Source organism: Phacochoerus africanus, chromosome 2 (assembly GCF_016906955.1).
Source record: "Phacochoerus africanus isolate WHEZ1 chromosome 2, ROS_Pafr_v1, whole genome shotgun sequence".
Lineage (NCBI taxonomy): Eukaryota > Metazoa > Chordata > Mammalia > Artiodactyla > Suidae > Phacochoerus > Phacochoerus africanus.
Genome location: NC_062545.1, coordinates 203,686,559 through 203,758,647, shown reverse-complemented (window position 1 = coordinate 203,758,647; position 72,089 = coordinate 203,686,559). Strand labels below are relative to the sequence as shown.

Below are 72,089 nucleotides of genomic sequence, written 5' to 3'. Positions count from 1 at the left end.
GGGGAAGCAGAGGCAGGGGGAGAACTGGACAGTATTGGGGGTGAGTGGGGGAGCGGCCACAGCTGAGGCCAGAGGATGGGAGGCTCTGCTCCAGATGCTGAGTTTCGTGGTGTCGTTCAAGGCTACTACGCAAAAGTAGGGGAGAAAATAACTGAAGAACAGAAAAGTAGGAATGTTTAAAACCTCAGCATTTTACTTTTTTATGTATTTGAATGAAATTTATTTTTAATTTAATTTATATTATATTTATTTTGAATTAGGTATTTTACATTTATTTATATTTGAAAAATAGTTTCATGGCAAGTTCCCTGGTGGCCTAGTGACTAAGGATCCAGCATTGTCACTGCTGAGGTTCAGGGTTGCTGCTGTGGCACTGGTTCAGTCTCTGGCCTGGGAATTTACACATGCCCAGGGCAGGGCCAAAAATAATAATTAAAAAAAATAGTTTTCTGAAAATAATTTAAATATTAGATAAAGATACTACCAGCATTTTATCAAACATTACTTTAAACTTTACTTTCTATATATTAAAAGCATAATTTAATATAATTTTACCTCCCTGGCTTTAATGGAATCAAACTCAGTACTATTTACCAAATTATTTCTTTACTTGTTTTTGATTGAGAGACTTATAATGCTCAATAATTTCTCTTGACTCTGTGACAGTGTTAAATAATTTTTGCTCAACTCAGGTTACTGAAAGTCCTTCCATAGGACCTCGCATTGACTAGATTGTTAGAAAGAAGAGTTAGTGTTTTGTACAAGCAGTTGAGGACATTTAGCAGGTCTGATCTTTTCATTTTCTTTGGTAAGAATTTCATAGAATAAGTGGAGTTTACCCAAATTTCATAGCAACTTGAAGGCTTCCTTTGTAAGATTCTCAGGGACCTGCAAGGGCACGGTCAGTTATTTAAAATTTTGGTATTTTGTTCACCATGTATGGTTTTGAATTTTCATTTTTTAATATTGCATTAAAATATAATTTGTTTGGATTATGTAGATTTGGTGCCTCTCGTTTGTTTTCAGCAGAGGTCTTCTCTGACACATTAGGCTGTATATACATTCAGTGCTTTTATGGAAGAGTTTTATTGATGCCTTCAGAATGTCATCTCATCTGGATAAGATGCATAAAAATTCAAATTTTGTTTGCATCAGGATGCTTTCAATTTCTGCATAGTTTAAGTTTAAACCTAATATATCATTTTCTACTTACTAAATAATTTAGGTGCCAGTGCACTGATTGATTGTATTTTATTTTGATGCCCACTAGATATCAGAGGTATTTTTAATGTGGTGTTCGATAAAGCTGTGAGAGCATTTGATTTGCTAGAAGAATTTAAAGATTTTGTATATGTACTTGGTACAAGACAAAAAAATATTATTCTGTTTTAATTCTCAGAGGTAGAATTTATCCATTGAACACTCACGAGGCCATCAAGGCACAAATGCGGCATGATCATCTTTTGGGCAAATATGAAATAATGGCCTGTCATAGTACCAGCTGTCATAGCTAGGCTTAATATGTCCCTGACGCTTTGCATAATCTCCTCAAGGATGGTCTCATTATACAGAGAATATAATAGGAGAGATGGTGTATTGAATGGAATGTAGAATTCTCATTTTCCCTCTTTTAAAGCTGAGCAAACCACCCTATAGGAAAAAGAAAACAATTGTCCTAAATCATGCAGGCAGTTGAGGGAAGACTAAGGAGGTGCCCAGTTTAATTTACTGGTCACCTGAGAAGACAAGAGTAACTCACAAGAGAAAATGCAGCCAGACTGTAGTTTGCAAACAGTTTTCCTGGCACAACTCTTTTAAACTTATTACATTTATCATTTTTATTAACAATCCTGAAGGTCAGTAATACCCCTAACATTGTGCAGGATACTGGGAGGGAGTAAGAAGTATAGAAATCTCCCTGCTCTGGGAAGTCAATTAATCACAGACATTTAAGTTGTAAGAACCTCAGTTATAAGGCCCTGGGTGAGTACATGTGGGGAAGGGTGGAATGAGAGGTCAAAAGTAAAGGGCAAGACCTTGTCCTTGAAAAGTGCAGGACCATAGGAAATTATTAGAATAATAAAAGTGAAAATGTCTAAATGAGATGTATTAGCCTTGGTAGGACTGGCTGGGGGGGGGCTCCAATTTTAATTAATTAAGCCTCTCTGATTACTGTAGGGTTATTAACCCCATGTTCACATCTCAGACAAACCTCGGTCCATGGTGATGAATAAATGATGTGCTGGGGTTTTGAGGAGACGCTTTCACGTATTTCAAAAGGTAAATATCAGAGTTTTGGCTTATATCCACATTTTGACATTTCATTTGTTATGTTTGATTTGTAAAGTTTTTGAGGAGCATCCATATGAGTATCTTGATAGGCAAAGGAGACAGAGGAATGTAGGCTGGATTTAAGGGTAAACATTATATAGATAACCTGAAAATGCATGTAGAAGAAAGGGTTTTCACAGAGCCTTCCCACTCTTTCTTAGGGTCGTTTTCAATTTGTAGCTTTTAGAATAGACCGGCAAATTCTTCAGGGAAGTGTCTTTTGTTTTCAGGTTTTCCTAAAGTGTAGCTGCCGTACAATGTTGTGATAATTTCTGCTGTACAACAAAGTGATTCAGTTATGCACGTACACATCTCCATTCTTTTTTAGATGCTTTTCTCATGTAGGTTATCAAGGAATGTTGGGTTGAGTTCCCTGTGCTATAGACCAGGTCCCCACTGACCATCCATTCCATGGACAATCGTGGACACATGCCGATCCCAAACCCTCAGTCCATTCCTCACTGCCCCCATCTGTCCCCTTTGGTAACCATAAATTTGTTTTTGACATCTGTGAGTCTCTTTCTGTTTTGTAAATAAGTTCATCTGTATCCTTTTAAAAAATATTCCACCTATAAGTGACATCATACGATGTCTTTCTCTGTGTGACTTCCTTCACTTAGTATGATAATCTCTAGGTACATCCATGTTGCTGCAAACAGCATGATTTCATTCTTTTTTTATTGCTGAGTAATATTCCATTGTATATAGGCACCACATTTTCTTTATTCAGTCCTCTGTCGATGGACATTTATGTTGGTTCCATGTCTTGGCTGTTGTAAATAGTCCTGCAGTAAACATTGGGATGCATGTATCTTTTTGAATTATGTTTTTGTCTGGATATATGCCCAGGAGTGGTATTGCTGGATCGTATTATGGAAGTTATATTAAGTTTTTAAGGAACCTCCATAGTGTTTTCCATCATGATTGTACCAATTTGAATTCTCACCAACAGCATAGGAGGGCTCATTTTCTTCCACCCCCTTTCGAGCATTTATTGTTTGTAAGCTTATTAATGATGGCTATTTTGACTTGTATGAGGTGATACCTCATTGTGGTTTTTCTATTTTCTAATAGTCAGCAATGTGGAGCATCTTTTCTTGTTTTTTAAATCGTTGGACTTTAGTTATCATTGTACAACCATCATCACAACTTAATTTTACAACATTTCCATCCCAAACCCCCAGGGCATACCCCCTTAGCCTGTCTCCTTTGGTAACCATAAGTTTTTCAAAGTCTGGAAGTCAGTTTCTGTTCTGCAGATAAGGTCATTGTATCATTTTTTTGGATTCCACAGCTAAGTGGTAGCGTGTGATGTTTATGTCTTACTGTCTGACTAACTTCACTTAGCACGATAGATAAGTTTTAGGTGCATCTTGTTGTTGTAAAAGCCATTATTCCATTCCTGTTTATGGCTGAGTAATATTCCATTGTGTATATTATGACATCGTCTTTATCCATGCCTCTGTCAATGGACATTTAGATTGCTTTCATATCTTGTTAGGCTTTTGAATGTAGTGATTCAATGAAGATTGGGGTGCCTGTATGTTTTTGATTCATGGTTCTCTTTGCATAGATGCCCAGGAGTGGGATTGCTGGATCATATTGTAATTCTATTTTCAGTTTCTTGAGAAATCTCCATACTGTTTTCTGTAGTGGCTGCACAAATTTAAATGCCCCGCAACAGTGTAAGAGGGTTCCCTTTTCTCCACACCCTATCCAGCATTTATTATTTGTAGACTTTTTGATGATGGCCATTCTGGCTGGTGTAAGGTGGTACCTCCTAGCAGTTGTGATTTTCATTTCTCTAATAATTAGTGATATTGTACATCTTTTCATGTGTTTTTTGGCCATCTGTATGTCTTTTTTGGAGAAATGTCTGTTTAGATCTGCTCATTTTTTGATGGGGTTGTTTTGGGGGTATGGAGCTGTAGGAGGTGTTCATATATTTTAGAGATTAATCACTTGTCAGTTGCTTCATTTTCACATATTTTCTCCCTTTCAGTGGGTTGTCTTTTCATTTTGCCTAGGGTTTCCTTGGCTGTGCAAAACCTTTTAAGTTTAATTAGGTCATGTTTGTTTATTTTTGTTTTTATTGTCATTACTCTCTGAGGTGGATCTGAGAAGACATTGCTGTGGTTTATGTCAGAGAGCGTGCAGCCTATGTTTTCCTCTAAGAGTTATATAGTATCTGGTCTTATATTTAGGTCTTTAATCCATGCTGAGTACATTTTTGTGTATGGTATTAGGGAGTGTCTAATTTCATTCTTTTACATGCACCTGTCTAGTGTTCTCAGCACCACTTACTGAAGGGACTGTCTTCTCTCCATTGTATATTCTTGCCTCCTTTGTCATAGATTAGTTGACCATAGGTGTGTGGAAATAACTCTGGGCTTTCTATCCTGTTGCCCTGATCTATACTTCTGTTTTTGTTCCAGACCATATTCTTTTGATGACTGTAGCTTTGTAGTATAGTCTGAAGTCAGGGAGCCTGATTCCTCCAGCTCCATTTTTCGTTCTCAGGATGGCTTTGGCTATTCTGGGTCTTTTGTGTTTCCAAATAACTTTAAAATATTTTGTTCTAGTTCTGTGAAAAATGGCATTGGTACTTTCACAGGGATTGTGTTGAATCTGTAGATTGCCTTGGGTAGTATAGTTATTTTGATAATATTGATTCTTCTAATTCAGGAGCATGGTATATCTTTCCATCCTTTTGTGCCATCTTTGATTTCTTAAACTTTTCAGAGTACAGTTCTTTTGTCTCTTTAGGTGGGTTTATTCCTAGTTATTTTATTCTTTTTGATGTGATGGTAAATGGGATTGTTTTCCTAATTTCTCTAGAAATGCAGTTGATTTCTGTGTATTAATTTTTTATTTAAGATATTTATTTTCTTCTATTATAGTTGATTTACAATGTTCTGTCAATTTCTGCTGTACAGCAACATGACCCAGTCATATATATATATGTACAGGTATATATTCTTTTTCTCACATTATCCTCCATCATGTTCCATAACAAGTGACTAAATATAATTCCCTGTGCTATGCAGCAGGATCTCATTGCTTATCCATTACAAATTCAATAGTTTGCATTTACTAACCCCAAATTCCCAGTCCATCCCACTCCCTCCCCTTCCACCTCCCCCTCGGCAACCACAATTCTGTTCTCCAAGTCCATGGATTTGTTTACTTTCTGTAGCTAGGTCCATTTGTGCTGTATATTAGATTCCAGATATAAGTGATATCGTATAGTATTTGTCTCTTTCTGACTTACTTCACTTAGCGTGAGAACGTCTAGTTCCATCCATGTCACTACAAATGGCATTATCTTGTTCTTTTTTATGGCTGAGTAGTATTCCATTGTGTATATATTTATCCTCTTGCTGTTCCTTGTGTTTATTGCTGATTTTTAAAAAGGTGGGTTTTTACTCCTTTTAGTTCTGTATACTGGCTTATTTAAGTGATTACTTTCCAATTGTGATTTCCTGCATCCTATTTGTCCTTACTTCTTTTTTTCTTTAGTGGAGCTCTTTCATAATTTCTTTTGTTCATTGAAGAAAATCTTTATTTCTCCTTCTATGTTAAATTGTATTCTTGCTGGGTAGAGTATTCTAGGCTGCAGATTTTTCCCTTTTAGAACTTTGAATATATCTTGCCACTCTCTTCTGGATGGTAGTGTTTCTGTCGGGAAATCAGCCAACAGCCTTCTGGGGGTTCCCTTATAATTAAGTCTTTGTTCTTCTCTTGCTGCCTTTAGAATTCTCTCTTTATCTTCCGTTTTTGCCATTTTAATTATAATATGTCTTCTGTGGGCCTCTTTGTGTTCAGCTTGTTTGGGGCCCTCTGTGCTTCCTATATCTCGGTATCCATTTCCTTTAGATTTGGGAAGTTTTCAGCCATAATTTCTTCAAATGTAATTTCAACCTCCTTTTCTTTTGCTTCTCCTTCTGGAATCCCTATTATGCATAGATTGCCCTGATTTATATTATCCCCTAGATCTCATATATTGCCTTCATGTTTTTTCAGTTGGTGTTCTGTCTGCTGTCCTGATTGGGTGATTTCCATTATTCTATCTTCCAAGTGACTTATTTGTTCCTCTGCACTATTCATTCTGCTCTTCAGTGCCTTTAACTCAGTATGTGTCTCTGCAAATGAATTTTATAATTTTTCTTGGCTCCTCCTTATACTTTCTAGTTCCTTTCTAAAGTAATCTGCCTAACTGTTTATATCCACACTTAATTCCTCCATATTCATCTTTAATTCTTTCTGTATTTTTACTATTTCCTTTTTGAACTCAGTGTCTCTTAGACTGCAGAGGGCTGTTTCATTGTTTCCTCCTTTAAGTGAATTCTCCTGTTCTTTTAACTGGGAATGTTTCCTGAGCTTCTTCAGTTTGCTTATATTTTTCTTATTCTGTGAGTTTAGGGAAATGAGCTACTGTAGTCTTGGAGGGCTATTTATATGCAGGAGTGTCCCTTTGTATTTTGCAGTGGCTTGCTATTTATTTTTGGCATGGGAGTTTGGATATATGTTGTCTCTTTCCTGTGAGCAGACTGTTATCCCCTTGATAGGGGGCTGTGTGTGTTTCCAGGAAAAGGAGGTAATGGGCAGGGCTAGTAGTCAGTGCCTGGTTGCTGGGCTCCTGACCGTAGCAATGACCTTCAGGAAGTTGGCGCAGGCTACTCCTAGTTGCAGGGCCCTGGGAAGTGGTAATGAGTCTTGGGAAGATTTAGGCACTGCCCAGAACATTTGACAGTGGCATCAGCAGGGCAAGTGCATTCCCAGGGGTGTGAGAGCAACAACAGGTGGTGCTCGATTGTAATGCCCTCCTCTGTGGTGCCCTCTGAGATGACTGGGGCTGCAAGTGGTGCATGTTCATGGACTCCTGGTCATGCCAGGCCACACCCACCTCTGAAGTCAGAGATGACTCTGACTTCCGGGAGTCTGTACTTATGCAGAGAAAGAAATTTCTATAGCAGTCTGACCCTCCTCCTCTTGCCTTCACAACAATGGGCGCCTAGCTTCTCCTGCTGGCCCAGACTTCCTCCCAGGTTACCTTGGCTGTGGCATCCACTCCCCAGTTCCTCCATCTCTCTCCACACCACCAACCCTAGTCCTTTACCCAGAACTGACTTCTAGAGCCTGAGTCTCAGCACAAAGCCCCCACCCAAACATCTCAGGCTCTGGTGTCCAGGGGCAGTGGTACTGATGGTTTTTGTGGCTGTCTTTCTGCTTTGCCTTCCTCAGTCCAGCTAATGTGCTTTTCTTGGCTGATCTCCCTGTCACTTAGGTGGCTTCCTAAGGTATGGGTTTCTTTCCTCTTTCTCAGTTCCCTCTTGGGAGTGCAGGTCTCATCCTGATTACTTTTTCTCTCACTCTCTCTTTTCTTTTTCCTTTTGTTCTACCCAGTTATGTTGAGGGTTTCTTGCTTTTTTTAGAAGTTTAAGGTCTTCTGTCAGGGTTCAGTAGGTGTTCTGTGTAAGTTCTAGATGTAGATTATTTTTTTTGATGTGTTTGTGGAAGCCATCTTGGTCCCACCTTCTGTGTATAATTTTCTGTCCTGCAACTTTATCAAATTCATTGATGAGCTCCTAATATTTTTCTGGGAGCATCTTTAGGATTTTCTATGTATATATCCTGTCATCTGCAAACATTTATAAATTTCTTTCTCCCTTTCCAATTTGGATTCCTTTTACTTCTTTTTCTTCTCTGATTTCTATGGCTAGGATTTCCAAAACTGTTGAATAGTACTGGAAAGAGCAGACATCCATGTCTTGTTCCTGATCTTAGCTGGAATTCTTTCAACTTTTCACCATTGAGAATGATAGTAGCTGTGGGATTGTCATATATAGCCTTATTATGTTGAGATAGTTTCCTTTTATGCCCACTTTCTTCAGAGTTTTTTTTTTTTTAATCAGAAATAGGTGTTGGATTTTGTCAAAATCTTTTTTGCATGTATTGAGAATATCATATGGTTTTTATTCTTCAGTATGTTAATGTGACGTATCACACAGATTGATTTGAGGATATTAAAAAATCCTTGCACCCCTAGGATAAGTCCCACTTGATCATGGTATATGAACCTTTTAATGTATTGGTGGATTTGGTTTGTTAGTATTTTGTTGAGGGTTTTTGCATCTAAGTTCATCAGTCATGTTGGTTTGTAATTTTTTTTTTTGTGATATCTTTGTCTGGTTTTGGTATCAGGCTGATGGTGGCCTCAGAGAATAAGTTTAGGAGTGTTCCTTCCTCTGAAATTTTTTGAAATAGTTTCAGAAGATTAGGTGTTAACTCTTGTCTAAATTTTCGATAGGATTTGGCTGTGAAACCATCTGGTCCAGGACTTTTGTTTGTTGGAAGTTTTTAAATCACAGTTTCAATCTCAGTGCTTGTGATTGGTCCGTTGATCTTTTCTATTCATTTTGGTTTAGTCTTGGAACATTGTACTTTTCTAAGGACTGGTTCATTTCTTCTAATTGGCCATTTCATTGGCATATGGTTGCCTATAGTAGTCTGTTACGATCCTTTGTAATTATGTTTTGTCCCTTGTAATGTCTCCTTTTCCATTTCTAATTTTATTGATTTGAGTTCTCTTTTTTCTTGATGAATCACATTAAGGGTTTTTCAATTTTGTTGATCTTTTCAAAGAACCAGCTTTTAGTTTCCTTGATCTTTTCTATGGTTTATGTTTCTATTTCATTGGTTTCTGCTCTGATCTTTATGATTTCTTTCATTCTGCTAACTTTGCGTTTTGTCTGTACTTGTCCCTCTCATTGCTTTAGGTGTAACATTAGGTAGTTTATTTGAGATTGTTCTTGTTTTCTGAGGTAGGCTTGTATTGCTATGAACTTCCCTCTTATAACTGCTTTTGCTGCATCCCATAGGTTTTGGATTGTTGTGTTTTTGTTGTCATTTGCATTTAGGTGTTTTTAATTTCCTCTTTGATCTCTTCATGATACATTTCATTGTTTCATGACATGTTTAGTTTCCATGAGTTTGTGTTTTTTTTTTTTTTGCAGTTTTTTCCCTATTGTTGATTTCCAGTCGTATAGCCTTGAGGTTAAAAAAGATGCTTGATGTGATTTCAGTTTTCTTAAATTTACCAAAGCTTGATTTGTGGCCCAGAATGTGAACTATCGTAGAGAATGTGTTCCATGTGCAGTTAGGAAGAATGTGTGTTCTGCTGCTTTGGGATGGAATATTCTATAAGTATCTAATAAGTCCATCTGCTCTAATGCACCATTTAAGGCGTGTGTTTCCTTGTTGATTTTCTGTCTGGATGATCTGTCCATTGCTGGAAGTGGGGTGTTAAAGTCTCCCGCTATTTTTGTGTTATTGTCTATTTCTCCTTGTGGGGTTGTTAGCAGCTGCCTTATACATTGAATTGCCTTATACATTGAATTGCTCCTATGTTATATGTTGGGTTCATATACATTTACAATTGTTATTTCTTCTTATTGGATGGGTCCTTTGATCATTATGTAATGTTTCTCTTTGTCCCTTTATGGTATTCTTTATTTAATGTCTATTTTGTCTGATATGAGTATTGCTACTCCAGGTTTCTTTTGATTTCCATTTGCATGGAATATTTTCCCACTCACTTTGGCTTGTATGTATCCCTAGAACTGAAGTGGGTCTCTTGAAGACAGCATATATATGGGTCTTATTTTTTAATCCATTCAGCCAGTCAGTGTGTTTTTGTTGGGGCATTTAGTCCATTTACATATAAGGTAATTGTTGATATGTATGTTCTTATTGCCATTTTATTAATTGATTCATATTTGTTTTTGTTGGTGTTTTTTCTCCCTTCTCTTTTATTCCCTTGTGGTTTTATGACTGTCTTTAGTGTTATGTTTGGATGGCTTCTTATTATTTGTGTGTATCTGTTGCAGTTTTGCTTTGCAGTTACTATGAAATTTTGATATAGGAGTACACACACACACACACACACACACAAATACACGTGTTTTAATTTGTTGGTCTCTTAATTGAAAATGCATCTCCAGTATCCTGCATCTGTACCCTCCTCTTCTTACATTTTCTGGTTTGGGTAGCATATCTGTTTGTGGATGTTTTCCTACTTTTACTATACGTATGCCTTTACTGTTGAGCCTTGCCATTTGAAACATTTTTGTTTCGAGTTATGGCCTTTTCTTCTCCACCCAGAGGAATTCCTTTAGTATTTCTTGTAAAGCTGGTTTAGTGGTGGTGAATTCTCTTAGCTTTTGCTTGTCTGTAAAGCTTTTGATTTCTCCTTAAAATATGAGCGAGAGCCTTGCTGGGTAGATTAATCATGGTTGGGGTTTTTTTTCCTTTCATCACTTTAAGTACATCATGCCACTCCCTTCTGTTCTGCAGGGTTTCTGCTAAAAAATCAGCCAATAACCTTTTGTGGTTCCCTTGTATGTTGTTTGTTTCTTTTCCCTAGCTGCTTTCCATATTTTCTCTTTGTCTTTAATTTTGATCAGTTTGATTAATATGTGTCTCGGGGTGTTCCTCCGTGGGTTTATTTTATATGGTACTTGTTGTGCTTCCTGGATTTGACTGAGTGATTTCTTCCCTATGTTAAGGCAGTTATTGGCTGTTATCTCTTCAGATGTTTTCTTTGACCCTTTCTCTCACTCTTTTCTTTTGGACACTCCTCTCATATGGATATTTGTGTGATCAACCTTGTCCCAGATTAACCATTGTCCCATTTGGTTGCTTACTATAAAAAACATGATAGGAGATGTTGGTATATTTTTGAAGATTAATCCCTTTTTGGTCAATTTGTTTGCAAATATTTTCTCGCATTCTGTGGGTTGTCATTTCTTTTTTGCTTATGGTTTCCTTTGTTGGGCAAAAGCTTTTAAATTTAATTAGTCCCATCTATTTATTTATTTTTTAAAATTTTCATTACTTGAGCAGTGGTTCAAAAAATATACTGCTGTGACTTATGTCAGAGTGTTCTGCTTATGTTTTCCCCTGGACGTTTTGTAGTATCTGGTCTTACATTTAAGTCTTTAATCCATTTTGAGTTTGTTTTCTCCTTTCATTTCCTTTTGGCATGTGGAACTCATGGGCCAGGAATCAGATCTGAGACAGGGTCATGACTGAAGCCACAGCTGTGGCAATGCCATAGCCTTAATCCACTGTGCCAGGCTGGGTGTCTAACCCATGTTCCAGTGCTCCTAAGACTCCCCCGATCCCATGGTGCCAAAGAGGGAGTTCCATGAGTTTACTTTTTGTGTATGGTGTTAGAGAGTGTTCTAATTCCATTCTTTTACATGCAGCTGTCCAGTTTTTTTTTTAATGATTTCATTTTGTATCACCTAAACTTGAGATGCTACTAGATACCAACTGTCGGAGGGAGTTGAGGACAGATTTCCAGAGTTTATCTTTGATATAATAATATTCTGAGATTTTCCATCAGATCTCTGTTCAGAAGCTTCTGCTGACCTACTCAAAGAATCATATATTAAAATAAGTAACAAACATCATGAGATTATTTAGTATATATTAGTCAGTTTTCATATCCTTAGCTGAACTCTCTCCCAGTAGCTGGATGGCGAGCTGAGTGCTACTTAATGCTTTCTCAAGCCTCCTAAGGCTGTGCTCTTCCCCTCCCAGCATTGTTAAGGCCTTACACCTGTTCCGTCACACTTGGGTCTCCCCCTGTCTCTGCCTGTCAGCCACACACATGGCCAGGAGTGCTGCATTCCTGCTACTTGCAGAGCCTGACTGAGGAGGAAAGGAAAGAGGGAAAGTGGTCAGTGTGTACGCTCATTATGGCCAAACAAAGACTTGGGAAACTGAACTGCTCTGTCCAGGCTGGGATCAGGATGAACAAGGGACTTGGAGTCAGATAAAAGGTCTTATCCATCCACATATTTGAGGTCATATGCTTTGTTCCTTTCTTTTCTGAACTTGGGACCTCAAGACTGCAAGAGTTCAGTGATATTTGGGGGATATGTGAAGTTTCGTGCTGCTTTCTGTTCCTAGAGCTTGAGTGAGACATTTGGGGCTGTATGTGCCTGTGTCACCCAAGCATCCAACCCATGGCTGTTTTAAGATCAGTATGTTGATGGATCATGGAAAGGACTGGGAAGTCCTGTCCTGAGGCTTGTTCTCTAATGGATTTTCTCAATTTTTAAAGCCCCTCAACATTTGTCAAGTTGTGATGCTTTTGTATTAGCTTTTGGAAGGACTGTATTCAGCAGGACAATAATTAAGGAGGCTCAGAGGGTAGTGGGTGTGAGAAGCCACTATGAGACTCCCTCCCTAGCATCCAACATCCCTCCCTCCTCCTCCCACATCACAGTCAGCTCTCAGAGCTGGAGCAATCTCTTCTTTTATCTCAGTCCACTCCCTGCAATACTCCATTCTTCACCTCAATGCAGCAGAGACAAAAGAAAACGTAATTTCTTGAGAAAAATAAATTTGTTTGTGAGGAATGAATTTTGCTGTTTTTGAGAAGCAGAGACCATCTTTTTCAGAAGATACCTCACCCCAAGGCTTCCTTCCCTATTCAGTTCCCCCTGGGATCCCCTCACTTCAGCCGCATGCTGGGCTTGGAGCCTGGGCTTCTACAGGCCAAGCTAGCAAGAGGGATGCCTGAGGAAAGGAAGAGATGAATCACCTTTCTGAAAAGAGGCTGGGGCTGGTGTCATATTATCACCTTTCAGGTGAGCTCTGAAAATTGACGTAGGAGCCTGGGTGTGTCCAGAGAAAGTTGGAGCCGAGAGAGAGAATGGAGGAGACTGAGTAGAATGTTCCACTGAGAAGAGATTCTTTGAAGATTCATGCCCAGGAGCTAGGATTCCAGGTTGAGTGTCAAGGACAATAGCTATAATGTAAGGCCCAGGTATGGATAGAGCTGTGTCTTTGTAAAGCATTTTCACACACATTCTCCTGGGCAATCATCTCAACAACGCCCTGAGGTTTGTAGGTCTGAAACTTGGGAAGGTTAACTTGTCTGACTCACTATCCAAAATTTTGCCACCAAAACAAGCCTTGTTCCACCACGTCTCACACAGTCACCTGGTGGGTAAGCACCATGGCCCAGCTTTCACATGGACAAGCAGAGCGCGGGTGAGATGTGCCCCTACTCTGGATTAATTTGTTTTCTTGTTTTGAATCTCTCCTCTGAGGACCTTATTTTCTGAGAAGGACCAGCTCTAGGAGGTGACATTGCCAGCCATCATGGACTTGGGACGTTATGGAGAAGAGAACTAGGATCAAAATGGGCAGAGCCGGGGTGGTGGTGGGGGGACAGAATCTTTCCTTTCACAGCTCCTGTTAGTTTCTTCCTGCCTCTGAACTTGTGCTGAAGGACCAGGAAAGAAAAAAAAAAAAAAAAAAAAGAGTTCATCAGCCCTTTTTCGCCCTTCCCCTTACTAAAGAGTCCACACAAACATCATTACTGAATAATTTGTGTGACTTTCTGCATTGATTTGAGAACTCTGTTCTTTCCATATTATTTCTGTTTAAAGTATATTCAGGTGTTTTCTGCTGAACCTTCTCTGCCAAGGAATTTTTGCTAATACCCAAGAATTATTTTAGAAATGTAATACACAGCAACTGCAGATTACCTTAAGCATACAGCCCAAAGCATTTTCATACACTGAATTCACTGTGAAACTAGCACCCAAAGTAAAAAACAAGATTTTGCCCAGGACCTGCCGCCTTTCTTGTGTTCCATCCCAGTCACTCCCTCAGACCAGTTCTTCTGTATCCTCCCTGAAGGCAACCCCTGCCTCTAACAGTCCTGATTATTTCGGGCAGACACACTTTTATGCTTCTTATGTATATTTTACTCACTGAATCCTTACAATAACCTAATGAAGAAAATACTATTTTTCCCATATTAAAGATGAGGAAACTTAGGGAGCATGTTGTTTGTGTTATTTGTCAAGGTCACACTGCTTTTAAGTAGCAGAGTTGGGATCTTGAGGTTTTGAAAGATCCTAGAATTCCTCCTTTCACTTGTGCCTTCTTTCTGTGGCTTCTATTCAAACACAAACCTCGAGGTTAGAAACCAGCTCAGAAACAGACACCTGTGTGGAAAGGGAGTCAGTTGGAGAGCTGGAAGCTGTCTTATGAGGAGTAAATGGTTCAGGAAAGCAGGACTGGGGAGAAGGTGGGAGGAAGAGTAACAAGTGCCAGGTCAGCCCATCACCGTCGTGTGTCACCAGCTTCCCTGGAAGAGATGACTCCTTTCCTCAGATATGTACACCAACTTCCATTTGCTGACTAGATATAAATCATGTCCACCTATGACAGAAGGACAGACCGTTTTCCTTAATTACTGGGATTCCTCTCTCTTCCATGTAGTTCCACATTTTCACGAGCATTTCCTGGAAAGTGGTAGGACGGTGCCATAGGACAAAATGGATGACTATCATTCTGACATAGATTTATGTAGAAAAAATAAGGGTTTGGGTTTTCAGAATTAAAAAAAACTCAAAAACTTTTCTTTCATTAGAGTTGAATAATAAAACATTAGGCAACTTTAATGAAATAGGTGAACGTGATTTCTAAATTTTAATACAATGTAAGCAGAAATACCTTTTACATGAAATTATAAATGAGATATAAGAATAAATAAATAGAAATTAGGAAATAAGCAATAAATAAATAACATCAGAGCAATCAGCTCTTAGGGCCTGATGTCCAGGGAAGTTTTACTACTGAAAAAGTATTACTCGAATTATTTCAGTAAGTTTTATGACTAAAACAGAAATGAATTTTGTGAAATGACCAGAGTCGAATGTACAAGGTGATTTGGCATCTTAATCAATGAGAATCATGTTACGGTGATGCCAGGTCTCCATCCGCAATGGGCAACCTTTCTTGCAAACTGGTTGATGACGACAAGGGTCTCAGATTTCCGCTGTGACAGTCTCCCAGGCACAGTCCCTGTATTTTTTCTCTTTCAGATAGAGATGGATTCCCTGGAAGTACCTCTTCCCAGGGCAGATACCTGCTCTCCCCTCACCTGCACCAAGCAGGAGTCCATGTCTTCCAGCTGCTGATGGAGTCCAGAGCAGAGCTTGTCTAGGCGGGTGGAGTCCTAGGCAGCAGAGGAGTGCTCTGTGTGGAAGAGGAGGAAGGTCTGCTGGAGCATCTCGTGGAGGACAGAGATGGCCTGGGCCTTCTGCAGGTGGCTGCGTTCCACCATCTCCTGGGGGAACCCGAAGTCTTTTCTGCCCTTCAGACAGGAGGAAGGGGAGATTCTCCTCGTCTGACGCAGAAGCACCAGGTTCTTCCTGCTGACGTGCACGTGGTTCCGAGACAGGTCACAGCCCAGAGATGCCCCAGGGCCGTAGCTGAACACCACCAGGGCCGTCAGTAGAGAGAACACAAAGGCCATGGGGAAAATGAGGGCACTGCTGGCCTGGCTGAGATGGGTGTCTGGGGGAACCTTGGGGGTAGTTTCTCTGATGCCATTCTCTCTAAGCAAGGCCATTAAACAGGGAACACAGTAATTTTCATTTTCTAAACATTTCTCTACACTTTCACTTCTTTTTTGGTTTTCATTTATGTATTTTCCATATGGTATAAGACAAAGTCATTAGTCTAAACCATTAATTTTGTCATAGAGGTTTAATTTTCCCCATAAAGTTCAGATATGTTCATCCAAATGGATCTTTATTAATCAAATAAGAAGGGTCTCTGTCTTAAAATCAGAAGTGATGTAGGTGTGTAAAAGCATTCTCTGTGTGTGTGTCTCCCTTTCATGCCTAAATATTGCTCTTCTGTGTTCTAGGTACAAATATCTACAGCCTGAATTTGGATCCATTTTCCCCACCTTCTTTACGTGAGAGGCCAGATCCCTCAGCTCTTTGGCTTCTGTATTTATTTATAGATTTCCCAGACCACCTCTGGCAGTTAAGATCTTTGTATCAAAGAGGAGTTTTCCTTCGTGTTCGATTTACAGGAGAGGCTGATGATTATGAGTGAATGAGCTTTTCCTATGTTTCTCTTGCTTCTAGAATATGTTCATGCAGATCCATGAGGTTCTGCTCTTAGAAGACCAGGAGGTCATGACTATTACACATAGAAGCCTCTCTTTTCATCATTTTCTTATGGGGGACCTGTAGTCCTCCACAGCCTGGCCAATACCCCCACCACGTATTCTGATTATTTTCATGAGACTGTGAGTTTGGAGATTCTAATTCCAAGATGATTGTGTTTTCCCCACAGCACCTCATTCACAAAGGAGATGTCACATCTAGTAACACCTTGTCCTCTAGAGGGAGAGAGTCCACTTCCTAACCTCCTGGACCCATTCCCTGAGGCGGGCTCAACACATCCTGAAGACTAAAATCTCCTCTCTGTGGAGGAGCCTGTTTATTTGTTGGGAAAATAATCCATCTCCCAGGATCTCCGCCTTTGTCCCCAGAGTGTTTTCGTGAAGGACCCTGATCCTCAGGGGTGACCTCCTCCTCTCCTGACCTGTGTCCTCAGGTATCAAAGGTTTCAGCAGCCCTCAGACGCTGAGAGCAAAGGTTTGTTCTGTCTTAGAAGGTGGAGGTATTATCCAATCGCAATCATTTTACCTCAAGTAGACAAATAATTTGTATTTTTGCCAAAGACAAATTTCTCATTCAACTCTTCTACTTAAACATTTGAACAGTTCTTATACTCAGAGTTTCTCAGCTGAGGACAGGCGATTCACTGATGATGTTGTGTCTCAGGAGAAGCTCATGTCACAGAAACTAGTGACCTTTGGTTGTTCATTCATTCAGTTGGTCCCACTGGGCTTCTCTTTCTCTGTCTCCGTCTCCCTCTGAGAACGCAGGGCAGTGAGGCCCAGGCCATCGTGTCAGGTAGAAATTGCCTTCTTTCCTTTGCTTGTGTGTGATTCTTCACTTAAAGACTTATAAGTTATATTCACAGAGGGTCTTATTGTGCAAGATTAGTCTTGCTGCTCCAGTGGTAGTTTAAATTCATGATGAGGTAAGAACAATAAAGGGAAGGAAAAGAAAGGCAAAGGAACTGCACTCTCTATCATTTTCAAGACGGCAGATTTTTTGGTTTCTTGTGACAACTTTCCTAGAGAGTAAAATCTGACCTTTGTTTTGTGGGCAAAAAGAAAACAAATGTAAGTCTGAATTTCATGAATGTGAAAGAAGGGAAGTGGTGTTCCCCTCACACACGTTATGTGTTCTATGTTAGCAAGCTTCCGTGCAGCACAGATGGGGACAAGGCTATGCAGAGGGGAAGGGTGAGGCCAGTATGAACAACAGGAAGGCAGGCACATGGCTGCTTCTGCGAGAGGCTCAGAGAAGACCCACTCCTGGGTCAATTGACAGCCTTCAGATTTGCAAGTTAAGCCACTTGATTTTTTTTAATTTAATGCATATGTGGCCAGGTCTGAAGCAAAAAGAAGAAATCAGCTCATATGAAACTAGAAACCTTGGAGTTTCCATTGTACTTCAACAGGTTGTCTAACAGGATTCGAGTTTGAGCCTTGGCCTTGCTCGGTGGGTTAAGGACTGGATATTGCTGCAAGCTGTGTCTTAGGTGATGGATGTGGCTTGGATCCTATGTTCCTGTGGCTGTGGCACAGGCTGGCAGCTGCATCGCCCATTCAACCCCTAGCCTGGAAACTTCCCTATGAGACAGGTAGGGCCATGAAAAAAAAGAGAGAGAGAGAGTGAGATTGGAAAACAGAACCCCAGTTGCTAGAAGAGTAAACCTCTGTGGCAGGATCTTGGAGATGAGCCTTGCTGAGCATGTGTCTAGTTGATAAATCCAGTCGGGCAATGAAAAGAATGCTCTGAGAAAACTAGAATTACAAAGAAGGAAATTCCTAGATTATGGAATATCCTGATATTAATCTAGATAATAGTAATCATGATATTAAAGAGTAATAACTGAATTTCATTGCTTGCTCATCAAGGACTAACTACTTTGTAAGTTCTTAAAATATTAACTCAGTCCTCTCATTAACCCTATTTGGAACACATTCACTTAGACAGCTGGAGAAAATATAAATCTGGACAGTGTACCTAAGATATAGGAGCAAACCTGAGTGAGGAGGTTTCCAATGATTTGTCTGGAGGAGCCCATTAAAGAAAGTGAAAGGTGGAAAAACACATGATCTTTAGGAAAGAACAAAATAATTAGAGGGAAGAACGTGAGATGACAAAAGATGCTTACTTTCACTTCAGATGCCACAGTGTTGCTTTGTCAGGCAGGAGGTCTGAATCAGTTGAAGTGACTTTAAGTTGTGATGAAAAATAGATAAAATCTATAATTAAATAGTTAAAGAGAGATTTTTCTGCTAATTGAAAAAAGGGAGATTTTATGACTGATTTCTTCAATAAAACATAGTAAAACAACTTTATTAACCCTTCAAAAGCAGATCCCTGGAGTCTCTTTTTGACGTTTAATTTTTCCTGTGACACTAAGAACAAAGGAAAAGCACCTAATGATTTCTAGCCATATGAGCTCTGACATTTCTCCTTCAGGATGACAACTAAGAAGTCCCTCTCCATCTGGTTCCACAGGAATGAAGTCACTGAACTTTAATACACCCTGAAAGGAGCTCAGGGTGGAGATCAGGAAGGCGGCAGGCACTCTGTGCTCTGGGAAAACTGACAGTGCAGGCCTTCCGAGGGTAGATAATTTCTGGAGAAAATTTTGTGAAGCCAACTCCTTGCCTCTGCTCATACTTAGAAAAGCAGTAAAGTCATCAACAGAGACATCTGCTCCTCCCGATGTGCAGCAGCAACTTCTACCAAGCTGTGTCCTTGATGGTAGGTACCCCATTTGCCAAAATTGTGTATATCTGACTTCCCCCTAACTGCCTGGAATATATCCTGAGAGCTGTCTGAGAGGCTGTCCTCCAGGCTATAGTCCTCAGGAAATCCTCCCAAGTAACTGACTCCCAGCTCTCATGTTGTCCATTGTTTTTCAGTCCACAAGGACCTCACTGCTTTCCCAGGAGACCTCTTCCAGTCAGCCTGCTGTTCTCATTCCTAAAGAAGACAACTCTGTTGCTAACCAGACTGGACCTTCTGTTGTCAATGGAGAGTCCAGTGAAGAACGTCTTCTCTTTTTTATGACAACCACTGGTTACGATGTGGGTCCTGAAGATGCTTTACATATGATCAAGATGGAAGAGCATAGGCGCCTCCTTGACAAAAGCAGTGGTGAGTTTTAAAGGGCTGCTTTGGAGTACCCACGGTGGTGCAATTGGATCTGCATCATTTCCTGGACCTCCAGGACACAGGTTCGACCCTGGCCCAGCACAGTGGGTTAGAGGATCAAGCGCTGCTGCATCTGCAGCTTACATGGCAACTGCAACTTGGATCTGATCCCCAGCCTGAGGAACTCCCTATGCCAAGGAGCAACCAAAAAGGAAAAAAAGACTTAATTAGCAGGGAGAGTCTGGCTTGAACTCAACAGTCAGAAAAACTGCTTAGAGTAGTTCTCTTGATTCATGTTTCTAGCCTCAACCTATTAAAGCATCATAAAAAAAATACTGTAGGATTGAAATACAATATTTTTCAAAACAGCATGCATTGATAAGTGACATTTTTGCTGTTGTGTATGTTTTTTGCTTATTGTTTGGATGTTAATTCTCAGAAAGGTTTCCAAACCTCTGAGTGACTTGAAATGTCCTTCTGACTTTAAATATCCCAACTCAGTGCGTATGCATCAACTACAAAGAAAAGAGATTGATCCATTAATGTCCACGTTCCAAATGGCCTAAATTAAATGAATGCATTTCCAGAAAGGTCTTTGTTTCTTCAAGAAGTTGTCATCTTCCAGTGTGCACATTGCTGATCCATGTCCTGCTGGGAAGGCTCTACCCCACTGGTTCCTAAATGGATCGTAATCCCTGCCTGTGTCCCTTCTGTTCATCATTGTTTTATTTGGTTCATCTTTCAAAAAAGCTCCATCATGATGGACAGTAAGAAATTCCTTGGGTTACATTGTCCCCAGGAATATCCTTCCCTGCTCTATGATAACTTGCTGGGTCCTAGGGAGGAAACAGGTCTGCAGCTGGCACTGGAGGGACCATCACCCCTCCTGATGCTCTGCAGGTTGCTGTTGTATCCATGTCACCCATGCTGGGAACACTGCTAGTGGCCACATATTTGTGCGATAACTCTGTGCTCTCAGCATCCACTCGGTCTTCTCATTCTCTGAAAAAGGGTTTTCTTGGGAAACACTTGCCTCATTGCAGCCTCATCTGTGTTGTTCCATGAAATGCAGACCTGCTCCTATTCCAATGAAAGCTTTAAATATCTCTGTTCTTGGTCCAAGTTGTCCAACTGCTGCTGACTTTCACCTCCATGTTTCCTAGGCTTTGGGCTTTTGAAGCCAATGAGAGTCCTGAGCCAGGGGAGCCCCTCCTGGTGCTATCAGCATGTGCAAGTACCCAATAGAGGCACAGCTGAGCTCCTGGCTTCCCCTGAAGTTAAGTGTTGGGCAGGGTTCCCTGTATCTCCTGGGTCTCTGTGGGAGGCTGGACAGTCTGGGCTTGCACTTCTTGGCAGGCAGAGAGCATGGAGTCATCTGAGAGTTGCTGACAAACCTAGGACTTTCATTCACCTTCTGCTTGCCGTTGGTGGATTTCTTGTCTTAAGGGGAAATTGACAGCCAGAAACCCTAATGGGAAAGGAAACAGCTGTGTGAATGAGCAGTACGGCTTGATGCAGAGTGAATGAGGATTTCTTCTCTCAGAAGAAGGAAAGGATTGTGATATTGGAGTGAAAGGATGAGATCCAGGAAAGCAGAGAGGAAGAGGGAAGTGTTCCAGATATGAGAATCAGCAGATAGATATGTGGTATATTGCATGTGGTATAATTTATAGTGTCTGTGTTTTAGATGTATGTACAACATATGTATATGTATTATATTATTATGTATAGAATTCTATATGATTGATGAGATACTGTTTGCAGACTGTCAGTGTTGTGCAGTCACTTGCAGAGAGAGGGGTAGGAGAATTCATTTTTTCCATTTCTCTCTGTATGAAAACAAGAAAATAGTCCCTACCTGTTTAGCCTTCACTCAGTGGATGATAAGCTGCTAAGTGCTCTTGTATATTTTAGATTGTCTGCTTCTCATGACAGCTCCAGGAATAGTTTCACTTTACATTTGAGGAAACTGAGGCTCAGGGAAGTAAAAGTGGTCCTCTGAGATCACACATGTGATCTAGATTCAATGCAGAATCCAATATAACCTATAAATAATTATAAAAGTTTCATCTTATGCAATTCTCCTTTGTTTTCTTCTTCAGTGCTTTCTGAAGGTTGTTCTTCCCTGGTTGACTCCTAACTGCACTGGCTCCTCCATCTTTGTGCCCTTTGCAGTGTCTCCTTCTCTGTCTCAAGCTTAGAAGTTCCAGGTTCACATAAGCTTTAGGTCGTCTTTTCGTAAGGAAGGACATTCCTTACCTTGTCCTGATTTCTGCTCCTAAGACATTCTTTACCATGTCCTGATTTCTAAACAAATAAAAATTGCAAATTAATATCTCCAGGATATACACTGTTGCAGATTCCAGACCAACATATCTGTCTTCCAACGGGGAAATCTGTCTTGTTTTATGGGCACTTTCTAGAGCACATCTGCTTTCTCCCCTTCTTGAGATACCTTGTTGGAGATTCTGGTGAGAGAATCCCTTTGCCTGTCTCTCTCATTGTAACAGGAAACTTAATTGAAATAATTTAGCATAGTTATGATTATAATAATTTATCACAATAATTTATCACAATTATATATTTAGCATAATAAATAAGCAATAATTAACCAAGCCAATAATTTCTTCCAAACTGAAAGCTCTAAAACAAGAGGTTTGACATCGATTGTTTCTCACTTCAGTGTTCTTGGAACTATCACATATCTGATGTAGCAATGTGAAGTTTTAAAATATAAACAACTGAGAGAATTGAATGATTAGTAGAATATAATCACCCAAATTTTTAGTACGGATTGCAAATTTATTTCTTCTTGTATGAGTAAACAACTCCAAAATGTCTTCTAGATAAGAATTTCATAAATTAACCAAGAAAATAATTTGATAAAAGGTAAAAGTAAGCCTATATGTTAGATTTGAACATATTGTATAGTTGAACATGATGTAGTTTGTACAAAAGATTTTTAAATACCACATATGGTCTGGCAGATGATGTAGTTAAATAAATGTATGGGTGCTTTAGAGCTCTATGCACATTGATCACTGTTATTTTAAACTCCTGGTCTTATATTTTTTAACTCTATACTCTGAGTCTAGTTCTGGTACTTTCTCTGTCTCTTCAAACTGTGGTTTTAAAATTGGTAACTTTCTGTTGAAAATTGAACATGGTGTCCAGGGAAAAGGAATTACGGTAAATTGGCCTTTAAGGTGAGGATTTCCATTTATCTGATAGGAATTGGACTGTGTTTCCCCTCTAGTCATTGGCTCTGTTTCTGCCTTCTTTATGACATCACATATATGATATAGGAATATGAAATTTTATTTTTTATTTATTTATTTATTTATTTATTTATTTATTTATCTTTTTAGGGCCACACCTGCGGCATAAGGAGATTCCCAGGCTAGGAATCTAATTGAGCTGTAGGCTCTGGCCTACGCCACAGCCACAGCAGCGCCAGACCTGAGCCATGTCTGCGACCTGCACCACAGCTCACGGCAACGCCAGATCCTTAACCCACTGAGCAAGGCCAGGGATCAAACCCTCAACCTCATGCTTCGTAGTTGGTTTCGTTTCTGCTGCACCATGATGGGAACTCCCAGGAATATGAAGTTTTTAAATTCTTTATGACATACTGATGAGACATGTCAGCCATGCTGCCTCATCCTTCTGAACTGTTCTTCTTGAAAATGGCTGTATTATACCTTATTTCAAGAAACCAATATAGGAGAAAGGTCAATATCTAATTCACCATTATATCAGATGCTGTAAGCATGAGTTTATATTAATTACTCTAAATAATGATTGAAAAAGTGTATTCTTAGATTTTTCCATCAGACTTCACACCACAAGCTTCTGTTAATCTAATTTTTTTTGGTGTTTTTATTTTTTTTTAATTTTTTATTATAGTTGATTCACAGTGTTTTCTCAATTTATGCTATACAGTAAAGTGACCCATTCATAATACATATATTCATTCTTTTTTCACATTATCCTCCATCATGTTCCATCACAAGTAATTAGATAGAGTTCCCTGTGCTATACAGCAGGATCTCATTGCTTATCCACTCCAGATGCAATAATTTGCATCTCCTAACCCCTAACTCCAAGTCCATCCCACTCCCCCACCCCACTCCCCCTTGGCATCCACAAGTCTGTTCTCCATGTCCATGAAATTGTTTCTTTTCTGAGGAAAGGTTCATTTGTACCGTATATGAGACTCCAGATATCAGTGATACCATATGGTATCTGTCTTTCTCTTTCTGACTTACTTCACGTAGTATGAGAGTCTCTAGTTCCATTCCTGTTGCTGCAAATGGCACTATTTTTTCTCTCTTGTGGCTGAGTAGTATTCCATTGTATACAGGTTACCACATCTTCTTAATCCATTCATCTCTTGAAAGACATTTAGGTTGTTTCCATGTCTTGGCTGTTGTAAATAGTGGTGCCATGAACCTAGGGGTGCATGTATCTTTTTCAATGAAAGATTTGTCTGGTTATATGTCCAAGAGTGGGATTGCTAGGTCATATGGTAGTTCTATATTTAGTTTTCTGGGGTGCCCCCATACTGTTTTCCACAGTGGCTGTAACAATTTGCATCCACACCAACAGTCTAGGAGGGTTCCCTTTTCTCTACAGCCTCTCCAGCATTTGCTGTTTTTAGACTTACTAATGATGGCTATTCTGACTGGTGTGAAATGGTACTTCACTTAGTTTTGATTTGCATTTCTCTAATAATTAGTGATGTTGAGCGTTTTTTCATGTGCCTGTTGGCCATCTGTATGTCTCCTTTTTAGAAATGTCATTTTCAGTCCTCTGCCCATTTTCCAGTTGGGTTGTATGGGGTTTTTTTGCTGTTGAGTTGTATGAGTTGTTTTTGTGTTTTGGAGATAAAGCCCTTTTCACTTGCATCTTTTGCAACTATTTTCTCCCACTCCTTAGGTTGTCTTTTTAGTTTTTGGTTTTTTAATGGTTTCTTTGCTGTGCTGGTAAATTGGTTTAGGTCCCATTGGTTTGTTCTTGTTTCTGTTTCTGTTGCATTGGGAGACTGACCTAGGAAAACATTTTTACAGTTGATATCCGAGAATGTTTTGTATATTTTCTCTTTGAGGAGTTTTATGGTGTCTTTTCGTATGTTTAAGCCCTTTTGAGTTTATTTTTATATATGGTGTGAGTGTGTGCTCTAGTTTTGTTGATTTACATGCAGCACTCCAGTTTTCCCAGCACCGCTTGCTGAAAAGGCTGTCTCTTTCCCATTTTATATTCTTGCCTCCTTTGTCAAAGATTAATTGACCATAGGTGTCTGGGTTTATGTCTGGGTTTTCTATTCTGTTCCATTGGTCTGTCTGTCTGTTTTGGTACCAGTACCACACTGTCTTGATTCCTGTAGCTTTGTAATATTGTCTGAAGTCTGGGAGAGTATGCCTCCTGCCTGGTGTTTGTTCCCAAGGATTGCTTGGGCAATTCTGGGTCTTTTGTGGTTCCATATAAATTTTTGGATTGTTTGTTTTAGTTCTGTGAAAAATGTCATGGGTAATTTGATAGGAATTGCATTGACTCTGTAGATTGCTTTGGGTAGTATGGCCATTTGAAGGATGTTAATTCTTCCAGTCCAGGAGCATGGACTATCTTTCCATTTCTTTGAATCCTCTTTGATTTCTTTGATTAATGTGTTATAGTTCTCAGCATGTAAGTCTGTTTTCACCAACTTGGTCAGGTTTATTTCTGGGTATCTAATTTTTGGAGGTGTGATTTTAAAAGATATGTTTATATTCCTTTTCTAGTGTTTCATGGTCAGTATCCAGAAATGCAACCGATTTCTGAATGTTAATCTTGTATCCTGCTACTTCGTTGAATTCATTGATCAGATCAAATAGTTTTTGTGTGGAGTCCTTAAGGTTTTCTATATATAGTATCATGTCATCTGCATACAGGGACAGTTTTACCTCTTCTCTTCCAGTTTGGATACCTTTTATTTCTTTTGTTTGTCTGATTGCTGTGGCTAGGACTTCCAGTTACCTTGTTGAATAAACGTGATGAGAGTGGGCATCCTTGTCTTCAAGATTTTAGTGAACAGGCTTTCAGCGTTTCTCCATTGAGTATCATATTGACTGTGGGTTTGTCATAAATGACCTTTATTATGTGAAGGTATGTTCCCTCTCTACCCACTTTGGTAAGAATTTTTATCCTGAATGGATGTTGCATTTTATCAAATGCTTTTTCAGCGTCTATTGAGATGATTATGTTTCTCGATTTTTCTTTTGTTAGTGTGGTGTATTATATTAATTGACTTGTGTATGTTGAATCATCCTTGTGAAGTTGGGATGAATCCCATTTGGTTGCAGTGTATGATCTTTTTTATAATTTGTTGGATTTGGTTGGCTGAAATTTTGTTGAGAATTTTTGTGTCTATATTCATCAATGATATTTTCGTACAATTTTCTTTCTTGGTAGTATCTTTGTCTGGTTGGTATTGGGGTGCTGGTGGATTCATAGAATATCTTTGAGAGTGTTCTTTCTTCTTCCACCTTTTGAAAGAGTTTAGGAAGGATGGGGGAATTCCCATCGTGGCTCAGCAGTTAATGAACCCAACTGGCATCCATGAGGATGTGGGTTTGATCCCTGGCCTTGCCCATTAGGTTAAGGATCCAGCATTGCCATGGGCTGTGGTGTAGGTCACAGATGTGGCTGTGGCATAGGCCGGTGGTCTCAGCTCCGACTCAACCCCTAGCCTGGGAGCCTCCATGTGCCAAGGGTGCAGCCCTAAAAATCCAAAAAAAAAAGAAGAAAAAGAAAAATGGGTATAAGTTTTTCTTGTATGTTTGGTAGAGTTCTCCTGTAAAGCCATCTGGTCCTGGACTTTAGTTTTCTAATTCTTTTAGTTTGTATAGAGTGTTTTTTATTACATATTCAACTTCACTTCTAGTGATTATTCTGTTCAATTGATCTATTTTTCTTGATACAGTTTTGTGGGCTTTATATCTCTAGAAAGCTGTCTATTTCTTTTAGGTTGTCAAATTGTTGGTGTATAATTGCTCACAGTATTCTCTTATGGGTTTTTTTTTTTTGTAATTCTGCAGTATTTATTTAGATTTCTCCTTTTTCATGTATTATTTTGTTTGTTTGAGTTCTTTCTCTCCTGTTCCTGCTGAGTCTGGGCAGAGGTTTGTCAATTTTGTTTACCTTTTCAAAGAACCATTTCTTGGTTTTATTGATTTTTTCTATTTTTTTTGGGGGGGGAATCTCTATTTTATTGATTTCCTTTCTGATCTTTATGATTTCCTAACTTCTGCTCACTTTTGGTTTTGTTTGTTCTTTTTTTCTAATTCTTTTAGGTGGTGGGTTGATTTTTCTTTTTCTTTTCTTTTTTTTTTTTTTTAAGGAAAGCCTGTGTTGCTATGAACTTCCCACTAAGCACTGCTTTTGTGGCATTCCATAGATTTTAAATGGTTGTGTTTTCATTATCATTTGTCTTGAGGTACTTTTTAATTTCCCTTTTTGATTTCCTCGTTGACCCACTGGTTTTTTAGTAGCATGTTTTTTAGTCTCCATGTAGTCAGTTTTGTCTTATTTTCTTTCCTGTGGTTGATTTCTAGTTTCATGCCATTGTGGTCAGAGAAGATACTTGAAATAACTTCTATACTCTTAAATTTGTTGAAGTTAGTTTTGTGCCCCAGTGGTCAATCCTTGAGAATGTTCCATGGGTACTTGAATGTATATTCTGAGTTTTTGGGATATAATGTCCTGAAAATAACAATCCAGTCTAACTTTTCTATTGTGTCATTTAGGATCTCTGTTACCCTATTGATTTTCTGTCTAGAGTATCTGTCCATTGATCAGAGTGGGGTGTTAAATTCTCCTACTGTTACTGTATTCCCATTAATTTCTCCTTTTCTGCCTGTTAGTATTTGTCGTGTGTATCTGGGTGCTGCTGTATGAGGGGCCTATACATTGATGAGTGTAATCTCCTCTTCTTGAATGGATCCTTTTATCATTAAATAGTGTCCTTCTTCGTCTTTCTTTATGGCCTTCATTTTAAAGTCCATTTTGTCTGTTATGCGTTTTGTGACCCCTGCTTTCCTGTCTTTTCAATTGAAATGAAGAATCATTTTCCATCCCTACACTTTCAATTTATATGTGTCCTTTGCCCTAAGGTGAGTCTCCTGTAGCTGATACTCCTGTTTTTTCATCTAGTCTGCCACTCTATGTCTTTTGATTGGAGCATTCAGGTCCATTGGCATTACAGGTTATTATTGATAAATATGTATTTATTGCCATTTTAAACCTTGTTTTCCAGTTGATTCTGTTTCTCCTTTGTTCCTTTCTTTATTGGTTGGAAGATTTCCTTTTATTTTATACTTGCGTCTGCTTTTTAGTTTTTTTGAATGTATTATTTGATTTCGATTTGTGGTTACCCTGTTTTTCAAATATGTTAACCCCTTCCTATATCTGCTTGCTTTAGCCTGATATTCATATAGGCTCAAACTCATTCTTAAAAAAAAAAAAAAAAAAAAAAAACAAGACTAGCTTTTCTTACTTTCCTTCACCACATTTTATGATTTTGGTGTCCTTTTTTAAACATTTCTGTGTTTATCTTTTGCTGTTCTTTGTTGCTTTTTTAAAAGTTTTTTTTTTCTTTTAGATCTGTATCCTGGCTTATTTAAGTGATTACTTTCCAATTGTGATTTCCTGCATCCTATTTCTTCTTGCTCCTTTTTTTCTTTAGAGTAGCTCTTTCATAATTTCTTTTGGAATGGGTTTAATATTGCTGTACTCTTTCAGTTTTTGTTTGTTGGAGAAATTCTTTATTTCTCCTTTGGTTTTAAATTATATTCTTGCTGGGTAGAGTATTCTAGGCTGCAGATTTTTCTCTTTTAGAACTTTGAATATATCTTGCCACTCTCTTCTGCATGGTAGTGTTTCTGTCGGGAAATCAGCCAACAGCTTTCTGGGGGTTCCCTTATAATTAAGTCTTTGTTCTTCTCTTGCTGCCTTTAGAATTCTCTCTTTATCTTCTGTTTTTGCCATTTTTTTAATTATAATATGTCTTCTGTGGGCGTCTTTGTGTTCAGCTTGTTTGGGGCCCTCTGTGCTTCCTATATCTTGGTATCCATTTCCGTTAGATTTGGGAAGTTTTCAGCCATAATTTCTTCAAATGTAATTTCAACCCCCTTTTCTTTTGCTTCTCCTTCTGGAATCCCTATTATGCAGAGACTGTCCTGATTTATATTATCCCCTAGATCTCTTATATTGCCTTCATGTTTTTTCAGTTGGTGTTCTGTCTGCTGTCCTGATTGGGTGACTTCCATTATTCTATCTTCCAAGTGACTAATTTGTTCCTCTGCACTATTCATTCTGCTCTTCAGTGCCTTTAACTCAGTATGTGTCTCTGCAAATGAATTTTATAATTTTTCTTGGCTCCTCCTTATACTTTCTAGTTCCTTTCTAAAGTCATCTGCATTACTGTTTATATCCACTCTTAATTCCTTCATATTCACCCTTAATTCCTTCCGTATTTTCACTATCTCCTTGTTGAACTTGGTGTCTGGTAGACTGCAAAGGTCCGTTTCATTGTTATGTGAGAGCATCCCTGGGTATTTTGTGAGGGCTTACTATTTAATTTTGGCATGGGGTTGCTTTTGGTTTGAGTGCTTGCTGTCTCTTTCCTCTGTGTGCAGGCTATTATCATCTTGATAGGGTGTTGCCTGTGCTTACAGGCAGATGGAGGCAGTGGGGAAGGATAGTTACCAGTGCCTGGTTGCTGGGCCCTTGACGGTAGCAAGGAACTGAGGGATGGCAGCACAGGTTACTCCTAGTTGCAGGGCCCTGGGAAGTGGTAGTGACCCTCAGGCAGGTGTAGGCAGTACCCTGAGCATTTGGCCTCAGCATGGTGTGTGCATTCCCAGGAAAGTGAGAACAACAATGGGTGGTGCTTGGTTGCGGTGCCCTCCTCTGTGCCAGTCTCTGAGGTGGTGCCTGCTCACCGACCCCTAGTGGTAGCAGGCCAGGCCCACCTCTGGAGTCAGAGATAGCTGTTGTGATTTGCCCCCATGTCTATAGCCCTGCCCCCCAAGAGTCCCTGCATGTGCAGAGAAGGATATTTCTATGGCAGTCTGCCTCTTCTTTTCTCACCTTCCCCAACAATGGCACCTTGCTTCTCCTGAAGGCCTCAGACCTCCTCCCATGTTCCCTGGGCTTTGGTGATCTGCTCCCCCACCCTTGACACAACACACCCTAGCTCCCTCAGGCTGTCTCCACACAGCTAACACTAGTCCTCTCCCCAGAACTGACCTCCAGAGCCGGAGTCTCAGCACCCAGCCCCCACCTGAGCATCCCATGCTGTGGTGTCTGAGGGCAGTAGTACCGATGGTCTTTGTGTCTCTCTCTCTGCTTTGCCCTTTTCAGTCCAACTGCTGTGCTTTTCTCTGCAGTGTAAAAGTCCCTCCACCTCTGCTGATCTCCCCGTTGGTTATGTGGCTTCCCAGGGTGTTGGTTCCTGCCCTCTTTCACAGCTCCCTCTCAGGAGTGCTGGTACCATCCTGATTCCTTTCTCTCTCTCCTTTTGTTCTACTTAGTTATGTAGAGGGTTTCTTGCCCTTTTTGGTGGCTTAATGTCTTCTGGTAGTGTTCAGTAGATGTTCTGTGTGAATCATTCTACATGAAGTTTTTTTTTTTTGTTTGCTTGTGGGAGAAGGTGAGTGCCACGTCTACTCCTCCATCTTGATCTTGCTCCCTTTGATAGAACTTTATATTGAAGTAATGAATAATCATTAGATCATTGAGTACATTCCTGTGGAGCCTCTTGATTCATGATTCTCCATGCCACAATCAAGGTGCAGGGCAGGGAAGAAGTAAGGCACACGATGCTAGAAAATGGTAGCCTTCTTTTCACTATTGATTTCAGAGTTAGATATACACATACACTCAGTATTTTTCTGGGCAAGGTTTTGTCTTACAGCTTCTGAAGTCTTCTTGAAACAGAAATCAAAATAGAGAAGTAAAAAGGAAACATAAACGGTCCATAAAATTAGTTTCCATAATTTTCAATATGTCATGATTTTCTTTCTTCCTTCAACTTTCTTTGAAAGCTCTCATTGCCTTTGGATGCACTGAGGTCAGAGGAAAGCAAAAGCAAATCTGAACAAGATGAGAGTGAAAGTAGTAATATGACTCCCCAGGTGAAAAAAACAAGAGGAGTTCTCTTCTCTCCTCACCCTTCCAGCTTCTCCAGGATGGTTTCTGCTGATGAATCCCACCCAGTCAGCTCTCACTAGGGTGACCAGTGCCATCTGATTTTTCAAGGAGGGGCAGTTTCCATCTTCAGTTTAAATGAACGTATTCCATCTTCCAAGCAGTCTCAGTCTTTTACACAGTCTTCTCACCCTTCTGTCTTGTCCTGTTAACCTATGACCATTTCACCTCATTTTCCTTTGCAGGTCTTCCCTCCCTCTTAACTTTAAGCTTTTCTCATTCTGTGCCCTCTTCCCATTTGATCACTTCTGTTCCCGTGCTTTACACTTCAGGGAACTGCTTGGAAATCACCAGCTCCAGTACCCAATGGACATTGGCAGTTAGATGCCCCCGGTCAACAGTAAAGAAGAACTTCTACTTTTACTTTTGAGTCCTCACATGGCTTAATCCACCTTCCACTTAAAGCATTTCATTTTTTCTCCCTTCTTCTCTTTACAGCATTAAAACAACCTGATGTTAATTTCTAACATTAGCTAATACTAGTTTTAAACATAATTGATATTTGATTTTCAGTTAACTGATTACTTTGTTCATATTTTGCCCTATAAAAATCAAAGATACAAGAAAGCAGCATTGGATTGCTTATGTTCACCTCTCTATCCTGAGGGTAACATACAACCTGGCCTTGAACAATTTTATATTCACTCTAATGTGAATGTTATAATGGGAAATTAAAGGCACCATAAATCCTTTAATCAGTTTGAAAATTCAGAATTGGTGTTGTTTCTTTTTTACAAATAAACAAGTAGAAGAAGTTTCCTATTGTAAAAAATTAATAAACAAAGATAATAAATACAAAGATGATTTATAAGGTACATACAATATTAAATGTATAAAACATAAATCCTATAGGTAGGTAAATAAAAAAATCTTTAAATAGATAATTACATAGAGCAGCAGGGACATCTGTAAGGGAGCAGTGCCTGTAGAGCAGAACATGATGGTGCTTAATACCCCTGAGAATCTTTGACAAACGACTCACTTCCTGGCAAGATGACACAGAATGGAAGCTCTGCCCTGGCATGAGAAGGGCTTGTCAGGCTGTGAGAAGCATTTCTATGATGACTATTTAAATTTGTAACTAACTGTCACTCTTTCCTACTGAATCCATCTTGCAGGTTTGTGGAGGAAGAGAAGGCTCTCATGACTTCTGCCCTGACGATCTCCCAGGCACAGGGGCTGTAGCTCTTCTCTTGCAGATAGAGGGTGAGTCTGTGGAAGTATTTCCTCACAGCCAGGATGGAGTCCTCCTCCAGCAGGGGGGTCCCTTCCAGCCCCACCTCCTGCATGACACAGGCTTCCAGGTCCCTGAGCTGCTGATCCAGTCCAGTGCAGAGCTGGTGCAGGAGGCTCTCATCCCAGGCAGCAGCCGAGCCCTCTGTGCTGAAGAGCTGGAAGGTCTGCTGGAGCATCTCATGCACCAGAGCCATGGCTTGAGCCTTCTGGACCTGGTTGCCCCCAAAAGCCTCATGAGGGGATCCAAAGTCCCTTCTGTGGTCCAGGCAGGAGAAGGACCCTCATTTGTGCCAGGAGCCTCAGGGCCCTGGTGTGAGCCAGGCTGTGGGTCTGAGACAGGTCACAGCCCAGAGAGCAGATGGCATTGTGGCTGAGCAGCAGCAGGGCCGTGAGGAAGGCTGAGGTTGGGGCCATTGGGGATCTTGCAGATGCTGCTGTCCTGGCTGAGGTGGGTGACTCTGTGACCCTGCTCTCTAGGATGTCTGAAGGCCTTCCCTCAGGCCTGTGTCTTAAAAGGAAACAAATTAGTATCCATTTTTTATGTTACTTTCTACTTCTGTTTTTGCTTTTCATTTAACACTCTCCATGGGTAGGGCAGCTTTTCTCAACCATTTTTTATTTCATTATTCCCTCCCCTTCCCCTGCCACAGAGCCTTCTTAGATGCTTTTTCCTAACTTCCCCCCTATGGAATTTTTATATGGAGATATACTGTGTACATGTATATTTATCCCATATACATTTCTAGACGAAGGTGAAAATTTTATTCTTTTTACTCAATGCAAGGTTAAGTATGACAAAAAATTTAAGATAAAAATTAAATGTAATAAATATTGACAATTTAAATGCATAACTAAGTTTTCAGATTGACTTTTTTTTTTGTCTTTTTATCTGTTGTTGTTGTTGTTGTTGTTGCTATTTCTTGGGCCGCTCCTGCGGCATATGGAGATTCCCAGGCTAGGGGTTGAATCGGAGCTGTAGCCACCGGCCTACGCCAGAGCCACAGCAACGCGTGATCCGAGCCGCGTCTGCAACCTACACCACAGCTCACGGCAACGCTGGATCATTAACCCATTGAGCAAGGGCAGGGACCGAACCCGCAACCTCATGGTTCCTAGTCGGATCGTTAACCACTGCGCCACGACGGGAACTCCCAGATTGACTTTTTAATGTAACACATTTACTTATATAAATAGGAATATGTCAAATTACATATTCAATAAATATTTATATAAATACTGCAGAAGAATATCAATGTATAAATATCTTTAAAAGTCCATCCTGTGATTTCCCTGGTCAATCAGCAGGTTACGGATCTACGTTGTCACTGCTGTGGCCTAGGTATCTGCTCTGGTGCAGGTTCAACCCTGCACCAGGAAATTCTGATCTGGGGGCATGGCCAAAAAAAAGAAAAGAAAAGGAACCATTAAAACTGCTAAAACTACTTCAATTAAAATTATTTTCTCAATATATACTTCAGGTAATTATTAAATTTGGGTCATCTCATAAAATAAGTTTTAACTTCACTAGCTGCTAGTTGTTCATCTAGATATGGTCCATAATTCTTTCTCTTTAGATCTAGACATAATTTTAATGGGCTGGATAAATTTATTATGATTAAATAATAAAATGTAGCCTCTTTGTGCTTAATTCCCAAAACCCAAATCACACTGGGGCTTAAACCTAAGCAAAACCTGCAAGAGAGACAGTGGAGCTTAGAAGTCAGCAAAGGCAAATCAGAGACATTATGACTTTGAGATCAAGCATATGCTGGCGAGAAAGTCCTCTAATGAACCATCAAGTCAGCCTAGGTCATAGCACTGATCCTGCATAATGTTTATCTTCCAGAAAGTCAATGTCAGTGCTTCTCATATCATCCACATCCACAAGAGGATCCAAAGAGAAAACATGCATACAAAGGAAGAAGAGTTTGTTTGATAGGGTTGAGCTCTTGAGTGCCACAAATCATTTGTAATAGCTAAGAATTGTTCATACCCCTAAGAACTAATGTTTGCACCTATAGGAGCCACCTCAGCCCACTGACAATGTGTGATTTAGGGATCATCATCAATTGGAATCTTTCTCTGTAGTTTTGCATTAAATTTCCAGTTTCTCAGAGGACTTTCACAGGTTCCAATCCAAGTCTATTTTTTTTTTCAAACAAAAAGAAACTATCTTTGTAACTAATCCCAAACTGGACAATTTTTTTTTTAAAAATCTTTAAATTTCTTTCTTTTTCTTTTTTCTTTCTTTTTTTTTTTTTTTTTGTCTTTTGTCTTTTTAGGGCCACACCCTTGGCACATGGAGGTTTCCAGGCTAGGAGTCAAATCAGAGCTGTAGCTGCTGGCCTAGGCCACAGCCACAGCAATGCTGGATCCAAGCCGAGTCTGCAACCTACACCACAGCTCATGGCAATGCCGGATCCCTAACCCACGGAGCAAGGCCAGGGACTGAACTTGCGTCCTCCTGGATGCTAATCAGATTTGTTCCACTGAGCCACAACGGGAACTGCCCAAACTGAATTGTTATTAAGGAGAGAATTCACTTTCAAATCCAATCATGGCTCATTTTATTTTGCAGTGCATTTTATGTTGTCTCGGCCCTCTACATTCTAAGTGATAGATATGTGCCCATCTTTGGCAAACCAGTTTTGTACTAACTGGACTCTGTCTTATTCTCTGAGGTATTCTCAACAAAGGCCCATTGTAGTAATTTTTACTAAATGTAATTTTTACTAAAGCAGTTTCTTAGGTGTTCTCCTCCTGGAAGGCATGTATGAATGACCAAGCTACCTTGCCTCATCACAGACATTTTGCTGGGTTTATAATAGACAATAGCTAATGTTTCCACTCGATTCCTACTGGTATCAATAATACCTACTGAGTTTATTGCTCAAGCCACCAGAATTCTCTTTCCTTTAAGGTGCATAGGGTCCTGGGGATTCAAGTTGGAGAGCAGCACAATTTTCAGCCTTTGCCTAGTTCCATATTAAACTCTTGAGGATAGCCTCGTCTCTGATTTGCTGTCTGCTGTGTCATAACAGACACGAGCTAGCCTGGTGTCAGATACAGAGCCATGTATCTAAACTCAGACTCTTCCTGATTCACACAGCTCCAGCGACCAGATAATTTACCCAGTTACTCTTTGTGGCTTTTCAGTGATGGGGCCATTACTGCCTTAATCCTGAGATTCTTTGGAGACTTCTCATAAAGATGATGAATGATCATTTGCCCTCTGTATTTTCATTCCATTTCTTGGGACAGCATGCTCTATTTCAGATAGATTTCCAAAATTTTGCGCAAAATCAAGAGGTTGGATTCTGGGTCCTTGCTCTGCTCCCTTTTCCTCTTTACATGTTCTTTCATCTTTATTTACTCGGCACAACTGTATTCTTACTTCTAGACGCCAGGCATGTAGCCTTCACTGACCTTTCTGATCTGAATGTTTGAGTCCTCACAAAATTTGTATTTTGAAGTCCCGACCACCAAGGTGATGGTGTCAGGAGGTGGACCCCTTGGGACTTGATGAGGGTGTGCAGGTGGAATGAGTGCCCTTCTCAAAGTGGTCTGAGATGGATCCCTCATTCTTCTGCTCTTTGAGGTTACAGCAGACTCTGCAGTGTGAGATCTGAACCAGGCTGTCACCAGAACCCGACCACGCTGACAACCTGATCTTGGATTTCCAGATTCTAAAACTGTGAGAAATATATTTCTGTTCTTTACAAACTACCCAGTCTCTGCTATTCTGTTGAAGAAGAAGGAGTAGACTAATATGTGACCTGACCTGTTTCATCCTCAGACTATCTCCCAGGAGTCTGTAAAATACCTACAGGGAGAGAAACTATCTGACCCAATCTCACTTCCTAGACATCTAGTCCAGCGTCTGTCATTTCGGGAGCTTAATCAATATTCATGAAGGGAACAGTCATGGTAATAATAGGGTGAAGGAATAATACCATCTATATTAGATAGCTGTGATGTGAAAAGACGATAGTCTAAAGATATTTTGTAAATTCTTATGGTTCTAAGAGGGAAGTTATAATGGATTATTGTATGAGGTATTTTTTAAAGATCATTTGCAGGAGTTTCTTCAAGTTGGCATTTGCAACATTTGGAAGATCTGGTGAATGGACGACTCATTCGCCATTTTTAGTTCAGTGATCCTTGAGTATATGCAGGGAGGTTGCTGGTCATTCTTTTTTTTTTTTTTTGTCTTTTTATCTGTTGTTGTTGCTTTTGTTGCTCTTTCTTGGGCCGCTCCCGTGGCATATGGAGGTTCCCAGGCTAGGGGTTGAATCGGAGCTGTAGCCACCGGCCTACGCCAGAGCCACAGCAACGCAGGATCCGAGCCGCGTCTGCAACCTACACCACAGCTCACGGCAACGCCGGATCGTTAACCCACTGAGCAAGGGCAGGGACCGAACCCGCAACCTCATGGTTCCTAGTCGGATTCGTTAACCACTGCGCCACGACGGGAACTCCCTGGTCATTCTTTTTTTGTCTCCCTCAGGTAATCAGGAAACAACTTCTAATGTGTCTACACCTGGGGATATTTTCCTCATTAGCCTATGTGCCTTTGGAAATCAACTTGAATGCTTTTTTCAAACAATCTCTGATACTGTGAACTCTGAGTCACATCACTGTCATCTTCTCCAAGAATAAATTGTGGAATGAGAATTTGCATATATTGCTTTTAAGTAAAGTGTGTGCAAGCAAGAGCATTGGCTGTTCCCCTCAACCACCACCCAGAACTTTATTAGGACAAAAAGTCTAACCATGAAAAGAGGTCTTAGGCACCTAACTTGTCTCCTCATCCTTTAATCATCCAATACTTTCTCCACATATTTGCCATTAGATCCCCATGAGGATAAATCCAAGCCATGGAATTTGAGCAGAAGTGCTTTTATCCGGTATAGTTCTGTCCCTTTGGAATATGTCACGTGATCCACCAGACTTTTCCCCTTTATCCCTGAGTGAAATAAACTCAAGTAGTACAAACACATTTGAAGTCACATGTTGATGATGGAAAATCCACAAACAGGGGGTACCCCTCTCCTTAAATCACTCTTCGGAGAAGAGCAGGTCAGAATTTTCATGTGATCAGAAATGCCTGCATTGTGCTCTTAAAGGAAGAAAGGCAAATTTCTTTTATGATAAAATTCCTGACAGTTTTCTGTTTACCCGTTACAGCAGCTATCATTAACTGACAAATATCTTTAACAACATACTATTCCAAAAACCCTTCCATTAAAAAGTAAACTTATAGGTTGAAAATATCAAATCCCCCACAAAGAAAACATTTTTAAACTGTTATAAAAATTATTTATTTAAGAAAAGAGATTGCTTCTGTCAAAACATTTTTTTTTGTAAAATCACCATTTTCATTTCAGATTTTTTTTCCTTTATTTATTCATTTATTTTTGGTTCCTACCTGCAGGATGCAGAAATTCTGGGCCCAGGAATTGAACCTGGGCCACAACTGAAAAGAGCCACAGCAGTGACAATACTGATTCCTTAACCCACTGAGCTACCAGGGTTACCGGTCAGTTCAGAAATTTTTCAGCTCATGAGGTAATGTGAGTACAGGTTGCTTTGGAGGCTTAAGCGAATAATAATGTGATTGATTAGAGTGTCACAAGTATAAAAATCTTCTTTATGTAGACTTTTCTTTGAGGATTCTTACATAAGGGAAAAGCACCTTTCAATTTCTACTCTGACAATCTCCCAGGCACAGGGGCTGTATTTCTTTTTCTTCAGGTAGAGATGGATTCCTTGGAAATACTTTCGGAGAGCAGATCCTACATGGGGACAATCCATATTGTCTTTTTTCATATGCTCCAGTCTTCTCAGGCCCAGATCAAGGCTAGAGAGTAGTTGATCGAGGAGGGTGGTGTTCCAAGCAGCATAGCTGTCCTTTTTGGAGAAGACACCGGAGATATGCTGAAGCATCAGATAGCAGTAACAGGTGCCTTCAGTCTTCTGGATTTGGGTGATACTCTCTCTTTTCCAAGGAAATTTGAAGTCGATTCTGTCCTTTAAGCATAACTGAGAAGGGATCTTTTTCATCTCTTGCAAATGTTTGAAGATTTCCCTCCTCTCTACGCAATGGACAGCAGACAAGTTCTGGTCAAGAAAGCAAACAGAGATGGAGCAGAGCATCACTCCTGCCATTACCAAGTAAATCTGAGCCATTGAGAATTTCAGTGATTCACCAGACGGCCGCCAGGGAGCGCACGGGCACCACTAAGCAATTTGCTCAGAGGTTCTTTAGCTGGGTCTTCGGGCAGCGTGCTTCTCTACGCGGCCGCAAGAGGGCGCAGGATGTCTTTTTATGGGGTTGGTTTGGGAACTCCAGACCTGGGCGTTTGCACCTTCAGTGGGTCCTGCTGTGAGAAAGCAAGGGCATCCTGGCCTCGGAGAGCAACTTTGTGCTGCTTTAATAGTGTGGGGCTGGGGAAAACCTTCCTTCCTGAGGCTGTGATTGTTGATGAGAGATCTTTGTCAAGACCAGCCAGAGCATTTTTATGGACAAAAAGTTTTGCCACAGTCCAACCAGGGCATTTTTATGGACAAAAAATATAAACATGAAGCAAACATTTTTCCAGGGTCCCTCCAGGGCTTTTGTTTTTGGGTTTTTTTTTTTTTTTTTGGACTTTTTGTCTTTTTTAGGGCCGCACCCATGGCGTATGGAGGTTCCCAGGATAGGGGTCTAACCCAGAGCTGCAGCCGCCTGACTCCACCAGAGCCACCTCTGCTCTGCACAGTCATGGCAACACCAACTCCTTAACCCCATGAGTGAGGCCAGGGATCTAACCCTCAACCTCATGGTTCCCAGACGGATTCATTAACCACTGAGCCACAACGGAGAACTCCCCCTCCCCTCCGGTGCATTTTTATGGGCCAAGAGTGTAAATATGACACATTTTTTGGCGGCCCCTCCAGGGAAAATGGAACTTCGCATTTTCTTGCTTTCCTCTGTTATGTGAGTTATTTTAGTACAGAAACTTCAGCGAGGCCATTTGTACTAAAGAAAATTCGTTTACTGAGTAATCTGAGGATTGGAAGTAGAGTGAGTTGTAGCTGATTTTACAGATTTGGGCTCGCTTTTGGCGCGATTCAGCGACAGCCCAGGGAAAGGGGGCCGCAGCTGCTGCCGTGGGGGCGGAGGCGGCGGGAAGACTGGGTGGTGTTGGGGACGCCCTGTTGTGAGTCTGAGTGCGGCCACCACTGGGGCCCTAGGACAGGTAAGTTGTGCTACTAGATGTTCTGTGACTTTCCTGGAGTCTTTCAAGGCTACAAGGTTAACGTGGAGGACGAAGTACTGAATAACTGAAAAGTAGGAATATTTTTGAAGTCATAACATTTTATATTTTATATTTAATTAGTTTTATCTTTATCATATTTTATCAATTTAAATTAATATTTTAACGATTATATTTTTCAACATACTTGTTAAAATATTTTAAATATTAAATTTCACTATATTTATAAAATATTTAAATATTAAATATTTAAATACCAAACATTAAAATTTAAATTAATATTTAAATTTTATATTTTATATAATTTTATATAATTATATTATTATAATATATTTATATAATACATATAAAATTAAATTTAAATATGTTAACATTCATATTTTTCAATATATTTATGTTAAAATATTTTAAATATTAAATTTCCATATTTTTATGTTAAAATAATTTAAATATCGAATATATAATATTAAAATCTATTTGAATATTAAAATAGCATTTTATTAAACTTTGTTTAAACTCTATTTTCTTTATATTAAAACAAGTATTTGAGTCCTCTTGTGGAACAGCGGGTTAAGGATCTCACAGTGTCACTGCAACAGCCTAGGTCTCTGCTGTGTTGCGAATTTGATCTCTGGCCCAGAATCTTCCACATGGCTGGAGTATGGCCAAAATAATAAATAAATAAAGCATTTAATATAATTTTATGTTTCTATGTTTAATGGAAGCAAACTCATTTATATTTTCAAGAGTATTTGGGGTTTTGGTTGTTTTTATATATTCTTTATTTTTTTGGCCATGCCCAAGGCATGCAGAGGTTCTCCAGCCAGGGATGGAATCCGAGCCACAGCAGTGACAAGACTGGATCCTTAACTCATTACTCCACCAGGGGACTCCAAGATTACTGCTTTTAGTTGAGAGAATTACCATGTTTAACCATTTTTAGTGCTTCTGTGACAGTCTTAAGTAAGTTTTTAACTCACATTCCTGAACCATTTTTCCCAGGACTGCACCTTAATTTTATTCTTAGAAGAGTTGGCGTGACACAGGATTGAGGAAATTAGCAGGTCAGACTATTTCATTTCCTTTAGTAAGAATTGTATAAACTAAATGGAATTTGCCCAAATTTTATTTGCAACATGAGGGCTTTCTTTGTAAGATTCTCAGGGACATGCAAATGCAGGGTGACTGCATTTCTTTATTTAAAATTTTGACATTTTGTTCCTCTTGCCTGTTTTGTCATCAATTTTCATTTTAAAATATTAAATTAGGAGTTCCCTCTGTGGCACAACAGGATCAGAGGCGTCTTGGGAACACTGGGATGCAGGTTCCATCCCCGACGCAGTGGGTTACAGATCTGACATTGCCACTGCTGTCGTTTAGGTTGCAATTGCAGCTTGGATCTGATCCCTTGCCTAGGAACTCCATACGCCATACGGAAGCCAAAAGGGAGAAAAATATATATATATATATATATTACATTAAAACATTCTTTATCTTAATTAATTAGATTTGGTGCTTCCTTCCATTCCCTGCTTAAGGAATATAACACCCTAAGTTTATCCTAATACTAAGCTAGGAAATAGCTTTTGAATTAGAGTATCATGTCATTCAATGGCTGTTAAGTATATATATGTTAACTGTTTTCCTGGCCTCTACAACATGATTTTAATGTTTTTTTTTAAGGAATAAAAAAACTCTTTGGCCCTCTTCATCTGATTTCCTTTCTCACACACCCACTTGCTATGGTAACCACAAATTTGATTTCTTTTTCTCTGAGCTTGTTTGTTTTTAAATTATAATTTAATCCTTGTCACCTCTCCTTGAACACCAAAGATGGTCTGAAACAAATTCAGGATGAAGGGAACTGTTGATCTCATTTACGACATTCACAGAGCAGCATATTTTGTTGTTGTTGTTGTTGTTTTAAGTCAGAAAACATTCTTAGATGCTGGTTCTCTCCAAAGGGCTTCAGGCACTGTAGGATTTCTCCCCTAATGCCCTAGGCACTTCTCTAAAGATAGAAATTTGGGCTCTGCTCCCTTACAGTCCTGCAGGCAAGCCCTCTCCTAGAGTTTGCATTTGGGGCCTAAACCTGCAGATTCCTGAGGATGGTAAGGGACTGTAGTCAAAGCTTCTCTGGGCTGGTCTGAGAGTGGACTCCAAACATACAAGGCTTCTATCATTCACTCTGTTCAAATTCTCTGCCTGTAACATGCAAAATTTACTTGTTTTGATCTATTCAGTGTCCTGTGTGACCACTACTAAAGTTGTCTTGATTTATAAAAAGAAGAAATGAAAATCTGATGTCATTTGAGGTTAGGAGCCACAGATTTACTCTGAATGGAGCTTTCTGCTGCTTCCAGTCCCTCCTCTTCATCAGCTAGTAGTATTTGGTACAATTTAGGAAGCGTGAAAAAAGTGTGCAGGATGAAAGCTCTAAGTATTCATATCAGAATGGAAAATGGGATACACAGAGACTCTCTTTTCTATTTCAACCTTGGGCCTCATAGAGATGAATACATTCTATCAGATTGATCCTCTGTCACATTCCATGAGTGTGTTTAATTTCCAATGTAATAAATTAAAACATTGAAATGTAAGCATTGAAGTTGTGATGTAGTGACCTCTAAATGAAAGAAAAATTGGAACAATGTGGAAAAAATATTGGCATAAGTAGAGAAATGACAATCCTGGCCTATTTAAGACTCTCCTTTGCAGGCAGGTACTCGGAGCAGCTGGAGAAAGGCTCCCATGGCCAGACATCTGCATCAGCAAGCTCACCGTGGGCCTCCCAGCCTCTTCACTGGTGACACAGAGGATGATGGTCTCCAGCCCTGTCTGCAGACTTAGCTGTGACCTGGCCCAGATCCATGGCCTGCCAAAGAAGGAGACTGTCCCAGTTCTGCACCTAATGGGAGAGTATTTCGTGTTTTCCTGCTTGAAGGACAGGAATGCTGCCCCTAGAAGCAGCTAGACAGCAGGCAATTCCAGAGGCTCAGGCCACCTCTTTCTCCATGAGATGATCTAGCAGAGCTTCAATTTCTTTGGCACAAACAGCTGAGGTTCCTCACCGGGCTCCTGCTAGCAGTGGGAAGATCTGAAGACCAGTTTGATGCAGGAGATTGGAGAGGAAAAGACCTTTCTCCATCCTGAGTTTGAAGAACTCCTTCCAAAGGACCAGGCTCCATCCGAAAAAGAAAGTACACGGTTGCTGTGCCTGGGACATTGTCAGACTGGAAATTAAGACCTGAAGACAAGTGTGTGCTTTCCCTATAAGATCAATCTCAGAGAAAACCTAGAAGTGGGAAAGGAGACTTGGACCCAGTCGTCCACGATTGAGTCTTATCTACTTATAGGTGGCCTCAAAGAGTCATCAATGTTCACTCAGTTCAGAGATTTTTTTTCTGCTTTGGTTATAAATGCATTGAATCATCTTGGCACATTGTTTTTACTTGTGAGTGGAAACCATACTTTTGAATCCAGAGAAAACGTATTCTCAATTTGTACTTATTATAATTCATCTCTCTATAATGATTGTTGTATTTACAAAGTTTATTTTCATCATTATTATACTGTAAGCTTTCTTTTGGAGGTGCACAAGGTATATTTTAAATGTTAGCTCTTACTTATACTCTTACAGAAAATCAAAATGTTGGAGTTCCTTCTGTGGCACGGTGGAGAATCAAAGTGTCCTTAAACCTTAAATCTGCCTTAAAAGCCAAAAGAAACATAATTAATTTTATTCATTTCATTGTTTCTTAAAATATTTTGAAGCCACAGGGCTCCTAGTAGTTTACTTGTGTTCATGAATATAGGTAAATAAAACAAAGATACTGCTTTCTTTGGAGATTTTCTGCTGGAGAGGATAGGGCTTAATGTGTAATTAGGAGGGAACCCTTGCTGGGATAGGAAGGAGAAGCATAAGACACTGGGACCTCTTCCCTTTATTTGCTTTCTTGAAAAAGTATGTCTGATGGTTATCAATTCAATTTCAGCAGCTGTATCATCAAGAAACTGTGAAATACATTTTATCATGGAATTTAAACTTCAACAAATAGGTAGCGAGTATGCCTTCTATTTGTTGCCACTGTGCTGGGTGCCAGATACAATATACAGAGCAGACACCTTGATATTGTCACAGAGCTTCCAGTCTGGTGGGGATGTGGGTTGGTGAGCATTCAACTAAAGGCCTGTTGATACTGTGACAAGGAAAGTGCAGGACACTGGGAGCATGTGGGGTCCCACAGATCAGAGAAAGCTTCTGGAAGAAGCAGCTGGTGAGCTGGCATCTCAAGGGTCTGCAGGGTTAGCCAGGTAATTGCATGATGGTCAGTTGTGGACATGTTGTGTGGAGATCGTCTAAGGTAGCAGACAGATGAAGGATTTGGAGAGGAACAAGTGTTTTGAGATGTGACTCTGGGTAAAGACATGCATATGGAAGTTGTAATCTCAGAGATGACATTTGGAACCATTTGGGAGGTCGAGACTCTATGTGCAGAGAGGACGAAGTGTGATGCCTAGTGTGGAACTTTGAGGAAAACCAAAGGTCCCTGAGATGAGAGGGAGGAGTCAGCAAAAGAAGGAGAAGAGGAGGAGCAGAAAAGCAGAGGATGGTGGTGACATGGAAACCAGCTGAAGGTCCAACTTTAAAATGGTCAATGTGGGAACAAGTGTTTGATGCTTCTAAAATGTCAGCTGGGGCTGCCTGACAGTGAACTGTGGCCTCAGTAAGATGTAGAATGTTATACAATTTGCCCAACCAGTTTTAAGAGACAGGGAGATGGGCACCAGATTCTAGCAACTGGAGAAATGAGCTACATGTGAAGAAATAGGGACTGATATTGCAGAGAAGTTCTGAAGTTTGGATATGAATAGAATAACAATTAAATGTTACAGTGCTAAATGTGAACAAGATCACCAAGGATCTACTAGGCAAATTCCACAGGATTTAGTCTTTATCAGAAATGAGGATGATAGCAACTACAAATTCCTTTGCCTTTTCTAGGAGACTCATTTAATCCTTATAACATAGCTAAAACTGAGTTGTTAATATTCTCATTTCCAAAGAGCCACTTGAGTGTATAAATAATACAACCTAATAAATAAATGGCCAATCCAGGTTTCAAAACCTAGTAGGTCAGGTTCCACAGTCTACTTCTCTATCCACAACATGGACATCTGTGCAAACTCCATGTATTGAACCATCAGTTATTTTCAAGAAAGCCCTATGCTTTATTTCTAACACACGGATGTTAGAAGTAACATCGTTACTCTGTTATACCATGCTATTGTTATCTCAAACCATGCTATTTAATGTGTTATCTTTGTTATCTCATTCCATGCTACTACAAATTTTCTACATTTCTGCTTTTTAGGGCTACACCCCTGGTGTATGAAGTTGCCAGGCTAGGGGTTGAATTGGAGCTACAACTGCCAGCCTATACCACAGCCATGGCAACATGGGATCCAAGCTGCATCTGCGACCTACACCATAACTCACAGCAATACCAGATCCTAACCTACTGAGCAAGGCCAGGGATCAAACCTGCATCCTCATGAATAATGGGTTCATTACCACTGAGCCACAATGAGAACTCCCAAATTCTCTGTGTTTTAAATAATTCATCATCCACTTCCAAATTAGGAGATGGCCAAATAACAAACATTCTGATGATATTATACAATAAGTAAAATGAAATTATCAACTGGCAACTACTTCTGAGAGCCTAAAACATGATCAACAAACAACTGTAATAATTATAAAATAACCATATATAATTATCCCGGGTTATTCATATAGATTTCTCAATTCTCTCCATACATTTATGAACTGCATGGTAGACAAGACTCTTGAGAGTTATAGCCCCTGCCTCAGAGAGTGATTGAATTACCAACATTTCAGTGAGTCCTCTGTAGAAAATACTGACCTAATGGCTTTTTTGGAGTCAAAATAACAAATACTTATGCCACCAACTTGCATGAATATGGGAAATTATTGGAAGAATGTAGGAGACATGCTAATGAGTAAAATGTGAGGGTTGGAAGAAAGCATCACGCTTGCCATCAATAGAGAAACCGGGAGTCCAGAAATTCAGCATTCACCTGGCACTCAGAGAAACTGGGTGTAGACCCTCAGCCCAACAGTGTGCCCAAAGCTCCCAAAGATGGGTTTTACTTACTGTTGGATTCACAGCATAGGCTGATTATTATGAGTCCTTGAGCTTCTCTGATGTTTCCCTTCCTTCAAGAAAGGGTCCATGCAGGTCCATGTGGTTCTGCTAGAGGGAACCAAGAGATCAAGACAATTAGAGATATCACCCTTTCCTTCCACCATTTTCTTATGGGGACCCAGAGTCCTCCATAGTCTGGGCCAATACCCTCACCAGGAATCCTGGTTCTTTTCCTGAGATTATGGCTGTGGAGATTCTAATTCCAAGGTAATTATGTTTTCCTGCAGCACTTCACTCACAAGGGAGATGTCATGTCACATATAGTAACAGCTTGTCCTCTAGAAGAACAGGGTCCCCTTCCTAACCTCCTGGACCCATTCCCTGAGGTAGCTTTACCACATCCTGAGAACTTTAAAATCTCCTCTCTGTGGAGGAGCTTGTTTATTTGTTGGGAAAATAATCCATCTCCCAGGATCTCCGCCTTTGTCCCCAGAGTGTTTTTGTGAAGGACCCTGATCCTCAGGGGTGACCTCCTCCTCTCCTGACCTGTGTCCTCAGGTATCAAAGGTTTCAGCAGCCCTCAGATGCTGAGAGCAAAGGTTTGTTCTGTCTTAGAAGGTGGAGGTATTATCCAATCGCAATCATTTTACCTCAAGTAGACAAATAATTTGTATTTTTGCCAAAGACAAATTTCTCATTCAACTCTTCTACTTAAACATTTGAACAGTTCTTATACTCAGAGTTTCTCAGCTGAGGACAGGCAATTCACTGATGATGTTGTCTCTCAGGAGAAGCTCATGTCACAGAAACTAGTGACCTTTGGTTGTTCATTCATTCATTTGGTCCCACTGGGCTTCTCTTTCTCTGTCTCTGTCTCCCTCTGAGAACGCAGGGCAGTGAGGCCCAGGCCATCGTGTCAGGTAGAAATTGCCTTCTTTCCTTTGCTTGTGTGTGATTCTTCACTTAAAGACTTATAAGTTATATTCACTGAGGGTCTTATTGTGCAAGATTAGTCTTGCTGCTCCAGTGGTAGTTTAAATTCATGATGAGGTAAGAACAATAAAGGGAAGGAAAAGAAAGGCAAAGGAACTGCACTCTCTATCATTTTCAAGACGGCAGATTTTTTGGTTTCTTGTGACAACTTTCCTAGAGAGTAAAATCTGACCTTTGTTTTGTGGGCAAAAAGAAAACAAATGTAAGTCTGAATTTCATGAATGTGAAAGAAGGGAAGTGGTGTTCCCCTCACACACGTTATGTGTTCTATGTTAGCAAGCTTCCGTGCAGCACAGATGGGGACAAGGCTATGCAGAGGGGAAGGGTGAGGCCAGTATGAAAAACAGGAAGGCAGAAGCATGGGCACTTCTGCCAGAGGCTCAGAGAAGACATACTCCTGGGTTACTTGACCTCCTTTAGCTTTGGAAGAGTAGCCATCTGATTTTTCTTTTATTTAATCCACATGTGATCATTTCTCAGAAGAGAAAGAAGTCACACTAACCAATTTATAAGAGACTGGAAACCAAAACCCCAGTTGGAAGAAGGCTAACCCTCTCCGACAGGATCTTGGAGATCAGCGTTGCTGAGCATCTGTCTAGTTGATAAATCCACTCAGGCAATGAAAAGAGTGCTTTGAGAAAATTAGAATTAAGAAGGAAATTAGGTGATTCCAGCAGATCCTGATCTTAATTTGGATTATAGTAATTGTGATAATAAAAATAATAAGTGAATTTTATTACATGCTTATTATAGACTAGCCACTTTCTAAGTGCTTTAAAATATTAACTCAATCCTCTCTGTAACCCTGTTCGGATCACACTCACTTATACAACTGGAGGGAAATGCACATCTAGAAAGGTGAACTATTCCAAAAGTACCAAAAATCCAAGGGCACACCTTAGGGAGAATCTTTACAATTACTCATTTGAAAGAGCCCATTAAAGAAAGTGAAGGATAGAAATGGACAAGAGGTTGAGGGACCAAGAGAGGCCATGAAATGAAATCAGTAGAGGGAGGAGAATGAGATGACAAAGGATCCTTAATTCTACTTTAAATGCCAAAGAATTACTATCCATTATTTTGTAGGACAACACAGGGTGTGGTATGAGTCAAATGAACAAACTTTAAGTTCTAAGGAGAAGTAGACAAAATCACTACTCAGTAGTTAGAAAGGAGTAGACTTTTTGCCAACTGAAAAAAAAATAGAAATCTAAGATTTTATGAGTGATTTCTTCAATGAAATATAGTAAAATAGTTTTATTAACCCAACAGCTGCAGATCTCTAGAACTTATCTTTTTTTGAATTTTCTTGTGACTTGAAGGAAAAAGAAAAGCACCTAAGAATCTCCAGCCATATGAGCTCTGCCTTTTCTCCTTCAGAACCTCACACTTCCCAGAAGACCTCTTCAGGCCAGCCTGCTTTCTCACTCTCAGTGAAGACACCTCCATTTCTCACCTCCAGCCCAGACTGGACTTCTTTTCTACTGAGAGTCCAATGAGAAATCTCTACCCTTTACTGTTCCCACCACTGTTTAAGATGTGGGTTCTGAAGAGGCGTTTCTATGACCAAGATGGAAGAGCATATGTGCTTCCTAGACAGAGCAGTGAAGGTTTTCAAAGGGCTGCTTAGCAGGGAAAGTCTGTCTTGATCTTCAAAGTCGGCCACACAGCTTAGACTAGTCTTGATTTAAATTTCTAGCCTCATCCACTTAATTGATCCAATTAATTGTCTATTTAAAGTTCTTTCATCTAATAAAGAAATCATTTAAAAACTGTGGGGTTAAAGTAAATGTTACTAAAGTCTACATTAACTGATAAAATGACATTTTTAGCAGTAATTTAGGGATGATCTTTGCTTATTTTTTGGACCCTAATCCTCAGGAAGATTTCAATACTCTGACTTTAAATGTACCTACTCAGTGCATATGCACTAACTGGAAAGAAAAGAAAGATAATTAATCCATCAACATCCTCTTTCCTGTTTTCTAAATTCAATAAATGAATTTTCACAAAGTTTTTTGTTACTTTAGAAATGGAGATTTTCAATATGCATATTACTGGTATATATCCTTTTGGGAAGACTCTACTCTGCTTGTTGCTAAATGTAATCAAATATTTGCCTGTGTCCTTTTTAGTGAAGCATTATTTTATTGTGTTTGTTTTTCAAGGAGGCTGCATCATGACATAGTTTTAAGATAGTCTTAGGATTGGATTTACTCAAGGAATAATTTTTCCTGCTCTCTTATGACTTGCTGAATCCTGGGGAGGAAACAGAAATTCATAATGGGCACTGGAGTAACACTTGTTCCTTCCAATACTCTGCAGACTGCTATGATATCAGTGTCACCCATGCTGGGGACCCTACTAGTGGCCCCGTATTTGTGGGATAATTCTGTGCCCTCAGAATCCACTTTAGTCTTCTCATTCTCTGAGAAGGAATGTTCTGGAGAAACACTTGCCTCAGTGCAGCTCATCTGTATTGTCCCGTCTCCTGAGGACCTGCCATTCTTCCAGTATATACTTTAAACATCTCCGCTCTACCAAGTTCTCAAGCTGCTGCTGACTTTTAACTCCATGTTTTGTGTGATTGGGGTTTTTTTTCTTTGGTTGTTTGGTTGGTTTTTTTTTGAGCAAATGAGAGTCTGATGAGCCCCTCTTAGTGCAATCGACATGTGGAAGCACCCAAATAGTAGTAGCTCAGATGAGCACCTGGATTCTTTATCAACTCATCACATGTAGACATAGGAGCGTTGCCATTGCCACAGAATGTCACTCACTATCTTACAAGGATTAGGTCATTAGTCACTGCAGTCACTTATCTCCAATATACTCTGAAAGGAATTCAGAGCAAAGATCAGAAATGAGGCACTCTGTGCTCTGGAAAAAACTGGTAGGACAGGCCTCCATGTAATTAGATATTTTCAGGAGAAAATTTTATGAATCCAACCCTCTACTAGTTGCTGCTAGTCTGCTAGTACTACAATCAAATGTGTGTTTGATAGCACGTACCCCCTTCACCAAAATCACATGTATACTGACCTCCCTTCCACCTCTTTGGAGGAGTTTTTCAGTGCTATCTGAGAGGCTCTCAAAGGCTATAGTCCCAAGTAAGTCCTCCCAATTACCCCCCCCCAAAAAAAAGCTGAGGTCACAGTTCTCATGCTGTGTGTTATTTTCAGTGAGCAGTTTTGGTAACCAAAGAAGGGACCCAGAACAGACTTCTCACCTTAGCCTTAACTCTGCAGGATCTGGAGCCTTGGTACCAGCAGGGTCTCTTGGGCCCATACACCTTGGAGAGTCCAGATGAATTTGGGTGAGTCTGTCCTGGTTCTTGAATCTTCCAATTATTAGTTGATGATCTTGAGCTTTATTTGGTGGTGTATACTAAATACCTGCCCCCCAAGTTGAAAGATACTGGGGTGTGCCTCCCAGTTGAAAGAAACAACAGAGCCTGGTTAAAAAACACTGGGAATAAAGTTCTCCCCCCATTTGAAAGATACTGGGGAGAGCCCAGCTGAAAGACCCTAGGGATTTGCTCAGCTGAAAGGCATTGAACTTTCTGGGATGAGTGGTTAGGTAAGTCATCTTTCTTTAGTTCAGCTGCTTTAACAGAATTGATCAGGATAATGGTGAAGATATCACACGATAGGTTTGCTGCAAAGAAGAAAGACAAGACTCCTTCCAGTCAGTTAAGTCTTTCTCGAGCAGTTGAGAATTTTATGGAAGTGATAGAGGCCATGTCCTCATACAATGCAGTTGTCCCATAGTGAAGCCCCCTCATTAATTAGAAGAGGTCATGTATAAGAATTGGCCATTCTGTTGTCACTGTAGTGACTTGGGTCGCTGCTGTGGCATGGATTCAATCAATCCCTGCCTTGGGAACTTCTACATGCTGCAGACACAGCCAAACAACAACAACAACAAAATCATTGAAAAAAAAAGAATTGGCCATTCAGTGATTCAAGCACCCAAGGTGGTCTTAGAAACTGAGACATGTAAGAGAGGGGAAAGGACTCTATGGTCATCTCTAGTAGAGTTATGCACACAAGCAGCACACTAGCCCACCACACAAATTCATTAGTAAGTTTTATCCCCAGCAAATTCAACTTTAAAATGGGAACTGGAATCAGAGAATCAAGGATCATCAGGAAGTGAGACTCTAACAACCCAGCTGGGTTTATATACATTCAAAACTTAAAATTTGCTTACTTAACTGGAAATTAAAGGAAAATCTTGCCCTGAAAATGGCCAAGATAGGGCTCTTTTAGTGCATACGCAGTTATGAAAGAGAAAGCTAGCTTAATAAACATCTTTTCCAGTGCTCGCTTCAGATGCACATATACTAAAATTAGGAGACAGAGATTAGCACCTGCGCAAAGATGACACTCAGATTTGTGAAGCATTCCATAATTTTTTATTTTTTTATCTTTCGTCTTCTCAGGGCCGTGCCCATGGCATATGGAGGTTCCCAGGTTAAGAGTATAATTGGAGCTACGGCTGCTGGCCTACACCAGAGCCATAGCAATGCCAGATCCAAGCCTTGTCTGCAACCTACACCACAGCTCATGGCAACACCAGATCCTTAACCCACTGAGCAACGCCATGGATCAAACCTGCAACCTCATTGTTCATAGTTGGATTTGTTTCCGCAGTGCCACAACGGGAACTCCCTCCATAATTTTTTAGACTGGGGGTTTGGGGTTAAGTAGATGCAAACTGTTACATTTAGAATGGATAAAAAACAAGGTCCTACTATATAGCACAGGGAACTATATCCAGTCTCCTAGAGTAGACCATGATGGAAAAGAATATTTTAAAAGAATATATATATATATATATGTATATATATATATATATATATATATATATATATGACTGAGTCACTTTGTTGTACAGCAGAAATTGCCACAACATTGTAAATCAACTATACTTTAAATAAATAAATAAATGCATCTTTTCAGAATTCTGACCCTGAGGGAACAAGTCCTTCTAGAAGAATTTGCTTTTCTTTCCCTGTGCCTTGGGATGTAAAAGTTCTACCAGGGCTCTTAGGAATGCTTATCTTTTCTTGACCATCTCTAATTCCTGAGACCGAGAGGAAAAAATGTCAAGCAAGAGGGCTTTTTAAATTTAAATTATTCTGATATTTATAAACTAGTGAATTTTATATTGTAATACCTGATTCATGACTAAGTTTGAAAATGAAGCTATGAGATCTCTGGTCATGTCTGTTTCTATGTACATTATAAATATATACCTTTACCTTGGTATTGTAAAATTAATTTGTAAATGAACTCTACTTTATTGGCTTAAAGGAAATTATGCACTTATATAAATTTTCAGAAATACAAAAGAAACAAACCCAAATGAATTTCATGTTCATATAAACTAGAAAATATTCAGTATTAAGTTAGTATTTAGTGCTAAAGTTAAAAAATGTAGCTTAATTAATACAGATGTCTTAGAGTCATCAACATTAAGTATAATACTTTTATGGTACCTAGATTTACTAGAAGTTGAATAAGATCTTATGATGGCCATTGCAAATATAAATTTGTCAGCCAAAAAAAATTAACTTTTGTTGAAATTTTTATGAGTAAGTTAAATGTAAATAAGAGCTTTTACAGTGAGCTCTACAGGAATAATTATATTTTAGAAATGCCTACCTAAAAATAGTTTCCCCAGCTATTCAGCCATAAAAAAAGAAGGAAGTTTTACCATCTACAGCAAGACGGATGGACCTGGAGGGCAGACAGAGAAAGACAACTACTGTATGATATCACTTATATGTGGAATCTAATAAATACAACAAACCAGTGAGTATAACACAAAAGAAGCAGACTCAGAGATAAAGAGAACAAACATCATTGCCAGTGGGGAGAGGGAAAGGAGGAGCAATATAGGGGTAGGAGAAAAAAAAAGGTTATTATGGGATTATAAGAAGTCATGTGTGTGAAACTTCTGAAAATTATAAAATACTATAGAATATGAAGTCTTTCATTTGATTAAAAAAGTAAATATATCTATAACATATATTACAAACATAGTTTCTCTAGATATCCAGTAACTTGAAACTTTAGAATTTTGTTACATTAAGTTAAATGGTGGAAGTTTATTGACTATGTAGTTCATTCCCAAGTAAAATAAGATACTGTAACTTTAATCACAGACCATTGCCTTCCTTTTGCAGAGAAACCAAAGATACTTAAGACAATTAATAAGTGTATTTGGTGCCACAGTGATAAATTTTCTATAAGAAAATATTTGTTTTTAGAAATTATTATTGGTATTTATAAGTTTGCCAGTCTACAGAATGCTAATGCTAAGATAGTTCATAATGGATCATTTTCAGTTTTCACTGGAAATTAAGGTTTCTTAAGAGTTGAGGATTCTAATTTATGTGTATGATTAAAGATACTAGAAATAATAAGGGATAAATTTCAGTTTACAAGGAGTGGGATGTGTGTTTTAGATTAAAAAAAATATAAGGAAAAGAAATGCATTTTGTTAAGGAAAAAGAAAATAATTTGTCCTAAAGCTAGTATTTCTAAATAGGAAAGAAAATAAGGGACAAATTGTATGGATGTAGAAAATTGTAGAAGTTTCCTGGGAAAGAAAACATCTTTAGAATGGTATTCCATGAGTGGTCAGAACTGAATAAAATTAGGACAACTTTAGTTGAGTTTTATTATTAAAAGCAAAGTAGTACAAACCTGAATTTGGTTTCTCTCTCTGTTAAGAAGACAGAGTTTTCTAAAAATTTTGATCTGCTTTTAACAATAGATTATGAAATCTCTTTACCTTCAACTGACAATCTGTAATAACTGTGTATCTTTGGTTAAGTGAATGAGTATTGTTTCACAATAACATTATGATCCTATTTGACCAAGTGTTTTAGCCAAGAACTAAAACCTGATGGCTTTATAAAACTGTAAAAAAAAATCAAGGATTAGTTATGTAAGATTATGGGAACTTGTAAATATGGTTACAATTTTCATGGATTCTGTCTGAAATATTACTGTCTTTTTATCTGTGTTTTCCAGATATAAGGAAACCCTTCCCCTCAAGGTAATTATGACTTTCAGTGATTTGGTTAATTATACCTTTGTTAGCAGAATGGAAATATGCTGATCTGGTTTCTCCAGAGATTGGACACTCTCATCAGGGGAATAAATGACATCAGGAGTAGACAGCTGACCTATGACGCCAAACAAGGCCTGTATAACATTACTCTGATAATTGCTCACCCCTTTGCTTATAAACTAAATGCAGTTCCTCCTTGGGTTCAATCATATGCAAGTTGCAAAAACCAATCCAACTGTTGGGTTTATGGTTTCTGCAAATGCCATTATTTCATTTCTTTTTTGTGGATGAGTAATATTCCATTGTGTATATGTACCACATCTTCCTTTTTTTTTTTTTGTCTTTTGTCATTTTAGGGCCACACCCATGGCACATGGAGGTTCCCAGGCTAGAGGTCTAATTGGAGCTGTAGCTGCCAGCCTATACCACAGCCACAGCAACGCTGGATCCAAGCCAAGTCTGAGATCTACACCATAGCTCACGGCAATACCAGATCCTTAACCCACTGAGCAAGGGAGGGATTGAACCCGCAACCTCATGGCTCCTAGTCGAATTTGTTTACACTGTGCCATGATGGGAACTCCATGTACCACATCTTTTTTATCCATTCACCTGTCAGTGGATATCTAGGATGCTTCCATGTCTTGGCTATTATAAATAGTACTGCAGTGAACATTGGGGAACATATATCTTTTCAAGTCGTGGTTTCTCTAGATAGATGCCCAGGAGTGAGATTGATCAACCAAATGGTAATTCTATTTTTAGTTTTTAGAGGAATCTCCATAATATTTTCTGTAGTGGTTATGCCATTTTAAATTCCCACCAACAAAGCATTTCCCTTTTCTCCACACCCTCTCCAGCATTTATTATTTGAATTTTTGATGATGTCCATTCTGGCTGGTGTAAGGTGGTACCTCCTAGTAGTTTTGATTTGCATTTCTCTAATAATTAGTGATGTTGTACATATTTTCATGTATTTTCTGGCCATCTATATGCCTTCTTTGGAGAATTGTCTGTTTAGATTTCCTGTCCATTTTTTGGATGGTATTTTTTTTTTTTTGGTATTGAGCTAAGGAGGTGATTATATAGAGATTAACCACCTATCAGTTGCTTCATTTGCAAATATTTTCTCCCATTCTGTGGGTTGTATTTTCATTTTGCCTAGGGTTTCCTTTGCTGTGCAAAAAACTTTTAAGTTTAATTAGGTCACATTTGTTTATTTTTGTTTTTATTTTCATTACTCTAGGAGGTGGATCTGAGAAGATATTGCTGTGGTTTATGTCAGAGATCATTTGGCCTATGTTATCCTCTAAGAGTTTTATAGTATCCAGTCTTCTATTTAAGTCTTTAATCTATTTTGAGTTTACTTTTGTGTGTGGTGTTGGGAAGTGTTCTAATTTCATTCTTTAACATGCAGCCATCCAGCTTTCATAGCACCACTTATTGAAGGACTGTCTTTTCTCCATTGTGTTTACTTGCTGCCTTTGTCATAGATTAGTTGACTGTAGGTATGTGGGTTTAATTCTGGGCTTTCTATCCTTTTCCACTGACCTATATTGCTGGTTTTGTGGCTGTAGCTGTTTTAATGAATGTAGCTTTGTAGTATAGTCTGAAGTCAGAGATCTTGATTCCTCCAGCTCCATTTTTCTTTCTCAGGATGGCTTTGGCTATTCTGGGTCTTTTGTATTTCTAAAGTTTAAAATATTTTGTTCTAATTCGTTGAAAAATGCCATTGGTACTTTGATAGGGATTGCACTGAATCTGTAGATTGCCTTGGGTAGGATAGTCATTTTGACAATAATGACTCTTCCAATTCAAGAGTATGGTATACTTTTCCATCTGTTTCTGCCATCTTTTTTTTTTCATCAGCATTTTAAAGTTTTCAGAGTACAGATCTTGTGTCTCTTTAGGTAGGTTTATTCCTAGGTATTTTATTCCTTTTGATGTGATGGTAAATGGGATTGTCACCCTAATTTCTCTTTATGATCTTTCATTGTTAGTATATAGAAATGCAGAAGATTTTTGTGTATTAATTTTGTATCCTGCAACTTTATCACACTTATTGATGAGCTTTAATAGTTTTCTGGTAGGGACTTCAGGATTTTCTAGGCATAGTATCATGTCATCTGCAAAGAGTGATATTTTTACTTCTTCGTCTCCAATTTGGATTCCTTTTATCTATTTTTCTTCTCTGTTCGCTGTGTCTAGGACTTCCAAAACTATGCTGAATAGTAGTGGTGAGAGTGGACATCTTTGTCTTGTTCTTGATCTCGGTGGAAATTCTTTCAGCTTTTCACTATTGAGAATGATGTTAGCTGTAGGTTTCTCATATATGGCCTTTATTATGTTGAGGTAGGTTTCCTCTATGCCCACTTTCTGGATGGTTTTTATCAGAAATCGGTGTTGAATTTTTTTCAAAATCTTTTTCTGCGTCTATTGAGAGGATCATGACTTTTATTCTTCAGTTTGTTAGAACTGTGGTGTATCGCACAGATTGATTTCAGGATATTAAAAAATCCTTGCTTCCTTGGGATAAATCCCACTTGATAATTATATGCAATCCTTATAAAATATTGCTGGATTCAGTTTTATAGTATTTTTTTGAGGATTTTTGCATCTACATTCATCAGTAATATTGGCCTATAATTTTCTTTTTTGTGGTATCTTTGTCTTGTTTGGGTATCAGAGTGGCCTCGTTATAGAATGAGTTTAGCAGTACAATTTTTTGGAATAGTTTCTTAAGGATAGGTGTTAGCTCTTCTATAAATGTTTGTTAGAATCTGCCTGTGAAGCCATCTGGTCCAGGACTTTTGTTTGTTGGAAGTTTTTAAATTGCACTTTCAGTTTCAGTACTTGTGGTTGTTCCATTCATCTTTTCTTTCATCTTGGTTTAGTCTTGGAAGATTGTACTTTTATAAGAATTTGTCCATTTCTTCTAGGTTGTCCATTTTATTGATATATAGTTGCATATAGTTGTTATGATCCTTTGTATTTCTGTGATGTCCATTATAGCCTCTTCTTTTTCATTTCTAAATTTATTGATCTGAGTTCTCTCTCTTTTTTTCTTTATGAGTCTGGCTAAGGGTTTATCAATTTTGTTCATTTTTTCAAAGAACCAGCTTTTAGTTTCTTTCATCTTTTCTATGATTTTCTTCATTTCTATTTCATTGATTTCTGCTCTGATCTTTATGGTTTCTTTCCTTCTGCTAACTTTATGTTTTGTCTGTTCTTCTCTCTAGTTGTTTTAGGTGTAAAGTTAGGTTGTTTATTTGATCTTTTTCTTATTTCCTGAGGTAGGCTTGTAATTGCTGTAAACTTCCCTCTTAGAATGGCTTTTGCTGAATCCCATAGGTTTTGGACTGTTGTGTCTTTGTTGTCATTTGCTTGTAGGTATTCAATTTCCTCTTTATTTCTTCAGCAATACATTCGTTGTTTAGTAGTGTGTTGTTTAGTCTCCATGTGCTTGTGTATTTTGTAGGGTTCTTTTTTTTAATTTGTTGATTTCCAGTCATAATAGCATTGTGGTTAAAAAAGGTGCTTGATATGATTTTAATTTTCTTAAATTTACCAAGGCTTGATTTGTGGCCCAGAACATGATCTATCCTAAAGAATGTTCCATGTGCACTTGAGAAGAATGTGTATTCTGCTGCTTTGGGATGGAAAATTCTGTAAATATCTATTAAGTCCACCCATTCTAATGCATTATTTAAGGGCTGTGCTTCCTTTTTGATTTTATCTCTGGATGATCTAGTCCATTGCTGTACGTTGGGTGTTAAAGTCCCCTGCTATTATTGTATTATTGTCCATTTCTTCTTTTAAGGTTGTTAGCCATTGCCTTATACGTTGTGGTGATCCTATGGTGGGTGCATATATAATAACAATTGTTATATCTTCTTCTTGGATTGATCCTTTGATCATTATGTAATATCCTTCTTGGTCTTTTATAATACTCTTTATTTTAATGTCTATTTTTCTAATATGAGTATTGCTACTGCAGTTTTCTTTTGATTCAATTTGCATGGAATACTTTCTTCCATCCTCTCACTTTCAATTTGGATGCCTCCCCTGAACTGAAGTGGATCTCTTGAAGACAGTATATATATGGGTCTTGTTTTTGTATCCATTCAGCCAGTCTATGTCTTTTGATTGGGGTATTTAGTCCATTTACATATAAGGTAATCATTGATATGTATGTTCTTATTGGAATTTTTATTAGCTGTTTTGGATTTGGTTTTATTGCTCTTTTTTCATCCCTTCTTCTCTTGTTCTTTTCTCTTGTGGTTTGATGACTATCTTTAGTGTTGTGTTTCAATTGCTTTTTCTTATCTGTGTGTGCATCTATATGTATTACAGATTTTTGGTTTGCATTTACCATGAAGTTTTGATATAGGAAACTATATATATACCAGATTGGGGTTTTTTTTTGTCTTTTTACCTTTTTCAAGGACCACTCCCTTGGCATATGAAGGTTCCCAGGCTAGGGGTCTAATCAGAGCTGTAGTCGCCAGCCTATGCCAGAGCAGCGCAGGATCCGAGCCACGTCTGTGACCTACACCACAGCTCACAGAAATGCTGGATCCTTAACCCACTGAGCAAGGCCAGGGATCAAACCTGAAACCTCATGGTTTCTAGTCATATTTCTTAACCACTGAGCCATGACAGGAACTCCTATACCAGATTGTTTTAAGTTGTTGGTTTCTTAATTGCAAGTGCATCTCCAGTGTCCTGCGTTTGTACCTTACTCTTCTCATGATTTCTAGTTTTGGTAGCATATTTGTGTGTGGATGATTTCCTACCCTTAGTATATGTATGCCTTTACCTGTGAGCCTTGTCATTTGTGATATTTTTGTTTCTAGTTGTGGCCTTTTCTTTTCCACCTAGAGAATTTCCTTTGGTATTTGTTTAGTATTTTGTAAAGCTGTTTAGTGGTGCTGAATTCTCTTAGGTTTTGCCTGTCTATAAATCTGTTGATTTCTCCTTCCAAATATGAATGAGAAGCCTCACTGGTAAATTAATTATGGTTGGAGGTTTTTTTCCCTTTCATCACTTTTTATATGTCACGCCATTCCCTTCTGGCCTGCAGGGTTCTGCTGAAAAATCCACTGATAACCTTACTGGGGTTCCCTTGTATATTGTTCCTTTTCCCTAGCTGATTTCAATATTTTCTCTTTGTCTTTAATTTTGGTCAGTTTGATTAATATGTGTTCTTCTATGGGTTTATTTTATATGGTACTCATTGTGCTTCCTGGATTTGAGTGATTCCTTTCCCATGTTAGGGAAGTTTTTGGATATTATCTCTTCAGATATTTTCTCTGGCCCTCTCTCTCTCTCTCTTCTCCTTCTGGCACCCTTATAATATGGATGTTGTGTTTAACATTGTCCCAGAGTTCTCTTAGACTATCTTCATTTCTTTTTGATCTTTGTTCTCTTTTCTGTTTCCCATCAGTCATTTCCACTGGTCTGTCTTCCACCTTGTTTGTTTTCTGCCTTCTGTAGTCTGCTGTTGGTTGCTTCTAGTGAATTTATTATTTCAGTTAGTGTATTTTGCACTTCTGCTTGCTTAATCCTCAAATCATCTGTTTCTTTGCTCAATGTTTCTTGTAATTTATCAGTCTTTGCCTCCGGCTTATTTCCAAGATCTTGCATCATCCTTACCATCTTTAGTCTAAAGTCTTTTTCATGGAGGTTGGTAATCTCCAGATCGCTTAGCTGTTTTTGTTTTTTTTTTCTTGTTTCCTTATCTGAGTCATAATTCTCTGCCTTTTCATTTTGTATAGATTTTTGGTATTGCCTCTTTTTTGCAGACAATAGGGTTGCAGCTTCTCTTGCTTCTGATGTCTGCTCCCCTTGTGGCTGAAGTTGGTATGGGTGCTTGCTTCAGGTTTCCTGATAGGAGGGTCTGGTCCCTGCCCACTGGTAGGTGGAGCTGATTCTTATCCCTCTGGTGGGTGGAGCTTTGTCTATGGGTGTGATTAGAGGTGGCTGTGTGCCTGGGATGAGGGGTCTTTAGGCAGCTTGTTTGCTGATGGGTGGGGCCCACCTGGTTTGTTGCTTGGCCTGGTGCTTCTCAGCCCTGATGGGTGGGGCCAGATTTTTCTAAAATGGCCCCCTCTAGAGGAGTTCACATTGGTGATTATTCCTGAGAACTTTGCCTCAAAAATCTTTCCCCCACAGTGAGCCACAGTCATCCTCTGTTTACCTAGGAGATGTCCATGAACTTCCAGCAGGTCTGACCCAGATTCCTATGGAGTCTCTGCTTTGCCATGGGTCCCAATGTGCATGAAAGCCTGTGTGTGCCTTTTAAGAGTTCAGTCTTTGTTCCTTCAGTCCCACAGAGCTCCTATGCACAAGCCCTACTGTCCCTCAACACCAAATACTCCAGGGGCTCCTCATCCCAATGCCAGATCCCCAGATGTGGGAACCTGACATGGGGCTCAGAACTCACTCCTGTGGGTGAGCCTCTGTGATATAGTTACTTTCCAGTCTGTGGACAGGCCCCCGGCAGGTAGGGATTGCTTATATTGTGTATTTGCCTTTCCTACTGTCTTAATGTGGCCTCCTCTTTGTCTTCTGGAGTAGGATATCTTTTTTGATAGTTTGCAGTCAATTTTGTTGAAGGTCGTTCAACAGTTGGTTGTAATTTTCCTGCTTTTATGAAAGAAGGTGAGCTCCAGTTCTTCTATTCAGCCGTCTTAATCCTCCTTTGGCTAAAGTCTTCATTATGACCTTCATTATAGCTACTAGCTATATTACTTCTTTTCTGCCTATTTTACAAGATTGTTTTCTTGCATTACCAAATGGATGACTGAGCCTCTGATAAAATGATGACTAGGTGGTTTATAAACAGTTGACCATATGTATACTTTCATATAAGTTCAATGGTTGTAATAGTGTAACTCTAGGTGTGGGAAGAACCAGCAAGAGGGAATCATTTCCTGGACCATAACAGACCAGTAAAACAGATGGTCCAGAGACTTTTGATTGCTGATTAATAGGGTCTAGTCTAGTAATAGCACATTGAGCAGTCTGTTCCTGAAATCCTGGTCTTACCTGGGAAAGAGCTTTCCCAGCACCATGAGACAAAATGATCATGAAATGCTTCCCAAACCATGAGGAGGCAATGCCAACTAAAGAATGCCACTCACCATTTGGCTCCACAAGGATTAGATCACTAGCCACTGCAGTCACTGACCTCCAACACACTCTGAAAGGAATTCAGGGTGAAGGTCAGGAATGAGGTACTCTGTGCTCTGGGAAAAAACTAGAACAGCCTTCAAGGAGTTAGATATTTTCAGGAGAAAGTTTTTGTGAATCCAAATTCTTGTATCTTCTCATACCTAGGAAAAAATTAAAATCATTAATGGAGACATCTCCTCCTCCTGACTAGCAGCAACCTTTTACCAAGATGCATGTTTTATACCCCCTTACCCAAAATTATATCTACATGCCCCTCACCCTTATCTCTTTGGAGGAGTTCCACAGAGCTGTCTGAAAGGCGATCTCCCAGGCCATAATCCTGAGTAAGCCGCCCCCAAAAAACTGAACTTACAGCTCTCATGATATGTGTTTTTTACACTGGCAGTAGGTTTCCTCTATTTACTGTGTTTCTGTGGGAGGTTGGACAGTGTGGACCCACAGTCCTTGGCAGGTAGGGAGGGTAGAGTGAGGGCCACATTCATACTCTCAGTCTCTGTGCTAACAGATCCAGCTGCTTCAAGCTGGTACTGCCCTGTGTTCTTCTATCATAGCCCCAGGGGAGCCAGCTCAGGACCAAAGACCCCTATGCCCCCTCTCCAGTCATGCTGCCCAGGGACCTACCTGTGGGGCAGGTGTGTGATTATCATCCCTCCTCCACCAGTTCGTTGACCCCACACCTCCTTTTTCTTCCCCTCGATTCTCCAATACTCCCCTATGGATAACAAGTTTATAACTTCTGGATATAATCAGGATCTGGCTACAGAGATCTTTCATGGTAAGGTAAGAATATGAAGGCAATTATTCTGTTTTTGCCCACAGAATATAAGAGACATGAAGGAAACTTAAATGCATGTTACTAAGTGAATAAAGAGTCAGTTTGAAATGGCTACATACCATATGATTTCAACTATATAATATTCAAGAAATGGAAAAACTATGAAGGCAGTAAAAAATCAGTGGTTTCCAGGGGTTATAAGGGATTAATAGATGGAGCACAGAGGACTTTCAAGGCAGTGATACCAAAACCATAGAATAGATACCAAGAGTGAATCTAAATAAACTATGGATTCTGGATGATAATGGTGTGTAAATGTTGCTTCATCAACTATAAAAATGTTCTGTCTAGTGGGAGATGTTGATAATTGATAAAGTTCTGAGTGTACATGAGCAGGGAGTAAGCGCCTCTATTTGTGCATACTCCTATCTATCTAGTACCTCTATACCTTCCGCTTTCAGTTTTGCCGTGAACCTAAAACTGCTCTAAAACTTTTAAAAAGTATATATAAATATACAAGAGCTAAGGAAATAGGCTTCTTCCAGTATAAGGGTCCAAAATGAAACCTTTTTTCTTTTTTCCTTCTTTCCTTCCCTCCCTCCCTCCTTTCTTTCCCCCTCCTTCCTGCCTTCCTTCCTTCTTTCCTTCCTTTTAAAAAACTCTAGAGAATAATCTGCAAGGGGACAGAAGTCTGCATAGAACAGAAACTGGCTCTCCAGACTCTGTCTTTGTCCATCGTGGCCAGTAGAGGGCATTCATACCTTATAAATATTTTATCAGTCTATAGACTGAAATGGATCATGTTTTTTATTTCCTTTTTGCTACAGCTACTGGTGTTTTATTTTGTTTTGGTTTGGTTTGGTTTTGGCCGTGCCTATGGCTTGTGGAATTTCCTAGGCGGGGAATCAAACCTGTGCCAAAGCATTGGCCCAAGCCATGGCTGTGACAACGTTAGATCTTTAATCCTTAACCCACTGTATCACAAGAGAACTCCTGTAGTTACTGTTAACATTGGACATCCATCATTTCCAAAAAATATTCAGAGGGAGGAGTGGAAAAAAACCCATCACATGAGAGTTTCTGACAGATCTAAAACTTTCACTTTTAAATAGTGTCTTTGTAGCCTTAAGGGGACAGCCAGAAGCCATAATGGAAAAGGAAACAGCTGAATGAATGGACAGTACAGCTTAATGCAGAGTGAATGGGGAGCATGCTGGGGATTTCTATATTGGAAGGAAGGAAAGGATTGTGATTGGGTGTGAAAGAATGGGATCCAGGAAACAGAGACGAGAGGGGATGTGTGCCAGTCATCAGAATCAGCAAATATGTATATAGATAATGTATTATAGATGTTTTATACTTTATATCTTATAGTGTATATTTATACACGTATATTCCATATATATGTACTATATTATTCATATAATTACATTAATGAAACATTAATGAGACATTTTTTCCCAATTCTCTTTTTTTAGACTGTAAGTGTTTTGTGGTCAGTTACAGAGAAAGGGGTGGGGGAATTCATTATTGCCATTTAGATCTATATGAAAAAATAAGAAAATAGCCACTACTTCTTTAGCCCTCGCTCAATGGATGATACTCTGCTAAGTGCTCTTAAATGTTCTAGATTGTATACTACTCACCTTACTTTATATTTGAGGAAATAGGAATAATTTCACCTTACTTTATATTTGAGGAAGCTGAGTTTTAGGGAAGTTGTGGTTCCCCAGGATCACACACGTGTCCTGGCAGAATTTAGATTCAATCCAGACTCCTATATCACATTGTAATTAATTACTGGTGTCATTTTGTGCAATTCTCAATCCCTTTGTTTTATTCTTCAGTGCTTTCTAAGGATCATTCTTCCCTGATTGACTCCTAACTGCACCAGCTATTCCATCTCTGTGCCCTTTGCAGGTTCTTCTCTTTCTTAGCTTTAAAATTTGAAGGTTCTCATAAGCTTTAGGGCATCTCATTCTACTGTCTATTCATAAGTAATGACTTGCATCAGCATATCCTGATTTCAAAATATAAAGCAAATAATTGTAAATTAACATCACCAGGATGTACACTGTTGGAAATTTTATATCCATATCTGCATATGGGAGAAGGGAGGGAAGTCTGTCTTTAGCTGTTTCTCAGACACTTTATAGAGCATATCTGCATTTTCTCGCTTCTTGAGATGCCTCACTTCTGTTTCTGGTGAGAGAATCCCTTGTCCTTTACTTCTCACTGTAGCATGAAGCATAATTAAAATTCATTAAGCATGATTAGTTTTTATATCTTTTTCTTTTCCAAATTGCAAACTTGAAAAGATTTTGCATTTCTTTTTTCATCCTGTATTCTCAGAACTACCACATAATCTAACATAGAACTATGAAGTTTTAAAATATAACTGACTGGGAGTTCCCACTGTGATGCATAGGTTAAGGATCTGGCATTGTCTCTGCAGCAGCCCAGGTTTCATCCCAGCCCAGGAAGTTCCATATGTCATGGTGTGGCAAAAAAAATATATATAACTCACTGGAAAAAATGAATGAGTTAAATTCATTACAGTTTTTCAATATAGTTTGCATATTTAGGCTATTTCCTTTTGTAAAGATAAACAAATTGAAGCTATCTTCTGGGGAAGAATTTCATCAATTGAAGAAAGTAGGTACTTCCCTCCATGGCTCAGCGGTTAATGAACCTGATTAGGCTCCATGAGGATGCTGGTTTGATCCCTGGCCTCTCTCAGTGGGTTAAGGATCCGGTGTTGCCATGAGCTGTTGGGTAGGTCACAGACACGGCTTCAATCTAGTGTTGCTGTGGCTGTGGTATAGGCCAGTGGCTACAGCCTGAGATTCGACCCCTACCCTGGTAACTTCCATATGCTGCTGGTGCAGCCCTAAAAAGCAAAAAAAAAAAAAAAAAAAAAAAAAAAAGAAGAAGGAAATAATTTGAGAAAGATAATGTTGCACATATTTTGTCATATTTGAATACTTTAGAAATGTGAACATAATATTAAATGAACAAAATTATTTAAAGTACCATACCTAGCATGACTGAGATAAAGTAGATAAATACTAAATGAATACTTTGGAGACCTTAGTATATTAATCACTGTTATTTTAAATTCCTGATAATTATCCAAAATCTCTACTACATCTGAATCTAGATCTGAAGTTTGCTCTTTCTCTCCAAACTGTGTTTTTCAACTTTTAGTATGACTTGCAAATTTCTATTGAAAGTTGAACCTGCTGTATTGGGTAAAAGGAACTGGTGTAAATTGGCCTTTAGATTGAGCTTTTACATTTATCTTGCTAGGAGTAGGTATGTGTACAGTACTGTTTGCCATAGCTGGAGGAGGCAGAATTTAAGACTTCCTTTTTCATCAATGCATTTCTTTCCTCTGTTGTCTTTGGGTTTTCCTAGGCATTTCTTTTTCTGTACCTGCAGCATGTGGAAGTTCCCAGGCCAGGGATGGAACGTGCACCACAGTAGTAGCCTGAGCACCAGCCGTGACAACACCAGATCCTTGACCCTCTGCACCACAAAGGAACTCCTAGACACTTCTTTAAAAAAAAGTGTTACACTTGCAATGTGTTTCTGGTGTATAGGAATCCTGTTGACAGGAATGTAGGTATGGAAGAGGGAAAGTGTTCAGTAGTAAACTGTGCTCCTGGGCTGTGACCTTCAAACCTCACAAGTTTCAGAATAAGTTGATTCGAGTCTTTCAAATGAGAAAAGTCTTTTTCTTAAAATTGACCTTAATGTAAATAGTGTTCAACTCTAAGAATACCATTTTACTTCTGGTCTGGCTATTTTTACCTTTTATTTTACATGCCAGCCAAGCTGTCTTATCCTTCTGGACCAGTCCTCTTGAAAATGGATTTATTAAACCTGCTTAACAAAAGCCACCTTGGAAGAAAGGTATATCTCTTTTTCACCATTGTATAATTAGTTCAGACTTCATAATAATTACTCAAGGTATATATATTTTTTTCTTTTTGGCTGCCGCATGGCATATGGAGTTGGGGGAGCTGGGCTTCTCTGCCCAGCCTGGATCAGGATGAAAGGGGGTCTTGAAGTGAAACGAAAGGTGTTCTCCATCCAAATAAATGGGGTCATTGGGTTTGTTCCTTCCCTTTCTAAACTTGGGCCCTAAAGACTGCCAAATTGCAGTGCTATTTTGGGGATATGTGAAGTTTCTTGTCACTTTCTGTTCCTGGAGTCTGACTGGGACATTTGGGGATGTCTGTGCCTATGTTACCCTGAGGAACCAACCCATGGTTGTTTAAGATCAATATGATGATGAAGCAAGGGGAAGGACAGGGAAGTCCAGGTCCTGAAGTTTGTTCTTTAATGGATTTTATCAACCAGTAAAGCTCCTCAACATTCATCAATTGCTATGACTTCCTACTAGCTTTTTGAAGGGTGTATTCAGCATGACAAAAATGAAGGAGGCTGGGAGTCTTCTTGTGGCATAGAGGGTTAAAGATCTAGCCATTTTCACTTCAGGGGCTTGGGTCATTGTCATGGTACATGTTTGATCCTTTGCCTGGGAATATCTACATGCCACTGGCATGGGGAAAAAAATGAAGGAGGCTGAGAGGGTAGTGGGTGCAAGGCCACTGTCAGACTCCCTCCCTAAACTGCCTTCTTTTCCAACATCTCAGTCAGCTCTCAATCAGAACTGGAGAAACACCTTCTCTTCTCTAAGCCCACTCACCAGAATACTCCATTCTTCCCCTGAATGCAGCATAAACAAAAGAAAACGCTTGAGAAGAAATAAATTTATTTGCGAAGAATCAATTTTGCTGTTTTTGAGAAACAGAGACAATCTTTTTCAGAAGATGCCTCACCCCAAGGCTTCCTTCCATATTCAGTTCCCCCTGGGACTCCCTCACGTCAGTTTCATGCTGGGCTGGGAGCCTGGGGTTCCCTAGGGCAAGCTAGCAAGAGGGATGCCTGAGGTAAGGAAGAGATGAATCATCTTTCTGAAAAGAGGCTGGGGCTGAGGTCACATTAGTGCCTTAGATGAGCTCTGCAAATGGAAATAGGAGCCTGGGTGTGTCCAGTGAAAGTGGGAGCCAAGAGACAATGGAGGAGGCTGAGTAGAATGTTCCATTGGGAAGAGATTCTTTGAAGATTCATGATCAGGAACTAGGATTCCAGGTCAAAGTTTAAAGGACAATAATTATAAGGTAAGGCCCAGGTATGTATAGAGCTCTGTCTTTGTAAAGCACTTTCACATACATTCCCCCAGATGATTATCTTAACAACTACCTGAGGTTTGCAGGCAGGGATTCTCCCAGGCACAGAGTCTTGAAACTTAGGAAAGTTAACTTCTCAGAGCCATTACCCAGAATTTTGCCATCCAAACAAGGCTTGTTCCACCACCTCTCACACTGTCACCTGGTGGGTAAGCGCCATGGCCCAGCTTTCACATGGATGAGCAGAGCGTGGGTGAGGCATGTCCCAGGTCCAGACATCCTTGCTTTCTTTCTCTGAGTCTCTCCTCTGAGGAAACTGTTTTCTGAGAAGGACAAACTTTGGAGGTGACATTACCAGCCATCATTGACCTGGGACATTACGGAAAAGAGAACTAGGATCAAAATGGGCAGAGTCCAGGGGAGGAGAACAGAACCTTACCTTTCACAGCTCCTGCTTTTTCCTTCTTGCTTCTACACTGCTGCTGAAGGACCAAAAAACAAAAAGGAGTTCAGAGGCTCTTTGTTGCCCTTTTCATACTAAGTTACATCACTGTTACTGAAGAATGTGTGTGACCTTCTTCATTGATTTGAGATCTTTGCTGTTTCATATTTAAAGCAGATCAAAGTATTTTCTACTAATCCTTTCCAAATGAATTTTTACTAATTCCCAGTAATTCTTTTAGAAGTATAATACACAGAAATTATAAGATGAGGAAATTAGGGAGCATGATGTTTGTGCTATTTGTCAAGGTCACACTGCTGTTAAATAGCATAGCTGGAATTCTGAGGTTTTGAAAAATCCCAGAAATTCTCCTTTCACTTGTGCTCTCTTCTTGTGGCTTGCACCCTGAGAGAAACCTTGACTCTAGAAGCCAGCACAGAAGCAGACACTTGTGTGGAAGGGGAGTCAGATAAGGGAGTAAAGCTGTTGTATGAGTAAGTGGTTCAGGAAAGCAGGACTAGGGAGAAGGTGGGAATAAGAGTAACAGGTGCCAGGTCAGCCCATCACCATCGTGTATCACCACCTTCCCTGGAGGAAATGATTTCTTTCCTCAGATATTTATGCAGACCACTCTTTGCTGACTAGACATGAATCAGGTCCACCTATGGCAGAAGGACTAACAGTTTTCCATAATTTCAGGACTCTTCTCTATTCCATGAATTTCCACCAAGTGACAAGCATTTCCTGGAAAGTGGTAGGAATGTTCCATAGCACAAAATGGACCAATATCATACTGAAACAGATGCATCTAGAAAAAATAAGAGTTTAGGTTTTCATAATAAAAGAAATCAAGGTTCATTTCACAAAAATTTAATAAAACAAAATGCAATATTTTTTTGCCTTTTTGCCTTTTCTAAGGCTGCTTCCTGTGGCATATGGAGGTTCCCAGCCTAGAGGTCTAATTGGAGCTGTAGACGCCAGCCTACGCCAGAGCCATAGCAACACGGGATCCGAGCCATGTCTGCAACCTACACCACAGCTCATGGAAACGCCAGACCCTTAACCCACTGAGCAAGGGCAGGGATCGAACCCGCAAACTCATGGTTCCTAGTCGGATTCATTAACCACTGCGCCACAACGGGAACTCCACAAAATGCAAATTTAATGAGACGAAAAGGTGAACATGTTTTCTCAATTTGAATTACAATGTAATAATAAATATTTTATATGAAATTTTATATGGTACAAGAATAAACATAAACAAACAGTAGATAAATCACCTCAGGACAGTCATCTCCTAAGACTGATGCCCCTGGAGCTGAGTAATATTGACATATGAATGCTTATTACTACTGAAAAAATATTACTCAAATTATTTCAATAAGTTTTGTAGCCAAAGATAGGAGTCTTTTGAAGTGACCAAAGACAAAATGTACAGGGTGAGATGGCATTCTTAGTCTGACAATCATTTCAAGGTGACCCCATGTCTGCATCCATAATTCTTAACCTTCCTTGCAAAACTGTTTAAGGAAGACAAGGGTTTCATGATTTCCACTCTGACAATCTCCCAGACACAGTCACTGTATTTCTTCTCTTTCAGGAAGAGATGGATTCTCTCAAAGTACCTCTTCACAGCCATTCCCAAGGAGGATGCCTGCTCTCCCATCACCTGCACCAAGCAGGGGTCTAGGTCTTCCAACTGCTGATGGAGTCCAGAGCAGAGCTTGTCCAGGAGGGTGGAGTTCCAGGCAGCAGAGGAGCGCTCCGTGTGGAAGAGGAGGAAGGTCTGCTGGAGCATCTCATGGAGGACAGAGATGGCCTGGGTCTTCTGCAGCTGGCTGCCTTCCACCATCTCCTGGGGGAACCCGAAGTCTTTTCTGTCCTTCAGACAGAAGGAAGGGGAGAGTCTCCTCATCTGACGCAGAAGCACCAGGTTCTTCCTGCTGAAGTGCACGTGGTTCTGAGACAGGTCAAAGCCCAGAGATGCCCCAGAGCCATAGCTGAACACCACCAGGGCCATCGGTAGAGAGAGCATGAAGGCCATGGGGAAATGAGGGAGCTGCTGGCCTGGCTGAGATAGGTGTCTGGGAGAACCTTGGGGGTAGGTTCTCTGATGCCATTCTCTCTAAGCATGGCCAGTAAATAGTGAACACAGTAATTTTCATTTATTAAAAACAGTTCTCTAAACTTTTACTCCCTTTTTTTGGTTTTCCTTTGTTTTCTCAATATGGTCTAAAAGATATCTTCAATCTACACTATTTAATCTCACAAGAATTTTAATTTTCTCAATAATTCCAGGTATGCCCATTCAAATGGATATTTGTCAATCAAATGAGAAATGTCTTTTTCTTAAAATCAGAAGTGCTATAGTATGTAAATAAATCCTCTCTCTCTCTGTCTCTTTCCCCCCTCCCCCTCTGTGTCTCAATTTAATGCATCAATTTAATTTTTCTCTGTTCCAAGTACTAATTTTTAGACTTGATCTTTTGTTCAGTCTAAGACTTAGGAGGCAGGCTCCATCAGCCCCATGGTTTCTTAATTTATTTATAGATTTACAAGATCACTCTTGCAATTAAGCTCTTTGAAAAAAGAGGGGTTTGTTTAATGTTTGATTTATAGGAGAAGCTAATGATTATGAGTGAATGAGCTTCTCTCATGTTTCTCTTCATCTCAGAACAGGTTCATGAAGATCCAAGTGGTTCTGCTTCAGGGGACCAGGAGGTCAGGACAATTACAGACATCACCCTTCCTTTCCACCATATTCTTACTGAGGGCCTGTTGTCTTCCACAGCCTGGGCCAGTACTCCCACCAGGAATCCTGGTTCTTTTCTGGAGAATATGGTGTGGAGATTCTAATTCCAAGATAATTGTGTTTTCCCAGAAGCCCTTCACTCATAAGGGAGATGTCCTCTGTCCTCTAGAGGAAGAGTCCCCTACCTAAACTCTTGAACCCACTCCCTGAAGCCAACTCACGACACCCTGAGGACTTGGAAATCTCCTCTCTGTGGTGGGGCTTGTTTATCTATTGGGAAAATAATTCACCTCCCAGGATCCCCTCCTTTGCCCCCAGAGTGTTTGTGTGAAAGACCCTAGTCCTCAGTGGTGACCTCCTCCTCTCCTGACCTGTGTCCTCAGGTATCAAGGGCGTCAGCAGCCCTCAGATGCTGAGAGCAAAGGTTTGTTCTGTCTTACGAGTTGGAGGAATTATCCAATTGCAATTATTTCACCTTGAGTAGATAAATAATTTATATTTTGCCAAATACAAATTTTATTATTCAGTTCTTTTACCTAAACTATTGAACACTTGTTAAGCTCAAAGTTTCTCAGCTGAGGCAGGAGATTCAGTGATGAAATTGTCTCTCATAAGAATCATATATCACAGAAACTAATGACATTCAGTTGTTTATTCTGTCAGTTGATCCCAGTTGAGCTTCTCTCTCCCTCTGTCTCTGTCTCCCTCTGAGAATGCAGGGCAGTGAGGGCCTAGGCTATTATGTCAGGGAGAAGTTGCCTTTTTTCCTTTAATTGTGTGTGATTCTTCATTTAAAGCTTTTATAAATTATGTTCACTGAGGGGCTTATTGGGCAAGATTTGTCTTGATGCTCATGTGTTAGTTTGGCTTCATGATGAGGTAAGAATAATAAAGGGAATTAAAAAAGAGAGACAAAGGGGCTGTGATCTCTATCACATTCAAGACTTTATATTTTTGTTTCTTGTTACAACTCTCCAAGAAAGTAAAATTTGACAGTGGTTTTGTGGGCAAAGAAACAGAGATGTTAAGTCTGAATGTCATGAATGTGAAAGGAGGGAAGTGGTTTTCCCCTGACCCAATGACATCTTCTAAGTTAGCAAACTTCAGTGCAGCAGAGATAGGGACAAGGCTATGCAGAGGGAAAGGGTGAGGCCAGTATGTACAACAGGAAGGCAGGTACGTGGCTGCTTCTGCCAGAAGCTTAAAGAAGACCCACTTCGATTTCATTTGACTGCATTCAGATGTGCAAGATGAGCCGCTTGATTTTTTTTAAATTTAATCCTCATGTGATCAGTTTTGAAGAAAGAAGAATGAAATTAGCTCACAAGAGACTGGAAATCCAAACTCCGGTTGCTAGATGGCTAACCCTCTCTGTCAGGATCTTGGAGATCAGTCTTGCTGATCATCTGTCTAGCTGATAAGTCCACTCTAGCAATGAGAAGTGTACTTTGTGAAAACTAGGATTATAAAAAGGGAATTAGAAGTTTCCAGAAAATCCCGATCTTAGTCTGGAAAATAGTAATCGTGATATCAGTAGTAATAATTGAATTTCATTGTTTGCTTATCATGGACTAACTGCTTTATAAGTTCTTTAAAATGTTAATTCAATCCTCACATTAACCCTGTTTGGATCACCTTCTCTTAGCTGGAGAGAAATATAAATCTGGATTCATGAACTCTTTTCAAGTGTACTAAATGTACAAGGGCAAACCTGAGTGAGGGGCTTTACAATGATTTGTCTGGAACAGCTTATTAAAGAAAGTGAAGGGTGGAAAAGAACACAATCTTTAGGAAGGAATGAAATAACTAGAGGGAAGATGGTGAGAGGACAAAGAGTGCTTAATTCCACTTCAGATAGTGTGGAAGTGTGACAGCAACACTTTAGGGCAACATAGAGTGTGGTCGGAGAAAACTGAAATGACTTTAAGTTCTAATGAAAAATAGACAAAATCCCTATCAAATAATTGGAAATGGGTAGATTTTTCTGCCAATTGACCAAAAAAGAACTAATATTTTAGAGCAATTTCTTCAATGCAATATGGTAAAATATCTTTATTAACAGTATAACAGCAGACCCCTCCACTCTATTTGTTTTTAACACTTGATTGTTCTTTGGACTTTAAGAACAAAGAAAAAACACCTAACAATTTCTAGCCATATGAGTGCTGACATTTCTCCTTTAGGATGACAACTGAAATGTCACTCTCCATCTGGTTCCACAGGAATGAAGTCACTGAACTTTAATACACCCTGAAAGGAGGTCACGATGGG

At 39.5% G+C, this 72,089-nt stretch overlaps 2 protein-coding genes and 3 pseudogenes across 2 annotated transcripts; 1 reads left to right on the top strand and 4 right to left on the bottom strand.

Annotated features, from left to right (window-relative positions):
- Positions 1-15,117: 15,117 nt before the first annotated feature.
- Positions 15,118-15,679, bottom strand: LOC125119972 (interferon omega-1-like; annotated as a pseudogene).
- A 16,122-nt stretch (positions 15,680-31,801) lies between these two features.
- LOC125119971 (interferon alpha-1-like) lies at positions 31,802-32,363 on the bottom strand (annotated as a pseudogene).
- A 4,893-nt stretch (positions 32,364-37,256) lies between these two features.
- LOC125119974 (interferon alpha-2-like) lies at positions 37,257-38,339 on the bottom strand. The gene has a single exon (XM_047767579.1). The coding sequence runs from the start codon at positions 38,136-38,138 to the stop codon at positions 37,626-37,628; it is 513 nt and encodes a 170-aa protein (XP_047623535.1). The 5' UTR covers positions 38,139-38,339; the 3' UTR covers positions 37,257-37,625.
- Positions 38,340-50,689: 12,350 nt separating this feature from the next.
- LOC125121697 (uncharacterized) lies at positions 50,690-50,785 on the top strand (annotated as a pseudogene).
- A 17,751-nt stretch (positions 50,786-68,536) lies between these two features.
- On the bottom strand, positions 68,537-69,136 carry LOC125119968 (interferon omega-1-like). Its single transcript, XM_047767574.1, is given in 2 exon segments — positions 68,537-68,584; positions 68,586-69,136. Coding segments are annotated over 2 exon segments (573 nt in total). The 5' UTR covers positions 69,111-69,136.
- Positions 69,137-72,089: the final 2,953 nt, after the last annotated feature.

Coding starts and splice junctions, on each gene's coding strand:
- LOC125119974 (XM_047767579.1), bottom strand. CDS start 38,138: ATGGCTCAGATTTACTTGGTAATGGCAGGAGTGATGCTCTGCTCCATC.